At 36.9% G+C, this 72,089-nt stretch overlaps 2 protein-coding genes across 4 annotated transcripts; both read right to left on the bottom strand.

Annotated features, from left to right (window-relative positions):
* Window positions 1-28,537: 28,537 nt before the first annotated feature.
* LOC142640690 (uncharacterized) lies at window positions 28,538-48,322 on the bottom strand. Of its 3 annotated transcripts, none has more exons than XM_075814896.1 (4): window positions 48,182-48,322; window positions 29,890-30,043; window positions 29,376-29,794; window positions 28,538-29,305 (listed from the first exon to the last, which is right to left on the bottom strand). In XM_075814896.1, the coding sequence occupies exons 3-4, from the start codon at window positions 29,790-29,792 to the stop codon at window positions 29,234-29,236; spliced, it is 489 nt and encodes a 162-aa protein (XP_075671011.1). In that variant the 5' UTR covers window positions 29,793-29,794; window positions 29,890-30,043; window positions 48,182-48,322; the 3' UTR covers window positions 28,538-29,233. The 3 variants fall into 3 exon arrangements, with proteins under 3 accessions (XP_075671011.1, XP_075671012.1, XP_075671013.1); XM_075814897.1 differs by lacking the exon at window positions 48,182-48,322 and adding an exon at window positions 39,455-40,172; XM_075814898.1 differs by lacking the exon at window positions 48,182-48,322 and adding an exon at window positions 30,126-30,701.
* On the bottom strand, window positions 48,054-49,874 carry LOC142640689 (crocetin glucosyltransferase, chloroplastic-like). The gene has a single exon (XM_075814894.1). The coding sequence runs from the start codon at window positions 49,748-49,750 to the stop codon at window positions 48,362-48,364; it is 1,389 nt and encodes a 462-aa protein (XP_075671009.1). The 5' UTR covers window positions 49,751-49,874; the 3' UTR covers window positions 48,054-48,361.
* Window positions 49,875-72,089: the final 22,215 nt, after the last annotated feature.

Below are 72,089 nucleotides of genomic sequence, written 5' to 3'. Positions count from 1 at the left end.
AAAGAACATGACTTGCCAACTAATCATAATAGAGTTTTTAATTAGTACCTACAACAATTTCACAACATTAAGAGCAAACCCCATTGTATACGATGTCACATTTCATTGTCTCCTAGTCCAATTACATCAAATGAGTGTCTAATTAATTTTTCACACAAAGTATTGAATAGTAAACCTTCTGGGCCATGGTCTCAACTACAACTCTCAAGCATGTGTTGGACTTGGATGACAATTTTCACAACATATCATTATAAAAATGCAAAAAAATAAAAAAATAATTGGAGTGTACACAATGTTAGTGAGAATGGGAAGAAATTTGATCCTAGTAATATAGTACCCAACCACTTGTTTGTGCTAGTGAGGGGCCTATTCCAAATTAATGATCCTTGAATTTTGTATACAAGTAATAATCAATTAAATTTCATCCTAGTAATACATTAATACCCATCCACTTGGTTGGGTCAATGAGGGACCTATTCCAATTTAATGATCCTTGAATTTTATATACAAGTATTATTTATGAATAAAGTTTAGCTACAAAATTGGTTGCAACCTTAGGCTACAACCTTACTTAATAAAATAAAAATTACTACATATTTTGAAAATCTAACCGTTGAATGGTATGTTCTTTACTCTCTTAATACACATGTTAAACTTTGTATTAATCGGATATTATTTATTATATGATCTATAAGCTTATATTTTATGCATAATTACAAAAACTTGCAATTTAAACAATTTATTGATGACATAGAATTGATTTTTAATATTCTAGAAAATTTGCAAGTATAGAGGTTATAAGAGAAAGATGTAATCCAATGGTGGACTTGTCAAAATTCACCTCCAATAAAAAACAATTTATTGATGACATAGATATTGATCTTTAATTTTTTAGAAATTTTGCAAGCATGAAGGTTATAAGAAAAATATATAATCCAATGGTGGATTTATCAAAATTCACCTCCAATAAAAAAATATTGAGTAAGGTTGCATCCTAAGGCTACAACCAATTTTGTAACTAAACTTTGTCCATTATTCAATGAAATTTCCATTTTAATAAGTCAAACTTTTGGCTGGGAAGAAAATTGATCTCTAGCAAATCAAACTATAAAGTTGATGCCAAGGACCTTGTAGTCGAATTGACACTTCTCCATGCACAAAGTATTTAGAAATTGTTTAGAAGGAAATGGTTCTAGCTACGAGATTAACAACATATTATGATTGTATAGTTGTAATTTACAACTATTTTGTATTGACTTTAATTCCGTGCCAAATTTGATTGTAATTTTGCTCAATCTTTTGTACCCTGTACTTTATATGAGATTTATTTGTAAGGGTTGTGTGTGAGAGAGAGTGTGTGAAGACTTAAGACATCTATTGAAGACAAAAGGAGTTTTTGTAGATAGCTCGCGACTAGCCATCTTGCAAAGTGATGCATGTGCCCAACACAAGACTGGAATGTGAAGAGTCATGACAGATGGTGACAACTGGTTTTCGCGAGTGTCTCGCGGATAAGGCCTTCCCGCGAGATACTCGCGAAACAGTTTGTTTTGCTATTTTGTCCTAACTGCTCCACTACATCCTCATATACACTATATATACCATCATTACCCACATATTGAGTAGAGAGCTTTTCAGAGAGAAAACCCTAGCCTTAAACCCTTTAAAGTGTGAGATTGTTATACCCACAATTCTCTACACCATCCATTGTGGTTTTCCTTTACTCCTACCTCTCCATTTCCAAATCCTTGAGAGGTTGATAGCCCAAACACTTACCACACCCATACTGAGTGTCCAGTAAGGTTTTGGTGCTACTGGGAAGCAATGGAAGAAGCCAAGCTTTAGCCGATGCAATCGGGTGCATTGCGGGATCCGGAAAGCTCGACAAGACACGGTTCCGAGAAGCGTTGTTGGAGTAGGAGCTTGGAGGGCTTAGGTGCACTGGGTAGACTAGGCTTGGAGGGTCTCTTACTATTCGTGTATCCCAACTTATTGTCTAGTGGATCGATTTACCACTTGGAGGGAGGCGGAGAGGTTTTTCGTCGAATTCTTCGGTTTCCTTTTCGATAACACATCGGTGTGTTATCTTGTGTTTACATCTCTCTTTCCTACTCTTTTAGCTTTCATTTTAATGCTGTGATTTGTTGAATGTGGCTTAGAGTAGTTGTTTTGTTTGTTTGCTCGCATTTACTCTATTCCGCATTTAATTTAAGTTAGAGTAAAATCAACCGAGCCGTAATTTATTATTTTGGGGTCTAAACAGCTCTTGTGTTTTTAACACAAATTCGAGCTTTCAATTGATAACAGAGTGGGTGCACTTGTTGTGGTTTCATTGCCTAAGTGCGATCCAAGACCCCTTTTGTGATGGATCGGTCACAATCTCTCAATGCTCTACCATACTTTGATGGGAGCAACTATGCTTTTTGGAAAGTCTGTATGAGGGCATTCCTTTGTGCTATAGATGAGTCCGTATGGGATTTCATTGAGAATGGGTATATTAGACCCACGACAGCTAAGTCCGAATGGGACAAGGTAGCTTTTGCTTTGACAAATGCAAATAGCAAAGCAATTAATGCTATCTTTTGTGGTGTGTCTACTGATGAATTTTTTAGGATATTGCGTGTGAAGACTGCCAAAGAAGCCTTGACGATTCTTGAGACTACCTATGAAGGTACCAAGAAAGTCAAGGACACAAAATTTCAAATGCTTACCACTCGATTTGAAGAGTTCAAGATGAGTTACGATGAGTCATTTGATTCATTCTATGGGAAGTTCAATGAAATTTGTAATTGCCAAGCTCAATCTCTGTGAAAAGATTGAGGATGCTAAGGTGGTGAGAAAGATCTTGAGGTCCTTACTGGAGAGCTACTATGCGAAGGTCACTGTTATAGAAGAAAGCAAAGATTTGGATGAGATCAAGATTCAAGAGCTAATTGGATCTCTCCAAACATATGAGCTTGGACTGCCTTCTCATAAGCCAAGCAAATCACTTGCACTCAAAACCATCAATGAGAGAATGAACGACTCTTCCAAAGAAGATGATGTGGAGAAAGAAGTAGCATTCCTTGCAAAGAACTTCTAAAAATTTCTGAAGATGAAAAACAATGGGAAATCTTTTAGCAAAGGAAAGTTTTCATCATCCAAAGGTGGTAGGAAGGAGTTCAAGAAGAAAGAGGGGAAGGACTCCCAACCCCCCCCCCCCAAGAAATTGTGTGCTTTGAATGCAACGGCCATAGACACATCAAGAAAGAATGTCCCAACTACTTGAAAGGGAAGGATAAGGCGTTTGCCACTACTCTTAGCGACTCCGAAAGCTCAAATTTAGACTCGAAAGAAGAGTGTGACAGTGACGGGAACTATAGGGCCTTCATGGCAATTACCTCCGTTGAATCTAAGAATGATTTGAGCAATTTGGTAAATTAACTTGGTGAGCATTCCAAGGGTGAGGAAGTTGAAGAATCGGAAAATGAAGATGAAGATGTATGCCAAAATGAAGGTGAGAGCAACCTTCAAGAAGCATATGATTCTTTGCTAGAAGATTGTGGAAAATATGTTAAGATTGTGAACCATGCTGTGAGAAAGATGAAGAAGATTGAAGAAGAGCATAGGTGTACTCTTGTGCAACTTAAAGAGGAAAAATGTGAAGTAGAAGGACTCAAGGGAAAGCTGGTTGAAGCTTACTCTAAGATCAAGTTTTTTGAGCTTGATATAATCCAAGCTAATGTCAAGGTTGAGCGTATCTCCACCAAGAAACTTGATAGCGTGTTGTTCTCACAAAAATCGTCACATGACAAGACCGGTTTGGGTTATACTGGAGAAGGAAGCTCCAGCAGCGAACCTAAAAAGGAAGTGAGGTTCGTATCAGCCAAGAGTATTGAGAAACTTAAAGAAGTGACGCCAGAGACTGAGACCCCTGTTGATGAGAAGAGAACCACTGGTGTAAAACCAAAAGATAAAGGGAAGTCATTACCCAAAAATCAGAGGGGGCCTCAAGTAAAGCATGCGTGCCATCATTATGGCATTCAAGGGCACACAAGACCCAACTGTTTCAAGCTTCATGCACTCAAGAAGGCTGAATCGATGCGTGGTCAAGAAAGTTTAACGAAAAGGCCCTAGGGAGCATAACCTAAGGGAGAAAATGAAGGACATCTTATTGGAGACGTCATGGAAATGCTGAAGAACATCTCTCTATACCTTGCTAGCTTCACTCCGAGGTTGGAAAGCTATGTTGGTCGTACCCCTCCATCCAAGGCTCTCACCCAAAACACTCAAAAAGTGTGGGTGAAGAAGGGTACTCATGCATGATTATTCCTTATGCCCATGCATTAATTTTTCCGATGTTTAGGGTCATAGGTTTATGCATCATGTCATGCAAAATCTTCTTGTGTCATTGTTTCCAATTCATAGCACGTTTCTTTTGCTAGCTACATTTTGGTTTTGTTTTTGTTGATCTTACTTTTATTGTTATGTTTTTGAGTGTGTTGAAAAATTCAAAAACCCATAAAAAATTGAAAAATCTCTAAAAATTTTGATCGCTTGTGTTTTGTATATCACATGTGAGTTTGGCCTAGTACCTTCGTACTAATGGCGTAGTGCATTTACGAGCTTAGCTTATTTTGTATGCACATCTATCTTTGTGGAAAAATCTTGAAATCTATGTGTGATTGTTGTAAATTGATTTTCAAGCTTGTCATGAATGATTAGTCAATAGTCTTATTGGTATTGATATATGCATAGACTTGTATCTATATCTTTTCCCACGCTTTTATGTTTTTGCTTAAAGAGCTCATCTAATGTCAAATCTTGAAAAGAGATATTGGGCTGTAAAAGTCGTCGCACATACTAGTATTTGACTAGGAAAAAGGAAAAGTGACTTTTATTAAAATGTATGGTACCTCAAAACGCCAAAGGCTCACTCACAAATTTGAAATATCAAAAATTTCAAGCATCAATCTCAAAATGAGATGTTTTGTTCAAAATTGATCAATTTTATGATTTGTAAAGAAGGCAAATGGAAAGCTTCAAAGAAATGTAATCATTTTCTTATGGGAGATCATATATGTTCATTTCTATAATTGAGATAGTCCACTTGACTTAGTACTAATTGTGTATGACCTGATTGAATTGATCTTTGAAGCTTCACTTTAGACTAAGGACTATTCCACTTTTGGTACTCACACACAACACACAAGACTTTGTTCAATAAATGCTTATTTCATTTGTGTGATTGTACGTGTTCAAATGTGATGTGTATGCTCAATTGCTTGCCGATCAAACCCAAAAAGATTTTTGAGTATTTTATATGTTTTTGAAAGTGATTTTATACTTTCGTGCTTTAAGTTTTTGTTCAAAATGCATTTTTGTGTTGTTCTTCAAAATTGGTTCAGAGGCATTTTCGTGAGAAGTTCGCAACTAAAAGCTTCCCGCGAAAAGAGTTTAAGGGAAATCTAAGAATCTCATTTTCATACAGAGAGTATCGTGACTGTCTCGCAACTATTTCACGACCAAGCACTTCCCATGAAACGATTTTTAGGCAAAAACTAGAAAACACATTTTAGACAGAGACTTTCGAGGTTGTTTTGTGACTAAAAGCTTCCCGCGAAAGTGTTTGTGCTTCAGTGGTGTTTTTCGTGACTGTCTAACCTGCGAAAAATGCGTGTTTTCAATTTTATCGAGCTAATGAGACTTTTGTTTAAAACATTCTTGAGTTCCTTCTTTTGCCTCACTCAAACCTCTCTCAACCCATACTTGTGTTTCACTTAAAACCCTCCAATTCCAAGTCCAAATTTCTGCAAATCTCTTCAAAGGTATGTTTCTTAACATTCGTTTAAGCTTTACATTCTAGATTATGTAGAATTTGTTTTAGGGTTCTTGAATTATGGATTTTTGAAAAAGGGGTTGGGAACTATGATTTTGGGCAATTTTTTTTTTTTTTCAAAATTTTGATTGGGCTGAGTTCCATTTGGTTTGTGTGTATCTGTGTTGGCCCCTTGTGGCATATTACTCTTGTATTTAGGCAAATTTCTTTGTGTTCATGCATTGCCCATTCATGTAGTACAATGTTGCATGCTAAGTGTTTGACAAAATGTTCAAGTGACATTTTTGTGTTGAATTGGACTCAAATGAGTTCCAATGTTTGGGTTTACCCTTGATTGAACATGCTTGACATGTTTTGATCATTAGGTGTGTGTTTTACACACTTTGCCTATTTTGTGCCTCAATGCCATGCCATGCATCACCTAGGCGCACACACTAGGCGCACACACTAGGCACACTTCTTGCATCACCTCATGCACATACATGCCCAGTTGATATATTCTTGCATTTTGTTAGTGTTTACATGGTTTAGATCTTAAAGCGTGTAGTTTTAACACTGTTATGTTCATTTTTAAGTATTTGCGCTTATTTTTTGGACTAACTTGACGCTAACCAAGTTTGTGTTCTTGTCTTTGTGTTTCTGCATTCTCCTTATGTGCTCTGTGTCTATTTGTATAGATGTCTCCCACCAAGCACTCTGCCTCCAAGAAATCCTCAAAGCGTGCTCGCACTAACTCAGCAAATTTCCGCTCCATTGAGGCAGACATGGCCTACAATGACTTTTACAAGAGGGGAACAATCATCATGGAAAGAGTTATAAGAATGGAGACTCTTGAAAACACTGCCATTCCTGAGATTTTTAAGGAGAGAACTTGGACAAAGTTGCTAAATCCAAGTGGAAATGTGTATGGTGAACTCATCAAGGAATTCTTCACTAATGTCATAGTGGAAGGAGATCACATCAACTGCTGGGTGTGACAAAAAGAGTTCATTATCAAAAGGGATTCAATTCAAGAGTTCCTCGAAGTTCGTCCACCTTCTCAGCAGATTACCATTCAGTATGATGATTAATTGGACTCCATTAAGCCAATGGTGAAAATTCTTGGTGGTACACTAAACAAGAGGTCAATGAACACCATTCCCTTCGTTGCAGAAATGAGGACATTGGCTTATATAATGATCCATAATCTCTACCCGGTGACATACTTGACAACACTATCCACACTAAGAACTATCTTCTTACATGATCTCTTCACACATAAGGAGATCGACATATGTGGTCACGTATACCACCTCCTAACCAAGAGCATCTCCAAAAGGAACTCAAGGACAACCATGTCATTTCCTACTATCATCATGGGTCTCTTTGCAAAGACAAAGTTGAAGGTTCCAAGCAGACTTACTATTATGCAAAGGGACTATCTCATTGGAGCTCATATGGTGACCCGAAGCCAAGCCCATATCAACGAATCAAAGACCGACACTTCTCAAATTCCAAGGGTTGCTGTTGAAGAAGAAGGTGGAGACACAGAGGATGAGATTGATAGATTTATCTGCTCCAAAGAGTTCTGCACAGCCATCTTCCCAAGCACAACCATGAGGATCCGATCGTCTTGATCACCTTCTTACAATGGTATAATAGATATGTGGCATGCTCAAGTCTCATGTGTAACACATCTCAGATTAATTTGCTTACATTCAAGGCTAAATCACTGCATTATTATCTTAGATTGAGGATATGGCTGTTGCGTAAGGATCCGATTCAGAATCTGAGCAATTCTAACTCCTTTGGCCATTCTAGTAAAAAAGGGGGAGAAAGTTTTGAGGGAGAGTTGCACATTTTGAGGGGGAGCATAGCGTAACAAATGCACTTCATAAACACATTGGTTAATTTTTGGTGGTTTAGTTTTTTACCTTCTTTTTCCATAATTTCTAGAATGTGTTTATTCATTGCTTTCTTTTAAAGCTTTAAGTATTTTGGTTAAATTTCAGTTTAATATTCAGTACTTTGTGTTTATCTCATTGCTTTGTTGCCTTTTTTGTACTTTTAGTCTATCTTAAGTACTACACTCTTATGCCCTTGTTGGATCTTGTATCCTTAATGCAAATACTTTGGTATTTTGCATTGGTTGTATGTTTTGGACATGCAATTGATTTTTGCTTTGCACTTAATTGCATTGTGTGTCCCGATGATCGTTTACTAGTTAAATGATCATTGTAGTCATTCCTTAATGGCTGTTCTTGTATGATCAAGTTGTGCTTCATAGTTTATATCTAGATGTTTACCTTGATCGCATTATACTTGCTCCTATACGTACCTTGTATTCAACTTGTCATAAGCTTAATGAAAGTTTTGTTTGTGTGCAAGTGTTTCAGGATACAGGTGTATGCATGCAAGTGCTTCACAGCTTCTAGATTAGGTGTGAGTGAATTTTGCCATTGTTCCCAAACTCACGTTTAAGTCTAAAGTATGTTATAGGGTGTTTTGTCACAGAATAGCCAAAGGGAGAGATTGTAAAGTTGTAATTTACAACTATTTTGTGTTGGCTTTAATTTCGTACCATATTTGATTGTAATTTTACTCAATCTTTTGTACCCTGTATTGTATGTGGGATTTATTTGTAAGGGTTGTGTGTGAGAGAGAGAGTGTGAAAACTCAAGGCATCTATTGAAGATAAAAGGAGTTTTCGCGGGTAGCTCGCGACTAGCCATCCTGCGAAGTGATGCATGTGCCCAGCACATGACTGGAATGCGAAGAGTCATGACAGATGGTGATAGCTAGTTTTTGCGAGTGTCTCGTGGGTAAGGCCTTCTGGTGAGATGCCTGCAAAACAGTCTGTTTTGCTATTTTGTCCTATCTGCTCCACTACATCCTCATACACACTATATATACCATCATTACCCACATTTGGCGGATGCAATTGGACGCATTGCGGGATCCGGAAAGCTAGACAAGACACAGTTTCGAGAAGCCTTGTTGGAGAAGGAGCTTGGTGGGCTTAGGTGCACTGGGTAGTCTAGGCTTGGATTGAGTTTTTCATTGAGTTCTTCGATTTCCTCTTCAATAACACATCGGCATATTATCTTGTGTTTACATCTCTCTTTCCTACTCTTTTAGCTTTCATTTTATTGCTATGATTTGTTGAATATAGCTTGGAGTAGTTGTTTTTTTTGTTCGCTTGCATTTACTCTATTCCGCACTTAGTTTAAGTTATAGTAAAATCAACCGAGCTGTAATTTATTATTTTAGAGTCTAAACAGCTCTTGTGTTTTTAACACAAATCAGAGCTTTCAATAATTATCTCTAAAAAAAAAAAGATATAAGGCTGACCAAATGAACTATATTCTTATCTTGATTTGTTCCATGTACAAGACTACAGCCATGCTCTGCAAGCTTTGTAGAGATTTTTCTGAAAAAGTTGTTCCCAATCTGAGGAAGACTGCCAAGATACAGATATTAGAAAGAAAATCAATGTTTCCTTTTTTTTTTTTAATATTAAAAAAAAAATATTTTGACACTTGCCCGTTCATACACTTAAGAATTTCATGATGATGATGATATTAACTTTTGCTTCTCCATTTCAATGCTCAATTGGAGGGAATGGATTAAAAAAAATTATTGTCATCCATTTAACCCTAATATCCAGCTATTAACAGTCACAGCTATAATATCGAACCACTCGAGTCAATAAGGGACCTATTTCTATTTAATAATCCATGAATTTTTTATGTAGGTAATAAGAAAATTTTTTTTTGGACCAAGACACTTGATAGGCCAAGAATGTAGGTAATAATAAATTGGATTTTTTTTTAGAGAGTTTCAACTTATGGCATCCACCCCTGATCTTCATCCTTAGACCAAGATACCTGATAGGCCAAGAATGTATTGACCCCTTGTGAAATATTTAATTGATAAATTAGCCAAGTTTATTAATTAATCAGATTAACATGCAATGTATGTGGTAGCACAAAAAAATCACCAAATAACTAAATATGTAGCGAAAATTAAATGACACGGTGATTTTGTTACGAATGGGGAAAACCTACACAGTAAAAACCCCACCGGGTGATTTCAAGGTCACCACTCCCGAGAATATACTATTATCAAAGCAAGCGGTTACAAGTAAAGGAATCCCAGTACCTTATACCAACCTACAAATAAACCCTTACCCCTAATACCCAATTGGACTTGTTCTGTAGTGACAATCTCTCCTTGTATTGCACAGTTCCCAGTACGTGACTAACCAAAAGATGCACGGATTCCAGTACGCGACTTGATCACTAACTTGAGAAGGACGTTGGCTGCGAAGTTCTTTTGTTCATCACACGATGAAGATCATGAAGTTGCTTGGTCACAAAACCCTACAGTGTACAAACACAACAGCTTCTCCAAGAACTAGGGCAAATTAGGTTTCCGGTCACACTTTTCTTCATACTTGTAGAATTATGCTCTTGTGCAACTATGTAACCTGTGACAGCCCTTAAAATAATCATTATATATGTTTAGGGTTGTGAGAAAATAAATACCAAACATACATTCACGGAGTGGATGAAAATCAGCTCAAAAAAACTGAACTTTATAAATCTCGACAGATACCCTATCTATTGAGCAGCTATTGAACCTCGGGCTGAAATAACTCTTTTAAACCTCGATAGATACTAGCTATCAAGCTTTAATGAACATCACTTCTTCACTTGATTCTTAGACAGACTTGCATAGCTTTAACACTTGAACTTGCAATATTATTTCTTGAAGCATTAAACATATCCTATATCTACCCAATTACAAGTAAAGTGTGTTTTGTCAAAGGATTAACCAATTACATAAATGTTGACATATGTTCATAACATGAATCACATATGTCCTAACAATCTCCTCCTCTGGCAATTCGTGACAAAACCATTACAAACATGTGAACATATGAGAGAAGTCATAAATCACTCAACTCATACTCACTTGTTAAGTACAGTAAAATCTATCCTAACACAAACTCTTGAAAAACTTTTCAAGAAGAGAGTTCATGGCAAGAAGACTTTGACAACCTGTATTTCTGAAATATTTAAACAAAACTCATCAAGACATCTTAGTGTGAGACATAAATAAAATATTGCATACAACATATAAGAAACATGTGCATAAAGAAAGAAAAGAAACAACATATCTAAAGATAGGTGAAAGAACTGCAATAACAACCTCAAATGTATATATATCAACAAGTACAAGAAATGCTATCACAATATGATCACAAGATCTAAGGTACATGAACAATGTATCTAAAATAGAAAGAAAAGAAAAAGATACATAAAAATCCTCACTACATCCCTCAAAATATGAACACTCCCCCTAACAAAAATCTCCTATACTAACCCTCCCCCTATGAGTATGACTACTCTCATATCCAAAACTACTCACCCTTTTTGTCACGAATGACAAAGGGTAAGTATATCAAGTAGACATTTCATTAGCACTGGAAGAGCTAACACCATCATCCTCAATATCATAAGCATCAGCACCACCACCATTGTCCTCATCCTCAGAAGCCTCTGGAGTAGGATGAGGAGAAGCAATGAAGCCACCCATGACAGCCTGTCATTGTGCAATACAACCAACATGGGTATTCACCTGACACAACTTATCATTAAAAGTTTCGAGGCTAGCATCCATGCGCATAAGCTGTGTCATAATGTCCTCAAAAGTCACACTGCCCGTAGAAGAAGAGGGAGCGGATGTGGATGGAGTTGTAAAAGCTGGAGGAACCGCCGTCCTGGACCTCCTCGAACGTAGCTGCGCCTCGCTTCATTTAACGGTAGTGACATCTATGACACACATAACATGGAAGTGGTCAAACGGGAAAGGGGATAGAAAAATGGTGTTGAATCCTCGTGATAGCAGAAGGGAATATGAGCTTATCATGGGTCGTCGTATCCTTATACACATCTATGAGTGAAAGAATGAAATGAGAGAAGAAGTCTATGGAAAGATTCTCAATAAGGGATAACAAAAACCGAGCACGAGGCTTTGTAATGGAGTTATAGTGAGACAATGGATGGAGAACAAATGTCATCACCATGTTAAGAAATCTCAGACCTTTAGCAAAGGTCGAGAAGGGAGTGAACTGACAATCACCCCAATCAGAGGGATGCTCATAAAAATAGGACATAAGCTCATCTTTAGACACTGTCTTAAGACGATCACAACCAGGGTAGTCAGGATGCGCTACCTAAGGGACATAGAGCACATTGGATATAATATCTGGAGTGACCATGATGCATGTACCTCTAACGCGAGTAGAAAAATGAGGTACTAAATAATCAAATCCATGCATGTTGGAGTAGAACTCCTGTATAAGCATGGATGGACAAGTGATTGGGACGTCACACAATGACTTCCAACCCCTATTGTGAATGACAGTAGGTAGGTCAGTGTCGGAGAAGTCTAACAAAAATACATCATGGGCTCAGCCCAATCTAAACCTACCAGCACATAATCATTGTAATAAGGTAAATGCACATCTAAGATGTATGAAACATTGTTATAATGCAAATGTGATGAAATGCATGATGATTTAAAACCATTTTCACAAAGCCCATCCCAAAAATTTCACAAAACTTCATCAATTTTGAAAAGCTCCGAAAAATTTTCAAAAGCCCAAAAAGTTAGGTCAAATGCATGAAATGCATGAAGAATGAAGGATTAAGGACCTTTACCAATGAAGAAATACTTGATCTAAGCTAAAAAACCCGAGAGGATGAAGTTTGGAGTGAGAAAAGAGTGTTTGGGAGGTGAAAAGACAGAAAACAATCGAGAAAGATCAAGGAGAAATGAAGAAAAATCACGTCGATCCTATTTATAGAACTTCTTAATTCTCAATAGATTGAGAGGTATCGAGAGGTGTCGAGATTTAAAGGCTTGAAAAGATCCAGCTATCGAGTAGCTGTCTAGAGATGTCCACAGCAAAAATGAGTTTGATGGATCGAGGAGCTGTCGAGCATCTATCGAGGAGACAGAAACTTTCTCGATGGATCGAGGAGCTGTGAAGAAGCTATCGAGATTGCGATGAAGAAAAGCTTAAGAGCTCAATAGATAGCTTAGCTATCGAGAGGTGTTGAGGAGCTGTCGAGATTGCTAAAAAAAAGTTTTTCAAGAAGAGAAAAACACAGACAAAAATGCAATCAAACATGCAACTCAACCAAGGATCCAAACAACATTTTAACCTCTTAAAAAAAATCTCTCAATCAAGAAAAATTTAAGCACATAGATCCAAAAACACACACACACACACTAAACACGTCTAACCGATTTTATATTTTAAAAACAAGTTAAGACACTTTAATGAGCATACATTAACACAAGTAAACCTTGTGATGGCTAAATCACATTTTACATGCACATGTATCAAGAGTACCAAAGAATATTGCGTGTTGTGTGTGAAAATATCGCAAGATTGCATAAGTGTCTCTATGTTATGATGATTTGAGATATGAGTAAATCAATTTAACTCACACACGATCATAACTACTTGATGGGAACTATCACCTTTGAGGTACATCCTATAACTCCCACATCTCCTAGAATACACACTTGCAATCATGCGTTAAAGCATTTTGTTTCTTTTGCTTTGATTTTTCTTTGCATATTTTTCTTTTATTAAGCATATCATGCATGGGCATACATGAGAGAGAAAAGAAATACCCAATTATGTTAAGCCTTTTGACATTGCACTTTTGCTATGCCGAAGCATACCAATTTCATTTCATGATTGGCGGGCAACAATGGTGAGATGATTATTTATGCCTTTCTCTTATGATTTTTTAATCATTCTTGTCAAAAAGAGTGATACGAGTGTTAAGCACAAGAGATAACTTAATTTTACCCATCACAAATACGAGCCACAAAGCTCACTTGCTTAGTTATGCATAGAGATGCTCATCTAAACTATAAGAGATATAAAGTTAGAAACCTTTTTTTCATTGGCCATTCAAGGTACACAAGTACCAATGTACACAAACACACATTGTTTTTGTATTTTTCTGATTTTTCAATTTTTTTTTAATTTTTATGAATGAAAAGCAAAATAAAAATAAAAATAAAAACTGAAAAACAACCAAACAAAAACATGTCAAATAAAGCAATGCATAAAAACTAGATTGTCTCAAAATAAGAATGCAAAACACACAAGTAATGCAAAAAAAAAAAAAAACAAGAGTGGGAGAGAGAGAAAAGGTGACTAAATCACTTGGAGCCCTTTTCCTTCCGCACCTTGGAAGAACCTTTCCTTTTGGCGAACCCTTAAACTGACTAAGAGGGGGAAGAATTGCAACCATTCAAGTTCGTAAGGAACATGAGGACTTTGAGGAGCTCTCCAAGAGGATCAAGAAAGGATGGAAACTGACTCAAGTTTCCTACTAAGACCATGTTGTTGCTCTATTGAGTGGCTTACCACTTGTAGCAATTTGGTCGAGTGTGTCCAGCTGCTCCACAGTGATGACAGAGATGTTGTTTCTTCTCTTTGGACTTTTGAGCATTACTCTTCTTAGCCCTAAGGTTTTTGGTTTCTTTCTTAGCAGGCTTAGGGGGTACTCCTAAGATAGATTTACCTTTGTGTATGTTCTCACTAGCTATCACAGTTTTAGCATCATTATTCTTAGAACCAATATTGTTAGCAGTAGAAACAAAAATAGTAGTACTAGAAGAAGCAATATTAGGAGAAGAAAAATCATATCCTAAACCTATTCGATCAGAGGCAGATTTTTATATGCTAAGCATCTCATCAAGCTTTGCACTTGAGGTCCTTTCCAACTAAGCTCTCCCTTGGAACAGTTTCGCCTCAAGCTTCTTGGTCATCTCAGCTAAGAAATTGTTTTCAAATCTCAGTGCTCCAATGGTTTGATTGACTTCATCAACCTTTGTGGAGAGTTATTCTCGTTCAAGCTCTACATCACTAAGCTTCTCAGTGACCAACCTATACAGCTTCTCATGCTTTTCCGAGACCTTATATAACTTTGCATAGGTAGTGTGGATGTCATCTTGTTCATCAATCTTCTCAAATTTTGATTCTACCAAGTTTTCTTCTTCATCCACAACTTCCATAATCCCCTCAGTAGGATTGACAGTGACGGTGAAGGCATTGAGGATTCCGTCATCGTCATTTTCGAAATCATCCTCAGGTTTGATGTCATTCAAAGTTGCAACAAGTGACTTGCTTTTCTCAATGGACTTGAGATAGGTAGGGCACTCTTGTTTCTTGTGACCGAAGCCTTGACACCCGAAACACTTGGGTCCTGAGGAAACAGTGTACTGACCGCCATCCTTAGCATCCTTCTTCCCTTTGTCTTGGCTCTTAAACTGAGAGAAAGTTGATTGCCTACGGCCCTTGTTGAAGCCCTTTGCATTGGCATTCTTCATAAACTTCTTGAATTGCTGGGTGATGTAGGACTTCATTTTAGAATCTTCATCATCGGAAGACTCATCCATATCACTATTCTTGGCCTTCAATGCCATGCTCTTGCCTTTACCCGACTTGCCAATCCTTGTCAAACCTAACTCATAGGTCTGCAGATTTCCAATGAGCTCTGTCAAAGGAATCTTGTCAATATTCTTTGATTCCTCAATAGCAGTGATCTTGGCATGAAATCTCTCAAGCAGAGATCTAAGCACCTTTCTCATAATCTTGGGTTCGGGAATGGTTTCCTTAAGATTGAAAGCTAAGTTCACTATGTCCTTGAGCCTAGCATAGAACACATCAAATGACTCATCCTCCTACATCTTGATTTCTTCGAAGCTAGTAGTGAGCCTTTGAAGCTTCGAATCCTTGACAGCCTTGGTTCCTTCATAGGTTCTCTAGAGAATGGTCCATGCTTCCTTTGCAATTTTAGCGGAGGATATCTTCTAGAACTCCTCAATTGTGACCGCACTGAATAAAGCATTCAATGGCCTACTGTTGAAGTTTGCTGCCTTGATCTTTGCATCAGCTTACTCGGCCAGCGCTTCCTTTGGCTTGGCCCAGCCTATCTCCACAGCTTGCCACACTTTTTTATCTAAAGAATGCAAGAAAGCTCTCATGTGTACTTTCCAGTATGCATAGTTAGTACTATCAAATAAAGGAGGTATAATAAGTGACTGTCCTCTATCCATGAAAAACAAGGGTCAATGGATCACATAGCAAAAATTAAAACCTAATCAGAGTGTGCTTGCTCTGATAGCACTTGATAGACCAAGAATGTATTGACCTCTTGTGAAATATTAATTAATTAATTAGTCAAGTTTATTAATTAATCAGATTAATATGCAATGTACGTAGCAGCACAAAAAAATTACCAAATAACTAAATATGCAGCGAAAATTAAATGACACGGTAATTTGTTTACGACTGGGGAAAACCTACATGGCAAAAATCCCACCGGGTGATTTTAAAGTCACCACTCCCGAGAATCCACTATTATCAATACAAGCAGTTACAAGGAATCCCAGTACCTTATACCAACCTACAATTGAACTCTTACCCCAATACCCAATTGGACTTGTTCTGTAGTGACAATCTTTTCTTGTATTACATAGTTCCCAGTACGTGACGAACCATAAGATGCGCGGATCCTAGTACGCGACTTGATCACTAACTTGAGAAGTATGCTGGCTACAAAGTTTTTCTGTTCATCACACGATGAAGATCACGAAGTTGCTTGGTCATAAAACCTTACGGTGTACAAACACAACAGCTTCTCCAAGAACTAGGGCAAACTAGGTTTCCGGTCACACTTTTCTTCACACTTGTAGAATTGTGCTCTTGTCTGTGTAACCTGTGACAGCCCTTAAAATAATCTTTATATATGTTTAGGGTTGTGAGAAAATAAAGCTCAAACATACATTCATAGATTGGATGAAAATCAGCTCTAAAAAACTAAACTTCATAAATCTCGACAGATACCCTATCTATCGAGAGTTGTCGAGCCTCGAGCTGAAACCGCTCTTTTAAACCTCGATAGATACTATCTGTTGAGTTTTAATGAACAACACTTTTTCACTTGATTCTTGAACAGACTTTCATGGCTTTAACACTTGAACTTGAAATCTTGTTTCTTGAAGCATTAAACACATCTTAGATCTACCCAATTACAAATAAAGTGCATTTTGTCAAAGGATTAGCCAATTACATAAAATGTTGACATATGTTCCTAACAACACCAATCAATTTTTGGTGTATGCAGATATTGAACCACAAATCTCTTTTTCAACCATCAGAGACCTTATTGGTTGTACTAACTAGAACCCACAAGTCAGATTTTTTTTTTTGGCACAGAAGAAAATTGATATCTAGATAAATCAAGCTAATTAAGGCCGATAAAAAATGGACTATATGCTTATCTTGATTTGTTCCATTCCATGTACAAGACTCACAGTCAATGCTTGGCATATAAGAATTGAACATTTTATCTAAAGCTCATGGTCTGAAAGCTTCAGGAAAAAAGAAATCCATTTAAGCCAACACAAAATAAGTAGTTATAAAGGAATTTAAAATAAATAAATAAATAAAAGACTTGTAAAAAACAACGAAAATGTAATCTATGCTTCGATTCTTATAAGGATGAACACAATAGCAATCTTTTTTTCTTCAAAGAAAATATAAATCTATGCTTATTTTGTTTGTATGATAAAGCTGCCTTTTCCAATTTTACTTATCTTTTTAGAAAATATGTTACTAATATCTTTTGGTATGGATCATAAAATAAGAAAATTTAATAACAAACGGTCATTGTGAGAGGGATAACTTGTTAAGTGTTTGACATCCAGTGAGATTTTCAATAATCATTTTTAATTAATAATCATTCATTCAGAATGCTATATATGTTTCTCAATATATGCTTATTTTGTTTGTATGATAAAGCTGCCTTTTCCAATTTTACTTATCTTTTTAGAAAATATGTTACTAATATCTTTTGGTATGGATCATAAAATAAGCAAATTTAATAACAAACGGTCATTGTGAGAGGGATAACTTGTTTAAGTGTTTGACATCCAGTGAGATTTTCAATAATCATTTTTAATTAATAATCATTCATTCAGAATGCTAGATATGTTTCTCAATATATGCTCTAGTATAAAAAGTCAACTAAGAATACCCTCACCAGAGAACATTTATTACTCCCACCAGCAAAGAAATTCAAAGTCTACACAGTCGCGATACCAAGCCATTTGAGTTAGAAAGGACTTGGTGAGGAACACAAAAAATGGTACAAAAGATTTGTATTCGCTTATGTTATTGTTAAATTCAAATAATAAATTTGTGTCAATTAGATAATCAATTAAACCTTAAATTACCCTTACTAAATGGAAAATAGTAAATACCGCAAGTAGTTAAATTGACCCAAAACTTGTCCTTCTTGGAACATAAACTAATTTACCATAACCACAAAGTTAATTACAAACTAGTCGCATACCCGCACGTTGCGCATGATAATTCTTTTAGGATGATCTCATTAAATATTTGATTAATACTATAATTTTAGTTATTAACCATTGTGATAGGCCAAGAATGTATTGACCCCTTGCGATAAATTAACCAATTAATTTAGCTAAGTGAATTAATTAAGTTAATTAACATGCAATATGTGTGGCAGCACTAAAAAATCACCAACTAAAATAAAGTGTAGCGGAAAATAAAGTTGACATGGTGATTTGTTTACGAATGGGGAAAACCTCCAAGGCAAAAACCCCACCAGGTGATTTTAAGGTCACCACTTTCGAGAATCCACTATTATCAAAACAAGCAGTTACAAGTAAAAGAATCTTAGTACCTTATACCAACCTACAGCTGAACTCTTACCCCAATACCCAATTGGACTTGTTCTATAGTGACAATCTCTCCTTTTCAATGCATGGCTCCCAGTACGTGACTAACCAATAGATGCGCAGATCCTAGTACACAACTTAATCACCAACTTAAGATAGATGTTGGCTGCAAAGTTCTTCAATTCATCCACGAGATGAAGATCACGAAGCTCCTTGGTTACAAAACCCTACGGTGTACAAACACAACAGCTTCTTTAATAGAAAGATGAACTAGAGCATATGTCTCCAGTTCACAATATGCTTGTGAAAAACTTTTGCATTAAGTTGCATCCGCTGTGATAGCCCTTAAAACAATCCTTATATATGTTTAGGGTTGTGAGAAAAGAAAGCCCAGACATGTACTCACGGATTGGATGAAAATTAGAACTGAAAAACTGACTTTCTTAAATCTCGATAGATACCCTATCTATCGAGCAACTGTCGAGGTTCGGGTTGAAACGGCTTTTTTAAACCTCGATAGATACTAGCTATCGAGCTAGCTATCAAGCTTTTAAATATAACATTTCTTCACTTGATTCTTGGACATACTTGCATGGCTTTAACACTTAAACTTGAAACCTTGTTCCTTGAAGTATTAAACACATCCTGGATCTACCCAAATACAAGTAAAGTGCGTTTCGTTAAACGATTAGCCAATTACATAAAATATTGACATATATTCCTAGCATGATTCACATATGTCATAAAACATTGGTTTTTCATTAGTTTTTAAGTTAATAAAAACCTTAAATATACCTTTTTGATAGGTCAAGAATGAATTGACCCCTTGTGATGAATTAATCAATTAATTGGCCAAGTTGATTAATTAATCAGATTAACATACAATATACGTGGCAGCACAAACAAATCACCAAATAACTAAATAAGCAGTGGAAAATAAATAGACACGGTGATTTGTTTACAAATGGGAAAAACCTACACGGTAAAAACCCCACCGAGTGATTTTAAGGTCACCACTCCTGAGAATCCACTATTATCACAACAAGCGGTTACAAGTAAAGAAATCTCAGTACCTTATACCAATCTACAATTGAACCCTTACCCCAATATCCAATTAGACTTGTTCTGTTATGACAATCTCTCATTTTTAATGCATGGCTCCTAGTACGTGATTAACCAATAGATGCGCGGATCTCAGTACACGACTTAATCACTAACTTGAGAAAGATGTTTCCTGCAAAGTTCTTCCGTTCATCCAGACGATGAAGATCACAAAACTCCTTGGTTACAAAACCCTACGGTGTACGAACACAGTAGCTTCTTGAAGAGAAAGATGAACTAGGGCATGTCTTTGGTTCACAATATGCTTGTGAAAAACTTTTGCTTTAAGTTGCATAAACTGTGATGACCCTTAAAACAATCCTATGTTTAGGGTTGTGAGAAAAGAAAGCCCAAACATCTATTCACGGATTGGAGTGAAATCAGATCAAGAAAACCGATTTTCATAAATCTCGATAGATACCCTATCTATCGAGCAGTTGTCGAGCCTCGAGCTGAAACAGCTTTTTAAATCTCGATAGATACTAGCTGTCGAGCTTTAAAATCCAGCACTTCTTTACTTGATTCTTGGACAGACTTGCATGACTTTAATACTTAATCTTGAAACCTTGTTCCTTGAAGTATTAAACACATCCTAGATCTACCAAGTTACAAGTAAAGTGCGTTTTGTCAAAGGATTAGCCAATTACATAAAATATTGACATATGTTCCTAACATGATACACATATGTCCTAACATTTTTTTTTACCTTTATACGTACGCACGCGCGCGCGCACACACACACACACATATATATATAGTGAATCTTTACACATACCTTTAAGAAAACTCTATATATTCCACTTTTTTGGATGCATAAAATTATAGACTACTACTCTATAATGATAGTGGCTAATTAATTTTATATATTTTTTCAGTGATCTCATTTGTAATGCTTCTTACCATTATCATATGTTTACTAACTGATGATTTGCATAACAAAGACGATAAATGAGAGGTAGCATTGTTCATTAGATTTTTGAAAGTAATAGTGTATGAAAATTATACATACATATATATATATATATATATATATATATATATATATTATAAATAAGGTTAAATGAAATGTCAAAAAATGGATTTTTAAATATGCACAATTAGTTTTTTTTTTTTTTAATTTAGTGTTTTTAACTTGATTTGTTTCGTATTTCATTCTTCCTTTGATGCATTGGGTGTGAGAATGAGTGTTTCCCTAGCATTACTCCACTTAATGTGGACAATTTTATTTATTCAATTTAGAAAAAATATTATATTTAAAAATTTTTAAAATAAAAAAGGAGTGGAAATATAAATAATTTAATGATATATACGGGGGATGTGGCTGAATTTAAATGTTAATTGAAATGATATGAGAAAAAAATAGAAATAAAATACATAACAATAAAATAAACACTAACTTATCCAAATAATTCTATGTAATATAATAGTAGTACATTCTTATATACTATTTTAATCATTTATAATGCAATATGATAATATTTAACAATCAAAGTCATAAATAAAAAATAAGAACTTAAAACACAAAACTAAATCCCATCAACCAAAATAGAGTTCGAAAAAATACAAAGCTTTATCAAGCTAAAATAGAGATGCAAGAAAAATAAAAATAAAAATCCACCAAAAAATTGAGGGAGAAAGAGTGGGAAATAACCACTTTTTTGTGAGAGAAAATTATGTAAAGAATGGAAGAGTGAATGACAAATTTATACTAAGAGGATAATAATAAAAAGAAACAAAATAAAGGAAGATAAAAGGAAAGAGGAAGTGCGATATCAAGGTAGAATGTTTGGGGAGATGAAAAGGTAAAGAGAAGGAAAAAGATTGGAGAAAGTGTAAATGTTAAAAAAAATGACTACAATTTGATGAGCACAATTTTCTTTTATTTGAATTTAAGTAAAGTATTATAAATTTTTTTTTTCTTAAAAGAGAGAAAATATAAATAATTTAATGATAAGGAGGATGTGGTTGAATTTCAATATTGAGTAAAATAGACAAGGAGAAAAAAAAAAGAAAAATTAAAAGATATAACAATAAACACTAAATTATGCAAGGAATGCTATGTAATGGAATACTATTTTATTTTTATCTAATATTTTTAATTTTTTATAATGTAATCGGATAAAATTTAACAATCAAAGAAAATAATAATAATAATAATAACTTAAAACACAAAACTAAATCGTATCAACCAAAATTAGAGTTCTTAATGATAAAGGTAATTATGAAAGTTTGTTCATATAAGGCAAAGCTGAAGGTCTTAATGAACCCGTCGACCTTGCTTGTGCATTCTTCGACATAAATGACAATATCATAAAGTTGACGGTTCCACCACAAGGCCAATTGCTACATCTCTAATGAGACAACTAGAATGCGAACAGGATAAGAAGTTGAAGGGGATAAGTAAACCTTTGACGGGTCTGACATGGCCTTTCTTGGCCTTCACGTATGAGTATATAAGGAAACATCTTGTGCCCCACGACTAACCCCAATTAAGGGGAATCCTATAAGGAAAGGATCCCACAAGACACATATATTAATGAAGACCTTCCACACAAGGAAAGACCCTCTATGCCAAGGAATGGATGTTAACCCTATACTACTATAAAAACCCCAAAACCCTCACAAACCAAGGTACCCATAATTTCTCCTAACTCTGGCACTTTAGAGTTCTGAAAGTTTTCTAACTTGACCTTCGGAGGGTATTTGGTTGATACCACACCGGTACTCTCTACAAGGTCTTCTTTGTTTTTGTTTCGCAGGTGTTGTTTCGAGCATATGAGGACTATGTGACTTACTGACGAAATTTAGACATCATCAATTGGTGCCATCTATGGGAAAGAGTTTGTTTTGTAAGCCATACTATCGCTTCCTAGACAAAGAGTTGCATGCTACTTATTCACTCGATGATGACAACCAACAACAATCAAGGGGATGAACCACGTACCATTGCCCTCGAAAGACAGGTTCAGACTCTCACCGTGGCCGTAGAACGTCTCACCAGGAAAAACCATGACCTAAAGGAGCAATTGTGCCAAAAGAACGCAGGGCCTAACAATCAGGAGGAGGACCAAGAAGATACAAGCGTTAAGAAAAGGGACTAAGAAGGGCCGGAGGGCAGCAACGCCTTAAGCAAACAAGAGCAACAGGACACAAGCCGTCTATCCACCATGATAACAGCTCCACCACACATGGTCGTGGAGATGCAGATAATGAAGGAACGAATGGATTTTATGATGAACGCCCTTAGGGGACGGGTGTCAAGCAACCTCGACGAGTTGGTTCATCGAACTGATTCACCATTCACTGCCTCAGTCACTTTATTCCCCCTTCCACCAAAGTTTTGCATGTCGCAAGTGGAGACCTACGACGGATCCAGAGACCCCCTAAATCACCTAGAGTCTTTCAAGACCCTAATGCACCTACAAGGAGTGGCAAATGAGATCATGTGCAAGGCCTTCCCCACTACGCTGAAGTGTCCCGCAAGAATTTAGTTCAGCAGGTTGACGCCCAACTCCATTAATACCTTTAAGGAGTTAAGCATCCAGTTTACCTCCCACTTTATCAGGGGACACAAGTATAAGAAGTCTACTGCATGCCTGATGAACATTAAGCAATAGAAGGATGAGACGTTGAGGTCTTACATAACCCGTTTTAACGAAGAAGCCCTTTTGATCAATGAAGTTGACAACAAGATACTCGTGGCTGCATTCACGAATGGGCTACAGAAGGGTAAGTTCATATTTTCTTTATATAAGAACGACCTGAAGACCATGTCAGATGTACTTTATAGGGCCACTAAGTACTTTAACGCGAAAGACGCACTGCTGACCTGAGAAAAAAAGCCCAAGAAGAAGGAAAGACAAGAGGACGCACGGTAGAATAGGGGGCAGAAGATGGCTAGGATCGGAGAATGGCAGGAGGATAGGTGCTCCAAACGCCCCACAAGGAGGTTCATAAGCTTCACCCCATTAACTGCCCCGCTCGACCAAATCCTGATGCAAATCAAGGATGAAGGAGCCCTAACATTTGCTGGCAAGCTGAAGGGAGACCCTAATAAGAAGTCTAGAGAAGAGTACTACCGCTTTCACCGTGATCACGGCCATGACACGACTAATTGCTATGACTTGAAGCAATAAATAGAAACTCTTATCAGACAAGGAAAATTGTACAAGTTCGTCAGCAAGGAAAGAACGAACCCACCACAAGAGCAGGTTGCCCGTCGGGAGAACGAGCGTTCTAGGCCGCCCGTAGGAGACATACGAATGATTGTCAGAGGCACAGAGACCTCTGGCTTATCAAAAAAGGCCCGTAAGACTTACCTCAGGACGGTCCAGAACATCCAGCTGACGGGCTTCGTACTAAAGATGACGCGGATTGACAACCCCATCATTGAATTATTAGAGGAAGATGCTCGACGTCTCCACCATCAGCATGACGATGCACTCATTGTTTGCATACGGGTAGGAGACTACAACACACACCTAGTCTTGGTTGACAACAGAAGTTTCGATGACATCCTCTACTACCTAGCATTCCAGCAAATGAGGATTGATAGAGAATGGCTGGTTCCAACTAGTGCCCCACTCGTTAGGTGTGGAGGAACAAAAATATTCCCCCTTAGCGCAGTCACGTTACTCGTAAGGGTTGGTTAATATCCTCAGCAGATCACTAGGGATGCCACGTTCCTTGTTGTCGACTGCTCGCCCACATAAAATGCCATCCTAGGATGACCTACCCTCACTCGTGGAAGGCTGTAACTTCAACCTACCACCTGATGATCAAATTCTCAAGTCGAGTACGAAGTAGGAGAAGTACGTGGAGATCAAGTGGCTGCACGTGAGTGCTATATAGCAATGTTGGAGATGGACGATCATCTATAGAAAATGAACATAAGCAGAACTTGTTGAAGGACTTAAAGATATACTTCTCAACAAGTCCAGGTTAGATCGAATGACTAGGATCGGCACCCTCGCCAACCTGCTGGTCCGCCAAGCACTCACGACTTTTCTTAAAGAGAACTAGGATGTATTTGCCTAGAGCCATGAAGACATGCTCGGAATCGACCCTTTTGTCATGGTCCACAGGTTGAATGTGTCGCCCACCTTTCCACCAATTCGTCAAAAGAAGCGGGTGTTCGCCCAAGAACGAGACCGAGCTATAGTTGAAGAAGTCCGCAAGTTGCAAGATGCAGGCTTCATCAGAGAAGTTTACTACCTCAACTGGCTGGCAAATGTGGTAATCGTCAAGAAAGAGAATGAGAAATGGAGAATGTACGTAGACTTTACAGACCTAAACAAAGCATACCCCAAGGATAACTACCCCCTCTCGCGAGTTGACGTCCTAGTAGACTTTACGGCTCAGCACCAATTGCTGAGCTTCATGGACAGATTTTCTAGATATAACCAGATCAAAATGGACAAAGCGGATTAAGAAAAGACTTCGTTCATCACCAGCCAAGACCTCTTCTACTACAAAGTGATGTTGTTTGGCCTCAAGAACACGAGCGCGACATATCAGAGGCTCATGAACAAGATGTTTGTACATAAGATTAGAAGAAATGTCTAAGTCTACGTTGACGACATGCTGGTAAAAAGCCAAAGAGAGGACGATCATTTGAATGATCTCAGGGGAACCTTTGACACCTTTCACTCTTACAACATGATGCTCAATCAGGGCAAGTGTGCATTTGGGGTGATGGCCAGGAAGTTCCTAGGGTTCATGGTGTCTTAGAGAAGTATCAAAACCAGCCCAAACAAGATCCAAGCCATAATAGAGATGGCACCCCTAAAGAACGTGAAAAAAGTATAAAGCCTTAACAACAAGGTGGCCGCGCTGAATAGGTTTGTGTCAAGGGCCATGGATAAGTGTTTGCCTTTCTTCCACACGCCAAAGAAATATTTTGAGTGGACGGCTGAGTGTCAGCAGGCATTCAAGGATCTAAAGGCCTACCTCTCTTCCCCACCGTTTCTGAGTCCCTCCAAACCAGGGTAAGAACTATTCCTCTACTTGGTTGTATCCCTAGCTGTTGTTAGTGTAGCCTTGGTCAGAGAAGAAGACAAGGTGCAAAAGCCCGTGTATTACACCAACCGGGAACTCCGTGGTGTAGAAAAGAGGTATCCCGCCAATGGATAAGCTCACCTTCGCTTTGGTTAGAGCAGCTTGCAAGCTCAAGCCATACTTCTAGGCCCACACAGTGATCGTCTTGATGGACAAGCCCCTACGGCGAGCAATGAGAAATCCTAGAGCCGTTAGAAGAATGGCATTATGGGCAATAGAGTTGAGCGAATTTGACGTACAATATTGCCCGCGTACTGCCATTAAGGGACAGGTGGTCGCTGACTTCATTGTGGAGTTCACTAACACAGAAGGCCAGGGGACAAAAGAGTATTCTTAGTGGAGTATCCACATGAATGGATCATCCAACAAATAGGCTAGCGAAGCGGGTATTGTACTTAATTCTCCAAAAGGAGACGAGATTGAATGCATGGTGCATCTCGAATTCCCTACGACCAACAATGAAGCGGAGTACGAAGCTCTAGTAGTAGGACTAGATCTCGTGAAAGCAGCAGGGGCCACGAGTGTGGTTGTTCATTGCAACTCCTAAGTCGTCACAAACCAAATGAATGGTGCTTACGAATGTAAAGGCGAAAGGATGAAGAAGTACTTGGAGGAAGTAAAGAAAAGGGTCGACGACCTACAGGCCAAGAACGAGCAAGCTGATCATCTTGCTAAGGCTGCATCAGCAGAACACATGATCATCCCTGGCAAGGTAGTTTCCTTTATTTAGTTTTCACTATTAATAGATCCCATCGATGTGCAGGAGATAGGTTCTAAAAGTAAGTAGACCACACCTTCAGCCTCCTACTTGAAAAAAGTCACACTGCTCAATAATAAGGAGGCTGCAAGGAAGCTGAAGGTCCAAGAAGCACGATTCGTTCTGATAAAGGACGTCTTGTACAAGAGAGGCTTCTCCTGCCCGTTCTTAAGGTGCTTAAGCCCCGAAGAAGCGAAATATGTAATGAGAGAAGTCCATGAAAGGATTTGCAGGAACCACTCAGGATCGCGGTCGTTAGTACACAAATTGATTCGAGTAGGATACTACTGGCCTACTATATAGAAGGATGCTCAGACATATGTCAAAGCCTGCGATAAATGTCAAAGGTTCAATAACATCATCAGATAGCCAATAGAAGAGCTTACCCCAATGGCGACCCCATGGTCTTTCACTCAATGGGGATTGGACATCATGGACATATTCCCAATAGTAATGAGACAGTTGAAATTTCTAATAGTCGGCATAGACTACTTAACCAAATAGGTAGAAGCTGAAGTCCTGGCCACCATCATCGAGAAGAACGTGCAAGGCTTTGTCTGGAGGAACATCATCTGCAGATACGGGATCCCTAGAGTCTTGGTCTTGGATAAGGAGAGGCAGTTCGACAACGACTCTTTCAGGGACTTTTGCTCACAATTGGGAATTAAAAACCACTACTTTTCTCCTGCCAACCCTCAAGCCAACGGACAAGTTGAGGTCACAAATCAATCCTTGCTTAAAATCATCAAGACTCGGCTATAGGCATACAAGACAACAGCCTGAACTCCTACAAGAGAGACACCGTTTCGACTAGTGTACGGAAGCAAGGTAATTATTCCAACCGATGCCAAACTTACAAGCTACAAGGTGGACAACTATAATGAAAGAAGGAATGGTGAGGCCATGCGTCTACAACTTGACCTAGTGGACGAAGTTATGGAAGTAGCTGAAAAAAGACTAGCACAATACTAGGACCTCATGGCCAAACACTACAACTCTAAAGTCAGACACAGAGACTTCCAAGTTGGGGATCTTGTCCTAAGGAGGGTAATGGGCACCACGAGAGATCCCTTCCAGGGAAAGCTCGGACCTAACTGGGAAGGACCCTACAAAGTCACGTCATGGTAGAGGAAAGGCACCTACCACCTAGAGACATTAGATGGGCAGAAGTTACACCACCCATGGAATGCCAAGCATCTCAAGAACTACTACCAGTGGATGATAGCATGAAAAGCGACATTCCTCATTTTCCAGTTTATTTCTTTTAGTTAATTTTTACTTACAGTACTTTCTGAGCCCAAAGGGCAGGTTTTTATCCTTTTTAAGAACAATTTTTTACTTATGCATGCATTTATCATAATAAGAGATATTATTTAGATTTGACCTATGTATTTATTTGTCTCTACAAAACTACTTTTATAATCAAGTCCACAAGCGGACAAGTTCATTATTTAAGTCCACAAAGTGGACGAATTCATCTCATGAGGGTGCCTTGAAATTATTTAAGTCCACAAGTGGACGAGTTTATTACAATAACTAAGTCCACAAGTGGATGAGTTCATTACAAAGTCCACAAAGTGGACGGGTTCATCCCATGAGGATGCCTTGAAATTATTTAAGTCCACAAGTGGACAAATTTATTACAAAGTCCACAAAGTGGATGAGGTGAAATTATTTAGCTCCACAAAGACGAGTTCATTGTTAAGTCCACAAAGTGGACGAGTTCATCCCATGAGGATGCCTTAAAACTATTAAGTCCACAAGTGGGTGAATTCATCAGAAAATCCACAAGTGGACAAGGTTATTATTAAGTCCACAAATGGACAGATTTACTACTAGGTCTTCAAATAGAGCCAATTCATTTTCATGCCTATAGGAGGACGAGTCCAACAAAGTAGACGGGTTCGTCCTAGTTATTTACCAAGTCCTTTAAGGGATGAGTACATCTCAACAGATAGGCACCGGAATGGACGGACATACGCATATCAACAAATAAATATCAACACACATGCTAAAAAGTGATGGAAATAAAATAATACCATAAATAGAGTAAAATCTTTACAAATAAGGCCCAAAACATAGAGGGGCACTTAATATTGTCTAGAAATTGGATGAAATACATAGCAAATTATTATTAAAAATAAAAAAGCTAAACCAAGGGGGCCTGGATGTCCTGAGGGTTCTCATTGTCTTTGGAAAGAAGATCCTGGGCGTCTTGAGTAGGAGGGTTTTCAGCATCTTGAGCTTCAGTGGATAGGATCAAAGGAGTGACGGGCTTCTCCACAACAAGTTGAGCAAGAACAACACCATCATTTTTTGGATCCCGCTCTAACTGGGTGGAGTCGTTGGTCTCCTCAAAGATGGTGTCACCAGCTAGAGTAGATGGTAGGGGGTCGTCTAGGGTGACTTTGGATAAATTCATGTGTGGGTAGACAGACTTGACCTGCTTTAGGAAATCCTCAAACCCATCACCATAGTAGACTGCATAGGAGTCAATGAAAGGCTGTGGAGCCTTGAATTCGGTTACGACGTTAGCCCTGCCCATCTCTACATGCCTGAGAAGAGCCATCAACTCCTTTTCCAAGGTCACCATCACCTTTTGCTCCTTTTCCTGCTGACGGGTCTCCTCCTTCAACTTTTCATTTAACTCCGTCACTTCCTTGTTGATGGTACGAAAGGAATCCTTGTATTGATCCTGTTCATTAGTCAACGTTTCATTGCGCTTGACTGATTACCCCTTCCTCAGCAACGCACCTGTCTCGGAGCACCTTCATGCGCACTAGTGCCTGAAAATGGAACACAATCGTCAGCTGACGAATAAACAATAAAGTAAAATTTCCTAGGAGAAGAACATACCCTGGAGAGGTAAAAAACACCTGATGCTCTGAGCTCCTCCATCTCCTGCTCAACACAAGGATCCACATTTGTCTCCTTGATGATTGATTCAACCATCTCCACAGCGTATATTTTGTGTGTAAGAAGACAATGGGTTCCCTGGGTGATGGGGTCGGATGATGTCATTAAGCCTTTTCCAGATCCATGGCTTAGCTTGGGAGGCAACGGTTTCTTAGGCTGCTTCTCCCCAGAGGTGACACATGCTTTCTTAGAAGGACGGTCATCCTTCCCGTTAGTTTTCCTCCTAGGCGCCCCTTTCCCAATGACCTTAGGGGCTGATGAGGATGCCCCTTCTTTCCCCTTCTCCTTCTTCTCCTCCTCCTTCTTACGTGCCGTAGCTGACGCCCTCACCGATGCCCTCATCCTGGCTGCTTCCATTTCTGCGGAGGAAAAATGACGAGAGTTAGACAAGGAAACAATGGAAAGAAATAGGTAATGAAGGACGAACTTACACCGACAAGAGTAAGTATTCAACCTATGTGCAGCAGGTGTCGGCTCTAGACCACCACCATAGGCGTGCAGCGTATCAAGAGTGATAAGATCCCGGCACTTCTGTTCCTCAAAAGGGATCTCAAGAACCCGATGTATAAGAGCCTCCTGCTTGTCAGTTATGCGCGGGCGAACATTGGCTGAAAAAGAGGAACGAAGACGTTAAATACTTAACAAATAAACAAAGAAAGAAGTAAAAGATAAAACCTGGCGACACTAAACCTGAATCTTTGATAATACCCCAATTTTTGTCGAAGCCATGGGGCATTGTAGCCCACTCCTCTGGACGACATACCCAATCCATCCCCTGAACAAAAAAATATCTACCATTTTAATTCCTATTAGAATCAGGCATATCCGACACAAGCCTAAGTGTTGTTTTTTGCGTAGCAAAGTGGTATATCCCTTGGGACAAGAGGATGTGCTGGGGTTTGTAGCACTAAAAGAACTCGTACAGAGAAAGCTGACGGTTCCCACCACTTAGATGACCCCATAGGATCTCAACTCTAATAAATATCCTCCATGCATTGGGAGTAACCTGGCTGACGGATAATCCAAGAAAATTGGCCAATTGGCGGTGTAATGCCATCAGTGGCAACCTCAGTCCTGCCGCGATCATGGCATCGTACATGCCGATGTCCGCAGTCTTCCCCGAGTAGCACTTCTCAAACTTCCAAGGGAGACATATTGGAATATGGTCAGGAATCTGATAATGGTCCCTTAAAAATATAAAGATGTTGGTTGTCATCGTTGGCTTAAGTCAATGATAGTCCACATTTTGGGGAGAATAAATGGACGAGTGTGGCCATCCCTGGGGCTTCTTCAACTTCCTCCTTCGTGAAGGAAAAATTCTGGTTTTGCATCTCATGCAAAACCCACAGCGGAAGCGACGAACTAGGATCTATTTCATTCATGATTGATAACGTGCACTACATAAATTTCAGAATTTAAGAACAAGATAGCGTACCTTGGTGTGAAGAAATTCAAAACAAAGATTAGAAGCACTTGGGAACACTTTTAATCTTCACTCCAATTCCACTTTACGCCCAAGATGTGTGGTCTCTCAATCAGTTTTTCAAAAGGGAGAATGAAAGTGTGTCTCACACTCTCTCACACACCGTTTCTTAATTTTCTTTTCTTTCTCTTCTAATAAAAATTCTGTATGTTTCTCCCTTTATAACTAACTGATTATCTAATTGGGTTGGCCTATTGGGCCTTTCCAATTGGGCTTTAGTGTGTGGCTTGAAGTGGGACCAAAAGGGACCAATAAGACACTAGCTCCAATGGGCCTTGGGCTTTTCCGTCAACTCTTGACAAGTCCAAAGTTACCATTAATTATATTTAATACCACTATATAAATATAATTGCACTCTAGGCCTTATTAATAAATTATATCCCAAGACTTTATTAAACACGTAACCCCTTCATAAAATATTCGTAGTAACACAAAGTCATAAACGTAGACTGCCACTTTGTAAATTACTACATCTTATCCTTGAGTACCCGGTTTAATTCTTTACAGTTATTCATTATATATTTATGAAATCCAATTTCATAAATATATACTTTAGTAATTTCTTACTAAAGTGGTTAGGCCTAACTCTCTGAATAACTGAACCATTAAACTTATCTCAAGGGAATATTTTATATCTCCATCAAGAGACTATGAATTCCATCTTGAGAATATATGTTCCATCAACACTAAATGTGGCTGCCCAACATACTGAGGTTTTGACCGTCACTTCAGATCTCACTCCTGATATATCAAAGCAACCTACACTTCATGATCAGGTCCATTATTCTCTTAGGATTAAGAGTTCATGCAAATAGAAATCGTGAGATTTATTATTCATTTGACAGTCATTAGGAGAATAATAAATCTCACAGCGGTTCTGTTCAATCTGTTTTAACTCTTAAAACATATCAACATATCAACTAGAAGTCTCCACTTCCATGATCAAGACAAATCATCTTAGTTGACACGTTATAGTCTTCGCAGATGAAATGCCCAATTTCATCACCGACTACAAACTATTAATTTTGAGTTTACAAAGAACTTGTGATTTACATCTTCTGTGACTTTTCACATAAATCACATACAATGCATCTCATGGACTATATGATAATGTCCCATATTCATGTTACCATTATTTTAGATAATAATAAAATAACTTTATCAATCACAATATTAAGTCATACATCATGTCAAACATAATATCATACATAGCATCATACAATAGGATTTAAGGGCACAAATCCTAACAATCTCCCACTTGCCCTAAAGACTATTGTGTATTAATCTAACTCTCATTCCCTCCAAATGTGACTCAAAATTCCTTTGAGGCAAGACTTTGGTAAAGGGATCTGCTAGATTATTTGCACTTTCAATTGTTGCTACCACAACATCTTCACGAGCAACAATGTCTCGAATGATGTGGTACTTCCTCTCAATGTGCTTTCCTTTCTTGTGATTCCTTGGATCTTTGGATTATGCAACCGCTCCACTATTGTCACAAAACAATGTGATGGGAACTTGCTCCATTTTCACAACACCAAGATCAGAAAGGAATTTCTTGAGCCAAACAGCCTCCTTTGCTGCTTCACAAGCAGCAACGTACTCGGCTTCCATGGTGGAGTCCGCAATACAAGATTGCTTAACACTCCTCCAACTTATGGCTCCGCCTCCCAAGGTGAAAACACATCCTGAAGTGGATTTTCTGAAATCTAGATCTGATTGAAAATCTGAATCTGTATAGCCAATGGGAATCAAATCCTCACTATGGTAAACAAGCATATAATCTCTCGTTCTCCTAAGGTACTTGAGAATATGCTTTACAGCTTGCCAATGTTTTGGTCCTGGATTTGATTGATATCGGCTGACCATGCCAACTGAATAACAAATATCTGGTCTAGTACAAAGCATGGCATACATGAGACTTCCCACTGCAGAAGCATAGGGACCTTGTCTCATCATATTTTCTTTCTCTTGAGTCTTAGGCCTTTGGTCATCAGACAGAGGAACTCCATGTCTAAAAGGAAGCAATCATTTCTTGGAGTTTTGCATGCTAAACCGTTCTAGGACCTTATCTATATATCCAGCTTGTGATAAGCCTAACATCTTATTCTTGCGATCTCGCCAAAGCTTGATCCCTAGAATAAAGTTAGCCTCACCCAAGTCCTTCATATCAAATTGGCTTGACAACCAAACTTTAACCGATGACATTACCCCTACATCATTTCCAATGAGTAGAATATCATCAACATAAAGCACTAGGAACATTACTACTTTGTCTCGATGTCTTTTGTACACACATGGTTCATCAAGATTTTGTTCAAAACCAAATGACTTGATTGCTTGATCAAATCTGATGTTCCATGACCTAGATGCTTGTTTAAGTCCATAAATGGACCTATTCAACTTGCATACCATATGCTCTTGGTTCTTTGCTATGAAACCTTCTGGTTGCAACATGTATATTTCTTCTTCAAGATTGCTATTAAGAAATACAGTCTTGACATCCATTTGCCAAATCTCATAATCATAATGAGCAGCAATGGATAAGAGAATTCTGATAGATTTAAGCATGGCTACTGGCGAAAAAGTTTCATCATAATCAATACCTTCTTTTTATGTATACCTTTTCGCCACTAGTCTTGCTTTAAAGGTTTCAACCTTTCCATCTATCCCTCTCTTTCTCTTGTAAACCCATTTGCAACCAACAGGTTTAATGCCATTAGGCGCCTTTACAAGATCCCATACATGATTGGAATCCATAGAATCCAATTCAGATTTCATAGCTTGGACCCAATGATGTGCATCTCTATCATTCATTGCTTCATCATAAGTGTAAGGATCCGATTCAGCCTCTTCTGAGATAGCCTTATAAGTTTCTCCCAAATCTATGAATCTTATAGGAGGCCGAATAATTCTCCCACTACGACGAGGCACCTGTGTACTAGACATCTCATAAGTAGTATCTTGTGGTGTAGCTAATACAGTCACATCATCCCTAGTTTCATCCATTGGTTGTTCAACTATAGGTTCATTCATTTCAGCCAAGACAACTCTACTTTTTGGAGTAAAATTATTCATATAGTCATTTTCCAAGAATTTGGCATTTGTGCTAACAAACACTTTATTATCCTTATGACTATAGAATAAACCTCCAACTGTTCCTTTTGGATGCCCTACAAAAAATACCACTTCTGTTTTAGACTGTAACTTGTCAGACTTTCCTTTCAACACATGTGCTGGACAACCCCAAATGTGGAGATGTCTCATACTAGGCTTACGCCCATTCCATAACTCTACAGGTGTTTTAGGAATAGACTTCGAAGGTACTAAATTCAGAAGATACATTGCAGTATTTAAGGCATATCCCCAAAAAGAAATTGGTAGAGTCGAATAACTCAACATGGACCTAACCATATCTAAAAGAGTCCTATTCCTTCTTACTTCGCTACACCATTTTGTTGTGGAGTTCCAGGTGCACCAATCGGGATATAATCCCATTTTCAGTCAAGTAATCCTTAAAATCACCAAGAAGGTATTCGCCACCTCGATCAGATCGAATGGCCTTTATGTGTTTACTCAATTGATTTTCAACTTCAGCCCTAAACTCTTTGAACTTTTCAAAGGCTTCGGACTTCCGTTTCATTAGGTACACATAACCAAATCTAGAGTAATCATCAGTGAAAGTAATGAAATACTCATAGCCACCTCTTGCTTGGATTGACATAGGACCACATACATCTAAATGTACTAGTTCTAGCAAATCTTGGGCTCTTCTACCCTTTGCATTAAAAGGTCGTTTGGTCATTTTACCTTCCAAACAAGATTCGCAAATTGGAAAACTATCAAAGTCCATGGGCTGTAAAAGTCCATCTTTGATTAGTCTTTGAATCCTACTTGAATTAATATGACCTAAACGCAAGTGCCATAGATATGCATCACTAGTAGAAGGAAACTTTCTCTTTAATGATTTCACATGAGAGCTACTATCTAATTCAGAATTGTATAATTCATGCTTATCAGGAGTTAAAATATAAAGACCATCCACAATATTGCCAGAACAGATAAACACTTTATCCTTCTTTATTACAACATTATCTTTCAGGATAATACAATACCCATGTTTACCTAAGTAAGTTGCAGAAATTAAATTCCTACGAACATTAGGTACATACAAACAGTCTTCCAATATTAAAACTCTAGACTTAAAACACAAATTAAACACTCCAACAGCTTCAACCGGAATCTTGCTCCCATCAGCCAAAGTAAGAAATAGTTCTCCCTCATTCAACTTTCTGGTCTCCTGGAACCCCTGCAAAGAATTGCAGATATGATTAGTACAACTCGAATCCACACACCAGAATCTGCTGATTCTGTACCAAACATATTTCAAGAAGAAATGAACTTTTCATACCTTTATTCTTGGCAGCCTTGAATGTTGGACAATTTCTCTTCCAATGTCCTTTCTCACCACAATGGAAACACTTTCCTTTGGTTTTCTTTCATTTGTTGGCAACCCCTAAGGCAATTTGTTTACCATCTTTCTTAGTGAAGTCCTTCTTCTTCTTCTTCTTACCCTTGCCTTTCAACTTAGGTTGAGAAGTAGAAGCTTCACCCACATTGGCTTCAACACTAGAAGTACCAAGGATGCCTTCCGCCGCCACTAACTCATTCATTAATTCAGACAAAGAATAAATTTTTTTGTTCATATTATAATTGAGTCTGAATTCCTTGAATGATTCTGGTAGTGACTGGAGTATCATATCCACTTGGTATTCTCCATCAATGTCGGCACCTAAAACTTCTAATGTGTTCAGATTAGCAATCATCCTAAGACAATGCTCCCTCACTGAATTTCCTACAGCCATTTTGGTATTATAAATTTGCCTCATGGTTTCTTGCCTTGCAGAACGACCTTGCTCACCAAACATCTCCTTCAGACTATGCATTATGTCCGAAGCAAGTTCTACATCCTGCATTTGATGCTGTAGAACATTTGAGATAGATGCTAGGATGTAGCACTTGGCCATCTCATTAGATTTCTGCCAATGATCATATCGCTGTTTTTCCTCAAGACGAGCATCTACTGATGGAAAGTTAGGACTGGGATGAGTAAGCACATACTTGTGCTCTTCAGCAGTAAGAACAATGTCCAAATTTCTTTTCCAATCAACATAGTTGGATCCAGTCAGTTTGTTTTGGTTAAGAATAGAAACAAGTGGACTAAATGATGCCATGGCAAAATCTGAAAATAATAAACATGAATATAATAAGTAAATTGGACATTATCAATTTAGCATAAAAGCATATAATATGGAACCTTAATAAAACCATAAAATAATATATGCAACGACAACCCAATCTCATATTCAATATCCCTCAGCATAGAGTGAACATAAAATACTATGATTGATTGAGAACAATTCTCATTACTAGTGCTATCATGATAACTCTTATCAAACACTAATAATATGTCGTTTTACATTTAGCCTCTAAGTAATAATAGTAAGAACTCAGCATAGAGGATACTAAAATATTTAGTCTAGTGTATACCATTGTCTAGAATCATGTGTAACCACATCTCATCCCTTTAACAGGCTTATTTTGTAGTACTATGATAAAACACTCTCCGCATGGAATGCAAAGCTCGAAGCTAAGACAAGGTGTTTATCAAACCACTATAAACCAAGAAATTCAATCTTGTAGGGCCATGAAATAAATACTCTCCGCATGGAATGCTAAGCTCGAGGCAAAGACAAAGTATATATTTCACAATACTATGAACCAACAATGGAGGCCGTGAGATCCAACCCTTGAATCTCTCTCCCACTAGATATTTTAAAATAAAAGTTTTTAAGATCAAGAATGATAATAATGCTAGACACGTAAAAAAATATAATCTTAATCTCATTAGGAATAAATTTCATTAAACTAGCATTAATATATATAAATATATATAACGTAATAAAAACCTTTATTATATATAAAAATTTATATTATATTATATATAATATAATATACAAATTAATATATATAATATATAATTATTACTTTACGTTATATATGTATTATATATATTATAATATAATATATGATTATAATATTATATTATATATATAATATATAATAGTCAGGAAGTTAGAATCCTCACGGATTCTAACTTAAATGTATTATATATATATATTATAATATAATATATGATTATAATATTATATTATATATAATATATAAAAGTCAGGAAGTTAGAATCCTCACAGATTCACTAACTTCCTCACAGATTCACTTTTTTTTAAAAGCAACAAAAGTGGTCAAACCATGCAAAAAGGCTATTGCACGTAATCCGTGTGAAAATTCTCAAGACAGTTTTCATGAAATGAAAGTCCAGGCAGTTTTCATAACTGTTGCATTCAATCCGTGTTAGCCATGCAATGAATTCAAAGTCAAACGGTGAAATAATGATTCAAAGTTTTTGGCACTTGCCAATTAAAAACTGCCAATCATAGATTCTATATGCAGTCCGTACATGACAGTTATTTTTGAATCGTTTATGGCATATGAACATCACCGAAACATATTCATGAAAATCACAAGCATGACCCAACACTATAATTTGATGCAGAAAATTGAAACACAATAATAACGGTTTTTCTTAAATTTCAAAATTTAATCACACATTATACAATCATTATATGAAAACCTGGCTCTGATACCAATTGAAGGAAAAATTCTAATTTTGCATCTCATGCAAAACCCACAGCGGAAGCGACGAACTAGGATCTATTTCATTCATGATTGATAACGTGCACTACATAAATTTCAGAATTTAAGAACAAGATAGCGTACCTTGATGTGAAGAAATTCAAAACAAAGATTAGAAGCACTTGGGAACACTTTTAATCTTCACTCCAATTCCACTTTACGCCCAAGATGTGTGGTCTCTCAATCAGTTTTTCAAAAGGGAGAATGAAAGTGTGTCTCACACTCTCTCACACACCGTTTCTTAATTTTCTTTTCTTTCTCTTCTAATAAAAATTCTGTATGTTTCTCCCTTTATAACTAACTGATTATCTAATTGGGTTGGCCTATTGGGCCTTTCCAATTGGGCTTTAGTGTGTGGCTTGAAGTGGGACCAACAGGGACCAATAAGACACTAGCTCCAATGGGCCTTGGGCTTTTCCGTCAACTCTTGACAAGTCCAAAGTTACCATTAATTATATTTAATACCACTATATAAATATAATTGCACTCTAGGCCTTATTAATAAATTATATCCCAAGACTTTATTAAACACGTAACCCCTTCATAAAATATTCGTAGTAACACAAAGTCATAAACGTAGACTGCCAGTTTGTAAATTACTACATTCTTATCCTTGAGTACCCGGTTTAATTCTTTATTAGCTATTCATTATATATTTATGAAATCCAATTTCATAAATATATACTTTAGTAATTTCTTACTAAAGTGGTTAGGCCTAACTCTCTGAATAACTGAACCATTAAACTTATCTCAAGGGAATATTTTATATCTCCATCAAGAGACTATGAATTCCATCTTGAGAATATATGTTCCATCAACACTAAATGTGGCTGCCCAACATACTGAGGTTTTGACCGTCACTTCAGATCTCACTCCTGATATATCAAAGCAACCTACACTTCATGATCAGGTCCATTATTCTCTTAGGATTAAGAGTTCATGCAAATAGAAATCGTGAGATTTATTATTCATTTGACAGTCATTAGGAGAATAATAAATCTCACAGCGGTCCTGTTCAATCTATTTTAACTCTTAAAACATATCAACATATCAACTAGAAGTCTCCACTTCCATGATCAAGACAAATCATCTTAGTTGACACGTTATAGTCTTCGCAGATGAAATGTCCAATTTCATCACCGACTACAAACTATTAATTTTGAGTTTACAAAGAACTTGTGATTTACATCTTCTGTGACTTTTCACATAAATCACATACAATGCATCTCATGGACTATATGATAATGTCCCATATTCATGTTACCATTATTTTAGATAATAATAAAATAACTTTATCAATCACAATATTAAGTCATACATCATGTCAAACATAATATCATACATAGCATCATACAATAGGATTTAAGGGCACAAATCATAACACTTCGGAGGTTCTCCTGTCAACTTCACCCTAATTTTGTCATCCTATCCCTACTCTTCTCCCTCATCACCTTCGTCCTCACCCTCAGCTACCTCTTCTTCCTCACCTTCCTCTCCATCACAACTTTCCACCTCCTCATTAGGAGAATGGGCTGATGTGTCCCTCTCTAACAACCAAGAAAATCCCTCCTCGGGCTCATGACCTGACTGAAAGACTTCGTCGTAGCCCACTCCCTCATGGACTGACGACTGCTCACTCGTCGCTTCTCTAGACATTTATTCACCTATAAGCGATGGAGGTATTCTAAGAACTTAAGTTGACAGCCTCTCTAAAGAATTAACAACTAGCTAGAAAAATGAAAATAAAATATAGAATGAAATAAAAGAAAAGAGGACTTACGAAGTTAGTAGACGGTTCCTTGAGAAGTGACGGCCTCAGCAAGATGATGATAGCAAAGGCGATGAGATCAGCAAGTTGATGGAAGCAAGGTAGACAAAATGATGACCTCTCTCTTTTAGGATCAGCAAGGATGAAATAAGAGAAATGAGGGGAGGAGGTGAGATATATATATAGGACGAAAAATGCATGGGAGACGAAGCGACACCCTTGATTAGAAATGAGTCCAACTGGCTTATGGCACGTGTTCTAGCATTTAATAATGGTTGCTTGAGGAGTCATCCATAAATACCCCTTTCTTTTTTCCTGAATAAACAAAAACTAATAATAATAATAAAAAACTACAAATAAAACTCCATAACCTGTCAGCTAAAGCCAACAGAGCTATGGAGTAGGAGGCAGCTAATAAGGGTAATTCTGAAAGGTTGTTCTCATAAGGCAAAGTTGACTGTCGTAATGAACTCGTCGACCTTGCTTGTGCATTCTTCGACATAAACGACGATATCATAAAGCTAGCAGTTCCACCTCAAGGCCGATGGCTGCGTCTCTAATGAGACGACCAGAATGCAGATGCGATAAGAAGCTGACGGAAGGAAGCTGAAGGAGATAAGTAAACCATTGACGGGTCTAACATGGTCTTGCTTGGCCTCCACACATGAGTATATAAGGAAAAATCTTGTGCCCCACGGCTAACCCCAATCAAGGGGAATCCTACAAGGAAAGGATCGTATTAATGAAGATCTTTCCTACAAGGAAAGGCCCTCTATGCCAAGGAAAGAATGTCAACCCTATGCTACTATAAAAACCCCAAAACCCTCACAAAGCAAGGTACGCATAATTTCCCCCTGCTTTGGCACTCTAGAGTTGTGAAAGTTTTCTAACTTGACTTTCGGAGAGTATTTGGCCAGTACCACACCGGTACTCTCTACAAGGTCTTCTTTGTTTTTGTTTCATAGGTGTTGTCTCGAGCACGTGAGGACTATGTGACTTACTGATGAATTTTTGACATCATCACTTAAAAACACAAAAATTTATCAACCTAAAGCGAAGATGCAATAAAAAATAAAAATCCACCAAAACATTGAGAGAGAGAGAGAGAGAGAGAGAGAGAGAGAGGGAGAGAGAGAACCTTTTTGTGAGAGAAAACCATGCAAAGAATGGAAAAGAGTGACAAATTTATAGTAAGAGGGAAGAGATAAGAAGAAACAAATAAAGGAAGATGAAGTGAAAGATGAAGAGCAATATTAAAGTGAGGGTAGTGGGGAGATGAAAAGGTAAGGGAAGAAGAAAGTGTAAATATTTAAAAAATAAGTGAATGTATAAAAAAATTATAGGAAAATTGAAAATAAAGAAAAAGAAATATATATATATATATATATATATATATATATGTTAAAATCGACAAAGATGAATATGTAAAGTCAATAATCTATTTATATATATTTTTTTGTTAAAAAAAAAGGAATAAATAATAATTATGTGGAAAATGACGTGGCAATGAGGTGGCGCAACAGGAGCTCAGTAGCAATAAATGTCACGCTTCAACTTTTAGTAATATACAAATGAAAAAAATATTTTATTTCTATTTTCCCAAAAAATTATCAAATAAAAGCTGTAACTAGTAAATTTTCCAAAACTCCACAATTAAAAAAAAAAATTTATCCTCCAAGGGCATCAAATAACAATGTTCACAAATTGGTTGTCTCCATTGAGATCAAAAATTAAATATTCTTTTTTCTTCTTCAAGGCATCAATGTGTGCGCATTGCCATGTGAAGCCCCTAGAAAGGGTAAATCTTTCTTTCTAAAGTAGTTTGGAGGGAAACCCTTCAAACTACGCAAAATCTATTTATTGGATGTAAATTTTGAAAATCTAAACGTTGGATTGAATGTTCCTATTATATCCTTCATGTTTGCAAAATTTTGAGAAAATCAAAGATCAATAGCTATATTATCAATCAAATGTGTTTAAATTTTAAGTTTTTGTGATCTAAAATTAAGTATAAGAAATAAGTTTATTAATCCAATAGTAAATAAAATTTGATTTGAACAAAATTGGACATGCACGTCGAACATAAATATTATAAAATCCAAGATTTTCAAAATTTACATCCAATTAAAAGATATAAAAGGAATTTGAAGGGTTTTCCTCCAAACCTTGTCCTCTAGAGAGTTATTCTAAAATCTAAAAAAAAAAAAAATTTAATTGAGTTTTGGCAAATCTTAACTCATTCAACCTCATGATTTAGTCAAATATGTATCTGAGTGTCTTGGTTATAATTGATTTGTGCTCAAATATTAAGTTTGGGTATTAGCAACCCTACCGAGGAAAAAACTCCAATCTCTTATATCTCTTAACTGCATGGTTTCCATTTCATACACAAACTGTTTCTTTACTAAAAATAACTTGATTCTTTTTAGGAAGGGAGAAATTAGGTTAAACCACCACTAGTGGCCTATTTGGATTCCGAAGATCATTAATTTTGTTTTAATTTACCTCGAAATTTTGGTTTACATTTTTGTGTTTGGCTAATGAAAAAACCTAGTTTATGTGCTGTAACTTTTTTCTCTCACATTTAGTGTCCATTTGGGATCCGCTTAATTTGTTGAAACTGAAAACTTTTTGCTGAAAGTACTGTAGATAAAAGTAAAAGTTAGCTGAAATAGTATTGTCGAACCTATGAATAGTAGCAAAAATAAGCTGAATAGTAGCAAAAATAAGCTAAATAGTAAAATAAGTTGGCAAAAATAATCTTTGCCAAACGCACACTTAAGTAAATAAGCTTGACAAAAGTTGTCAAACACAATGTGTGTACACAGACAATAGCACTCACTACACAGCCAACTTGAGTTAGGGAGGGACTTATTCTTACTTCCAAAATCAATGAAACATGAATTTAAATGCATGACTAACTTGCTAACCTTACCTAACTCAATAAAAATAATTTATTTAAACATAGTTCAATAAACCCCAAATAAACAATGCTACTGATAAATCTCTTACAATAACTAAAATCCACAATTTATAATAATCTCCAAAATACTGTGAAGTCTAAAGCGGAAATGCAAAAATAACTAATAATCTTTTCAAAACTCCACAAATTGGAAACAATCTCCATTATATAAAACATGAATTACCAAAACAAGGTAACTAAAATTCTATGAGTCTTCAAGTAATACTGAAGTCGCCTACAACTTCCATGCTCTACCTTGCACCTTACAAAGTGATCCAAGGGTTCTATATTCTCAACTACACTTTAATCTGAAAAATAGTAATGGATGGGGTGAGCCACACATCTAGTAAGTAATTATACAGAATATACAACGGAATAGAGTCAAACAAAGCACGAGTATTTTGATTTTTCACAAACTCATTCAATTATATCAAAATAATTATTCCAAAACATATAATAAATCACTTAATACATATATGATCACATCTCACAATCATTAGAAAACACATGCATAAAATTGATCAGAGCACAGTGTCACATGTACACATCACATATTCTCACATACAATCCTGTGAGCGGATACCAGCATCTAACCCCTGCTGGTGAGGGATCAACACTTACTCTCACATACAATCTTGTGAGAGGATTTACATAGATATCTTATCAATTCTAAAGAAACACTTATTTTGAGTCACATATCACAAAAGCAAAGTTTATACAAAATATAATAATTTACTTGATATTAACAATTATTCCAAATATAGAGGCATATCAAAGATCACAATATCGAATAAAACATAAATCAAAGGATGCTTGACTCTCTTGGAGAACGAATAGAAACTGAGGAGTCATATAAATATTTTTACAATTGTCGAGGAAGTCTCAAAATTCAATTTGTTAAAAGAAACATTTTAAATACCATTTGGAGAAAAGGAATATGACTTTGAAATCACTTGGTTTTAACAAATTTAAAGAACAAGAACATTTTTAAAAAACTTACTTTGAAACTCAATTATTTTATGAAAATAATTTAGTTTAGAACTCATCTTTTAAATGAGATTCAGACGTTCAAAACGTTATTTAGAATTCAAAGTTTCTCTTTAAAACATTATTTAAAAGTCAAAATTTCTCTTTTAATGGTGTAAAAATGCTTTTTGATAAACTTTTAAAAATGTAAGCTTAAAAAAATATAACTTTTGAAAATCTTTAACTTCTAAAAACCTAATGAACAAAACTTGTGCATATTATGCATAATTACTTACAGCATTTGAATCACTTTGAAAGTCCAGCTGAAATACCCTCCAAATAGTCTCAAAATATTCTTAAATAGGACCTATAATCAATCCTGGAAATTACCTAATATTCTCCACAAAATATAAAACTTATCGAATTATACAAACTGACTCACTAGGAAAATACTTTGCTGAACTAATAACACTTTTAACACTAAATTAAAGTTTCTCTAACCAACAATATTCCCTTGCATTAATCGAAACTCATGTTGCCATGAGGAAGGCAGTAGCCAAAAATATCATTGACCTAGGATTTAATATAAAACCCCAATGAAAATGTAAGAGCCATATACATGAATAGAGATTTGTAATTCATGGCTTGTTCTAGAGACACATAGTGGGCAACCTAGGATTTAATTATATAACTCTGATGAACACGTGAAGGCCATCTCCATGAATGATATCTTGATCCATGACTTAATTCATGGATTACACACGGTGGCCCAAAACTAAGATTATATATATATATATATATATATATATATATATATATATATTTATATATATATATATATATATATATATCCCAACGAAACAACTTAAAGCCATCCTATGATATATGTATATACATCCAAAGAAAACGATAAAGTTGTCCTAATATATATATATAACCCCAAACGTTAAAGCCATATTCATATTTAAGACTGAAATTCCAAGATTTTGTTCTAAAATGCTAACCGTGGGCAGCCTAGTGAAATCGTGTACTGCTAGCAATTTAATCTAATGTACATATCAGCTCATGTTAAACCCAAAGTCCTCAAATTCAATGGGTACCCAATATAAATTACAACACTACCATAAACATAAGAGTATAACCATCATATCTTTATTTGAATAACACTAATATATAAACATCTTTCCATTTTTATCGAATTGACATGACTTAATCTTACCACGTTGTCAAAACCATAAATATATACCAAGGTTTATAAATATTATAGTAATATTAAGATGAGGTTTTTACCTTGATTTTGTAGTCAAACCTTGTGCCCCTAAACAATTTTGCCTCCTTCTTCTATCACACCACCTTTCTCTCTTCCTCTCAAATTTTCTTTGGCATCCACCTTTTACTAACAAACCCTTTTAATGAAAACCCTAATTTATCTTTTCCTCACCTTATATTTTAACGCATCAAAGATGTGGGCTTGGTGGGATAGTAGGCTAGAGTTTAAAACCCACTTGAGCTTATATCTTTAGTCTCCAATAAGCCCATAAAACATCTTCCTCTTTTTTTCTTTTTTCTTTTTAATTGCCGCACCAAATTGTATGCACTAAAAATTTAATTTTCTCACCTATTTGTAGCACCACAAAATTGTCTACTCCTATCTTACTTTGCACACACATATAGTACATGAACTATATATTAAAATAATGACAGGATATGGTGATAATCATAAAAACAAAACTGGGGTATTACACCCGGACTAACCCTAAAATGACGACAGTCTCGAACTAAACCCGAACCTAAACCCAAACTCGGATCCGAACTCAGACTCCATCGCAATTTGGAGTTTCGGCGGATTAATCAATAAGATCGCGTCAAAATTGGAGTCGGTGATCCAGACCTACTGGCGCGATATAGAGAATTCGGGTTCGGGTTGAAGAAAGAAACGTCGATGATCCGAGAAGTCACGTCGCGCGCCATCATGGATTTCCTGGCTTCGCTCGACGCTGGGGCTTCCATCCCTCAGGAATTGCTCGAGTTGGTCGGTCAAGCCATCGACGATATCGGCTCTTCCGTATGGAAATTGACGACGAAGATCATCACTCACGGTGCGGACAAGCTCTTCCTAGCCGCCGCCGCCGGCTTTGATTCTGATCCTAATAACGGTAGGTGATTGAATAGTAGTAGTTAGGTTCGGATTTGGGTTTGTGTTTGGATTTGGGTTTTTTGGGTTTTCTGAAGATGGATTGCGGGTTTTCTTGAAGATGGATTGCTGAGTTTTTGTTTGTATTGTTACTGATGTTTGGGTTTGTGTTTGTTGTTTTTGTGTTTGGTTGATAAGAAAAATCAGTTGCTGGGCTTTTGTTTGTTGCTTTTGTGTTTGGTTGACAAGGAAGATCTAATGCTGGGTTTGTGTTTGTATGGATTTGTGATTTTTGGATTTTAATTTTGTGTTCTTAGATTTGAGTTGGTGTTTTTGTTGTTCTTGTTCAAGACACACTTAGATTTTAATTAATGTAATTTTTTATTTTTATTTCTTTTTTTAATTTAGATGCTAACATGGAAGCCACGTTGTTTATGTTGACATTATTTTAATATTTTTAACTTTTGCCATTTGTCACATGTGCAATTTTCGTTTATGATGTAACGGCAGGGACAAAAACGAGACGTGTTTTCCAAAATAAAGAGTAAAAACGGTAGAAAAAAAAAGTTAGGAACCCAAATAAGAATCACGTAAAAATATAGAGACGAAAATGAGTTTTTCGCCATATATATATATATATATATATATATATATATATATATATATATATATATAATCTGACGCTAATGCCTACAATTTTTGACTTGTGATTTGTTTATGTTTGGCTCCTAGAGCCCCTCTTTTCTAGCATTAGGTGCACCTTCAAGGCTAGCATAGCCTTACTAGTTACTATAAGACAAGGAGCATGCTTGGCGTGTCCAAATTTACCCAGGAAAAAAATAAAAAATAAAAAATAAAAGAGACTATTCTTGAATGGTGGTTGATGAAATGTTTGTCTCAAGGCTCTTTAACTTTTTCAAATACCGATTGTGTGAACTTATTGTCAATGGAATAAGTTTTTCCAAATGGGAAATAAGGGAGGCCCCTACGATTAAGTTTCCTGTCCATTTCAATCTTCCCCCTTCTGTTAATTTGGTGGCTTTTGAAGGTACCTTCAAAGTAATGATGTTTTTATTATTTGGTGAATAGATTTGGGCCTCCTTGGCTGCTATGCTTGACCTTCGTAGCACCACGTTTTGGTTCGTCGTGTATGTAATGATAATCCAAAAAGACCACGGGGTTGTTTGGTAAGTTCTGTAATTGCAACTAAAGGAGCAATGAATACGATTTTGCGTGGTATGTTGGATGAACTTTTAAAAGCTGACAAGTAGTACTAGTACATTGAATTATTTTTTGAAAATTTTTAGTTCCCAATTATAAAAAGTTGTGCTTATTAAATAAACATTTCTATATTTACCGCTTGTCCTGTTTGACTCTATCTGGGTACACTTTCCCTTTGCTTTTCTCTCATGCGTGAAGTAGTGTCTTATTAATGTCCCGGTGGGCTGGTTCCTTTAAAGAAACTAGAAAGTTCAACCTTTTTGCTATTTTGGAGTAGAGACAGAATTTTGAGTGTATTTAACTATTTTTGTTTTGATTCCTACCGGAAGTTGTGTTTCACTATACTTAGTGAAAAGTAACGTGGTAAAAGTTTGGCAAAATTTGTGTTTATAGACTTTTTGATATATGATGGCTACAAATAGTGGCAGACGGAGGATTTTGAAATTTTCATTTTCCTCTAATTTGTTTTTTAATAGAAATAAGAAATTATATATAAAATTCAATTGATGAATTTTATTCTTATAGCACTCTTATACAACATATAGCTTATAAAAATCAAAATATAATGAATGTATATGTTTCTAAAAATAGATGAGTCTATAAAAATAAATTATTTTATAAAATGGGAAAATTATCAAGTATTCTTGAAATGTTGTATTTTCTCCTCTCATGTTAAATACAAACTAACCCAAATCCCAGTATGCCTAAAGCAAACCTTCAATAACAACTAAAAAAAACTCACAAATGAGATACTAACTATCCCACAACCCTAATACATCTAATAGTGAATCTAAAAAAAAAAAAAATCCAATGGTGTTCTCTCACTCAATGGACAAAGACTCAAACTATGTTTCGAAGTAATCCCTTTATCTTCTTTTAAGAGTCTTCTCATTTTCCCAAATGGATAAGAACTTATCAAACCATTTATAGCATCGTCTATACACAAGACTTCAATACCTACTTTTTGGAGGACTAAGAATACATTTTTTTTATTGATTATTAGATAATATTAAATTTCTTCCTTAACAAGGAATATCCTATCATTTCACGTTAAGAAAATCCATAGCAGGGCAAATTAATTAAGAATTCGAGCAACAAACCTCAACGAGTTGGTTTAATGATTCCTAAATCCTTATGATATCTATTAAATTATGGGTTTCAATTCTCTAGCCAACAGTTTTGGGTTACATCCAAAATTTTTTTCCCTGTAATAAGTAATAGCTTGCTATATATGAGATGAAGGGACTACACAACTCTAAAGGAATATTAAGATATTCGAAAAGGTCTTGATATATTCATTTTAAAAAAAAAAAATCTAGGCAATAAAATTTTGATCAATCTTTTCTTAATAAGATACCTATAGCAGAGCACAGTAGTACATGCAAGCTAACTTCACAATAATCCATATGAGCATACAAACTCAACTTGAAATTGAAAAGGCTTTTAGAAGGCTCACAAGGAATGATTTATTGTTTTCTTTGCAGGCAGTGAACGGTGTAGTTGGGCCGCCAACATCTGGTCATCCGTTTTATTGCTCCATTTCCAATGAAGTGCGTGACAGCATGAGATTGCAAGCTTCCTTCACATCTTCCACGGCCTCACCCTCCAATTTTAATTTTCATAGCGTTGCTGTCCACTAATCTATGTGAAATCTTTCCATGAAAAGCTTGAAATGGGTTTGTGAAGAACCACCCTCCTTCACAGCTTGCACAGCCAAGCTTTTCCATTTCTTAGCATTCCTTCTTATCCCTTCCCCTTTCTCTGCAGCTCCCATCACCATCTCCAGGCACCTCTTTATTTCTGCCCTCTCCACAACTTCTTCTTCATTCACCTTCGCTTTAATTCCAGTCCCCCACACCTCCTCCACCATCTTGGCATTCATAATTTGATCTGAAAAATGTGGACAAGCCACCATCGGCACTCCGGCTACGATACTCTCCAAGGTCGAGTTCCACCCGCAATGTGTCAAGAAACAGCCCACTGAATGGTGACACAGCACCTCAACCTGTGAACACCATGGCACTATTAACCCTTGTGTTTCTTCCTTCAACTTATTCTTTATCGTGTCCTCTATTTCCGATCCTCCGTTCTCTGAAGCTCGAATTACCCACAAGAATGGACGGTCGGTTTCAACTAGTCCATGAAAAATCTCTTCCATTTGCTTTCCTTGCAACGTAACTAGGCTTCCAAAAGACACATAAACCACCGAGTTATTTGGCTTTGAGTTTAGCCAATGAAGATAGTCCTTAGAGCTCTCAAACAAGTCACATCCAAACAAGTCACCAGACTGGTCTTTTGTGTCGAAAAAAGTAGATGGAACCAATGGTCCAATTGGTATTAAATTCAAATTAACAATGGCTTCGATTGCTGCTTCTTCTAGAGCATCAAAGGTGTTCAGTAACACACATGGGTTGGGATCTTTTTCAAGGGTTTGGATATGTTCTTGAATGGTAGGTATGACTGAATTGTGTGGACTAGTTGGTAAGAGAAACGAAGGTAGGTCCAAGGAAGCAAATGGTGGCAACCCTTTGAACTGTATAGAATTTGGGGGGCTATTTTCATAAATATGATACATACCATCATGGGCATTGAAGTATTTCTGGTAGATAGCAAGTGCTGCAGTGGACTGAATGCTGAGAAAAGCAGAAGGTATACCCATATCACGTGCCACATCAGCAGCCCATGGGAGAAGGATGGTGTAGACTAAGAAGGTGACCTTGTGATGCTCGTCATTTGAGAGTTTGACAATCAAGTTGGTGAGTGTTTGTGAGCCGACACGCTTGAACTCGGACATGATGTGTTGTGGGTCGTCAATCGGTTTGTTCCCATCATCAAAGCCGTCAGAGAAAGAGGCATAGGATAGGCCCTCAAGTGAAGGGAGTTTTTTTATTTGTTTGAGGCCATGGACGGTGGTGGCAAAGGTCACTCGTGCGCCGCCGTGTATTAGGCGTATGGCAAGTTGGAGAGTAGGGTTAATATGGCCTTGGCCTGTGCAGGATATGAGAAGGAAGTGTTGGCTGTTCATGCTCGTTTGATTTCTCTCTCTTCTCTCTCTCTCTCTCTAAATTGACTAGTGCTCAGTTGCTTAATCAATGGCAAACTTTTCTCTTTTATCCATCATTTTACACAAATTGATGACATATTTTCAAAAAGTAAAAGTGAAGAGATAATATTGTCCATAATTTAATCATTAATTGGTTTTGCAGCCTTTGCTTTATTAGTAGTGGATAAGTGAAAAAAGACCATGCTCGATCATTTTCTTCTTTTCTTCATTTTTTCTTGACAGTTGATCAACTGTTGCACATGTATTATTAGTGGATAAGTCATGACTAGCTGCACATGTATTGTCTATTATGGCGGCTGTTGAAATCCGAGTTTTTATCTATGGAAAAAGTAGCTAGGTCGTTATTTATAAATGGAAGTCATCATTCTCCTCCAATCTACAATTTTTCTGATATCAATGTCATACTCATCCCCACCAAACTTTGACAATTGGGTCCGTAACTTATTGACAATATCTGAACATACGGCGTAGCCCTTAATACACAGTGGCGATTTATTTATTTATTTATTTTTTTTATGGGTGAATAATTGTAGTGTTCAGATCATTAAAAAAAAAGTGTAAACTAACCGTAAGTTGTGACATCCATTAAAAAAGTTGAACAATATAATATATATATATATATATATATATATATATATATATTAACAAGCAATAAAAAAAAAGATTATAACAAATAATATTAAATAAAAATAAAAACATTTATAAAAAAAAACAACTTATCTATTTTAATTATAATTTATTCAGAAAATATAACATCTAATTTAATCAAATTTTATTTTGCACTAGGTTAATTATCTAAAAAGATAGTGAATTTTGTAAGCATAATTATTGGACTGGGGCCAGGAATAAAAAAGATAGAAAGAAAGAACAGAAAGAATAGAGAGAAATATATATATATATATATATATATATATATATATATATATAAATATATATTACCTCTTTTTTTTTGGTAAAAGGAAGAATATATTAGAGAAACTAAACTGCCAAAAAAGGCTCAATACAAAGTCTGTTTAGGTACAACACATTAGCATCAGCATTAAGAAAATCTAGAATGTCCACTAGTCGACTACTAAATAAACAAAAATCATTAGCTTGGATATGGAACCCAAACTTGCTAAGGCATCTGCTCATCTGTTAGATTCTTGAAAGCAGTGCTTGATTCGAACCCGGGGGAAGTTGTGAGATATTACCTTCATTTCTAGCAATTGATCTCTTATCGGTAATTAATATACAATACAATGCAATAATGCCCACTTTCTCTTGAGAATCTCTTAGGATCACTCTATATAGTCTCAATGAATGACGACAAGTTTGTGCCTATATCTACAATCAAATTAGATTCATGGGTTGACAGGGTGGGTGAATCTTTTGGGAATTTTAATATGGTGTAGGCTGAGGTAGTATGGCCCCTTCTCTTATCTCATTTCTTATACTAGGTTGGTGAGGTTCACAACCTAGAATCTCCCTAAATTATTTCTAGATAGATATGATAGAAAATCAATCTATGACATCCATTTCAAGATAATTTATCTTTATTATCAGACCAAGATTCATTTATTTTTTGAGAATCAAGACTTTGCGTATTATTAATGAAGGTCCTTTAAATCAGCCTGGAATACATCAAAAATGTTTGGTAGAACATCTTCTATCCAAACTAACAAATGAGGATATTTAAGTGCTCTTCTATCTAGAGAGTGAGCAACTTTGTTACAATGCCTACGCACATGAAAAAACATACATTTTTGGAAACATGAGGCAAGGTATTTGACATTTTCCGCTAGGTGACCAAAGTGAGCCAAGGAGTGGTTAGTACTTTGAAGCACATTGATGAGAATTGTAGAATCCCCTTCAAGAACACTGTGTACTCCTATCTCAATTGCAAACTCAAGGGCATGTCTTGCAGCAAGGGTCTCCACTTCCATTACTGTTGCAGGTAGCGAATTTGCTGAGAAAGCGAAGCTAAGACTAAGCCTTCTTCGTTGCATACCACAACTCCAATCCCAGCCTGATTCTCCTTACTAAAAAGTGCGCCATCAAAATTTATTTTGAAACAACCTTGGTCTGGAGGTCTCCAACAAGCAGCAGGTGTAGGGGGCATTGCAACAAGAGATAATTTTTGAGGATAACTGTTTGTGTATCTAGTAATTTTTGGTAACTTTTTTTTTTTTTTTAATTCGATACTTGCAATAGGAGATTTAAGATTTGAACCTTGAATGTTTTCATTAGAAACACAAATAAACTAATTTTTGGTAGTTTATTTGTATAGGGTTTATAATAAAGGTAAAATTTTTGGTAACCTTTAAAATGAATGTGACAAAAAAGTTAAAAGTTAGTTTTTTTTTTTTTTTTTTTTTTTTTTTCAAAGTGGTTTAAGTTAAAAATAATAGAAAAAAAGCAAAAAGTTAAAAGCTTTTGGCAAATATACACAAGTCGTATACTCTCGCAGTCACTGACACTAGATAAAATTATTACTATGCTCCTAAATTCCATGGCTCAATTCCTTTTGTCTACCCATGCAAGATAAAATTGTGTTCTGGGCTTTATTTTGGGACCAATTTAAATTGGGCCTCGAAGCCCAAGTCAAAAAGATGAGATAAGGTCATCATATTGGGCTACCGCACTTTTTGAAGAAAAAAGATTTCCTAAAGCCCAAAAAACTTACTATTTTTGGCCCTTCTTCCAATATTCAAATTCAAATTCTTAACCAAAGGGGGAAAGGTTTGGCTGGAGGAAGATGCATGTGGTCTTCTGCTGATGTGGCAACCTGATCTTAGCCACGTGTCAGCTAGGGAGCGCACAAGTCAAGAAATATGGGCTACTTCAGCCGGTGCATGATCTGAATTCCCTCGCGTTTTAGCCGAAAGGCCTAAAACAGTAGCCACTAAGGGTCCGTTTGGATAGAGCTTATTGCTGAAAACTGAAAACTGAAAACACTGTATCAAAATAATTTTTAAATGTGTGAATAGTACCGTGGGACCCATTTTTAATAAAAAAAATTCTGTAAAGTGAAGTTTGTGGGTCCTGTGAACAGTATACGGGATCCACAGAGGGCTGAAAGTCAGCAAATGCGGCTACTGTTCATGCACAGTAGCATGAACAGTAACCGCTGTTGCCCCTGAATCGTGCATCAGAAAAAAAAAAAAAAAAAAAAAAAAAAAAAAAAAAAAAAAAAAACCGCAAAAATTTTTCATCAAAACGCAAACGCCAAGTTATCCAAATACACGCTAAATGCTCAATTTTAGACTATTTGCGTGAGTCCAAAAATTACTCGCATAAGATCATGAACCAGTAGTACAAAATAGGATTCGGCAACAATGTTTGTCTAAATTAAGGAGGCACTTTAGGTTATATTCAAAACAATTCTTATTAGTATTTTTTACGTTTATTAAGAGTAAAGGAAGAGAATATATGTCGACTATTGTGTATGACAAGAGAGAAATGAAAATTAAGAAAAAAAAGATATTTTAATAATATAGAGTATATAATAAATAATCAGATATGATTGTGTGTTTTGAAAAATAATCAACTAAAACAGAAAAAAAAAAAAATCTTATTTCAAAATATACTGTAATGCAAGAGAAGTTTCATGTTCGAGACCATTTTATAAGATAATTTTTACTTCATGATCAAGACAATCAAAGCAACCTTGAATCACTAACCTATCTTATGGCTAATCAATTCAATAGCAAGCAGTTCTCAAAAAAAAAAAAAAAATCAATAGTAAGCCTAGCTAGCACTTGACAACTAAAATGTGATTACTTAAATTGATTTAATTTTCAAAACTAAATTTTTTATACAACTAAGAGTTTATCATAAGATTTCGCTCTCCATTAGTGTTGTATCTAAAAAATTTCCTATTGTTCAATATGAAAATTTTTGGTGTTAAGTATAAATTTTCCTATTGTTGTATTAAAAGTTTTCACATTATTGAACATGGAATTATGTATTGCTAAGCTCAAAATGTCCTTCCTATAAAATAGTGAAATACAAAACGCTCCCCTTGCAGAATATTTTAATTTTTCCTACCAACTCACTACTCAACTTATAATTTGGGCTTGATCCTTGTTTCAGTCAAAGTTTTAGGTGTGTAGCCTATAAGTTAGGGCTATCTCAAGGTGCATCGATAGTAGCTACATAGAGGCCATTTGACAAAGTGGCGTAGATTTGACTATCTCATCTTGAATCGGAGGCTGAAAACCATACAAACATGGATTAAAATCTGGTGAGACAAAAGAAACCCAACAATTTTTTTTTTTTGCTGAATAAAACCCAACAAATTGATACCTTCAAAAAAATAAACCAATCATATCTATCCTAGTAAAACCTAAAAATAATTAGAACCCAAATTAATTTCTAGTTAATTTTTGATTTTGCACTAAGTGTTTAATTTAAGTTTCTTAATTTTAGTACAAAGTGGCCCATTTATAATTTTCAATATGATAATTGAGAATCTGAGATGACTACTTTGTTTACTTAGATAAGATCACCTCATACAACTATATTGTAAAATGCTTCCGTCCATAAGCACAAATTCCAACCTAGCAGTTGTCGACGCTTCGCCTCGAGATGGATAACCGCCGTCGGGCCTTCATCCGACCACCTGCCGTGGCGACGCTCCCTCGCGCGTGGGGCCCCTCTCAAATGATGATTGCGGTGCAGTTTTGAGCAGAGCTTAGGGTGCTCTCTCTCTCTCGGTGGAGGAAAGGTATTTGTCTACCTTTGGAGGGGTGGTGGAAATCTTAGCCAAATTTTAAGGGAATTACCAAAGGTAAGTGAAGTCGCCACTAATCATTGGGTTTTTCTAAGGTGTGATTGGTCACCTGTTTTTAGTTGAATTTATTACTGATCTTAAGCTAAGAAAAATGGCATTTTTCCTAATCTAATGTGGATGGAAAAAAATCTTGATTCTTGAGTCCGGAAGTTTGGCTACGTGTAGGGAAGGTGTTAGGCACCCCACAACGCTTGTCCAAGGACAGTCCTTTGTTTCGATAGAACCTTAATTTTCAGAAATTGACAGAAAAAACATGATTTTGGCATTGGCTTTCAGGGCTTTGCATGCATGGGGGGCTTTGAGGTTTGGCTTTTGAATAGGCATGCTCCCAATCTATGTTTTCCTAAGGCATTCGAGCAAAGTACCAGATTTCCACGGCGAAAATCCTGCGACATGTCACCTTACTTTCGCAGCAAAAATTAGGCATTGCTTTGCCCTAAATGACATGGACTGTGACAATCACATCGGAAGGGGGCGAGCAGGTATAAATATACATACATCATGCACAATGCAAGCACACATAGCAGGAAAGTAAATGCCTACATCCCTAAATTATGGCCCAAATATAGGTGCAGGAAAGTAAACAAGAGTCGTCATACTTTAGAGATAAGGATGAATGGTACACGACATGATATACCTAATACAACTCATCTAAGAGAGAAATGAGGGAGGAAGGAAGGGGGTTTAAATGAGTACATAACCAAATGGGAGAGGCTAGACCCCTAAACCTATTAAACATAGCCACTTGGCTTATATACACTTGCTTACGTCCTTGCCCTTTTTGCTTGCACCTGGGAGACCATACCTTAGCTCTATGCGTCCTCACTCCATGTGTGTACATGCAAAGGCAAAGACAAGAAATCAGTAGACAAGCAATGGAAAGAAAAGATGCAAAGAGCATATGAAAAAGGCATAAAGCAGATAAGCATGATAGACATGGCGAGCAAACAAACAAGAAAACAAGCAAACATGCAAAAAGGAAAACAAAAGGTGGTGTCTGCATGGGACAAATGTAGGTTTGGATCGAATGTCCATAACTTCATTGTGTTAAAGCATGGATGACACACTAGCAAGCAAGACTCATGCATGGACATGTGAGCAAGCATGTAAAGATGCATAGAAAGCCAACGGGTGGCACAAACAAGCATGGTAAGCATAGTATCGCGCAAAGTGGAAACGGGAAGGGTACGCATGGAGCAACCTGGCATTCTGAAGCCTCCTAAATGGTTACATTTGAACAAGACCTCATGGGCATTGGATGTAACCAAACAAGATTGAGCCCGCCAAAGGCGTCAAGCATGGCAAAGCCTAAAACAAGAGAGGCTAGCACAAATATAAAACATAGAAGCAAGCAAGTATAGACATGCAAATAGGATGATCCAAACCCTTTGATATGACCTTGGTGTATGGACGATGACAAAGACCATAGAGTTTAGATTGGGTCCTAACCATTAGGCCAAAACACAAGAAAATGCGATAAAAGGAACAAAAGGGCTACAATAGCACATGGTATGACAAACAAGGTTTAGGCCTAAGCACATAAATATGACGTGAAACATGCAAGCACATAAATGATGGCATAAAGCATGTAGAGAACATCGATCTAAGCATGTAAACACACCGATCTACACATATAAGCATGGAAAGATGCATGAAGGCATGTTAAATATACATCTAAGCATGTGGATGTGAGCATAAAAGCATGGAAGAACACAAATCCAAGCATACAAGCATGTGAAAACATAGATCTAGACCTATAAGCATAGAAACATGCATGTAAACCTATAGATCTAAGCAAGGCATAGTCGTAGACATGACATCAAGCATGTGAGCATGTAGATCTAAACAACAATACAATGAAAAGATAGATCTAAGCATCTAAAGTATGGTATAAAGTATAAACATATAAAAAGGGCTACTAGCACATAAACAAACATGGAAGCATATGGAAATAAGCTAAAAAGTATGATAAAAGCGAGATAAAACAAGAAACTTGCTAGATAAAGCAACAAATCATGTTATTAAGGCAAAAAGAGCAAGATAAATACTAGAAAAAGATTTAGAGGGTTTGGGGTGTGAATATTAGCTAAAAAGCTACATCCACACCCCTAAACCCCAAATCCAAAGTGTAGAACCAAGGGGAAGAAGATTGGGTATAACAACAATACCTTGTATTTTTGGTGAAGAAAGAAGAATCAAGAGGTTTTCATGTGTTTTTTTGTGTTTGGAACAGAGGAAAAGTGTGCAGAAAGTGTCTAGGCAGAGAGCAAAACTCAAAAAAATCTTCTTTTTTTGTTTGGAGGGTGCTTGGGGCCTTTTATAGCCCTGACGTGCTTTTTGAGGTGGTAGCCCTTGTAGCGCCGCCACCTTCAAATGGTCTCTGATCGGGTTGATCTTGGAATCCCTGGAAAGATCTTGACTTACTGTTTTTAAAAATGTATGGAACTCGAAAATTTAACAGTCAGATTAAAAGTTATGGCTCCCAGAAGTTAGTGGTGCATCAATCGATGTGTTAGCCAGGTTTTCATGATATCTAGGTTGTTCTAACTTCGATTACGACCCATGAGTAGTCGTTGGACTGAGAGTTTGATATTCTTTGCAATGGTATTGGTTTCAACCCGTTCTAACAGCCAGATCAAAATTAGGGTTTCTAGGCCCGTCGGGAGTTAACTTTGGGTCAAACTTGGTCAAAGTTGCCAAAAGTCTCCGAAAAGCTCGGGTTTGATGTAAAACTATGAAAAGTGATATCTTAAGGGAATTTTGGCTTTGTTTGACTTTTGGTTAACCCAGGGCTGACTAGGGGCATTTCAGTCATTTTAGATGAAAAATGCATTTTGGGTGTTCCAATGTCCAAACGGGTTGCGCCACGTCATTCGGGCTATCCTTGCGGCCTTATGGAGAGAAAATAATATTTTTTGGATTTTTCAGAGTCCAGCACGCAAATCGAGGACGGACAAAATACAGTATCAACCGTAGTGGCCTGATTTCATTTAGTATAACTAATTTGTTTTGCATTGCCACTGTAATGTGAAATCAGTAAAATAAAACTCACTCAGCCTAACGATGAACTAAAACTCGGCCTAAAAACTAATTGATTATAATTCATCTTTGGAGCTCCAGAGTCAGTTAAACCTAGCCCAATTGTTGTAATTCTAATATGCAGTATTTTCATGGAATACCATTAAAACTATTGTATCCCTTTTCTCTTCGCAATATTTTAAGGTACGTAAGATTTAGCTAAACTCCATTCAACCCTATTATTAATGTTTCATTCAGAACGCTATATATGTTTCTCAATATATGCTCTAGCATAAAAATCAAGTAAAAATTCTATCTCACCAGAGACCATTTATTACTCCCACCAACAAAGAAATTCAAACTCTACACAGTCGCGATTCCAAGCCACTTGAGTCAGAGAGGACCTGGACACCTGGTGAGGGACAGAAAACCTAATCCATTTTAATGAACCTTGACAAATAACCAATGAAATTTCCGTCTAAATACGTTGCACTTAATTTTGACAGGTAAGAAAATTGATATATGTAGACAAGTCAACCAATTCAGCAAAAGAGAAAAAAGAAAAGAAAAAAAGAAAAAAAAACATATATAGCGTTGATATTGTCAACCTAATAAGGACCCACAAAATTAATATAGTCCTATCTATGACTGCAAGACTCAATATATTTGACTTGTAGTTGCAAATTACCGCGTCCGCAGGATCAAATTCAAAGCTGAATCATAAAGTTGAATAAAACAATCGAATCCAATTATTAAATTTCTCTGAATTTTTTTTTATTAAAGCTTATACCAATAATTAATATTAGGTTTACAGCTTCAACAAAATAACAAAATAATAAATAAATTAGTGTTTGATATATTTTTGTGACTCATTCAGTTTGTAAGGCTTCTAAAGTAAAGTTTGTAGTATTCTTTATAGGGAAATGTTAACCGGGTAATGTAAAGTATGAGTTATTAATGGTGGATAATTATTGAGTAGTTTCGGAGTATTATAAATGTGTATTTTTCTCTCTCACATAACTGTAAATTTCACTAATTAAATTTATGGTAGAACCCACGATTCATATGAGAGGACAGAATACATATTTATGGCACTCCTAAAATGTCCAATAATTTTCTATTAATGTTAGAGTTTAACTAATAAAAAATTAGTATTAATTAATAAAGAGACTAAAAAATACTATTAAAGTAACAAGTATAACTCAAAAAGTTAACCCCATTAGCTTTGGCTTCACATTCTATAAAACTACCAAAAAATCTGACATAAAGCAAAAAGATTTGGCATAAGCCATTTCTTTACCGTACCCGTTAAAACTATCCTTCTTTAAATAATTTTTTTTTTAATGTAAGTAAAGTGTAAAACCATAAAATAACCATCGAGCAAAACAACTGTGCTTCGTCTGACTTGGACATCAATCATTTGATAGAAATACTGAATTTCAAAAACCAATATTGACCTCGACATCAACTATTGAATTTTCAAAAACCAAAATTTTTTTTTTCTTTTATTTACTGCACTCCCTGTCAAGTTACAAAATTTATATATATCCAGAGAAATCTAAGGGCCCGCAGCGTCACATTCACAAGGTTTAAGTCTATCTGTCTATGCTTGACGATTAGTGTCAGAATTAATGTGTGGTAGAATTTCAAGCAAACAAAATAAGAAAGAAGAAAGAAACTCAGTGGGCGTAAATGCACTTTTAGTCTATACATTTTAATTCGATTTTTATTTTGGTCCCTACATTTTAATTTTACTACTTTTAGTCCCAAAACCAATTAACGCGTTCCATTTTGGTCATTTCCGTCAGTCAACCGAAGGAAATTGCTGAGTTGGCTGCTGGAGGAATTAAAAAATTATAAAAAATGCCACGTCACCATGACACATCAGCATCTATTTTTTTTAAAAAAATTGTCAATTTTAATTAAATAAAAAACAAAAATAAAACAAAAAAACCACTAAAATTAAGATCAAAATGTATCTTTACTCTCTCTGGATGTTACTTAATTTTTAACTCTCCCTTCTCTTATCTCCTTTCTGACTTAAACCTCTCTTCTCTCTTCTCACTCATATCTCAAACCTCTCTTCTCTCTCAAATCACCACTATAACCACCGAAACATCATCATCGAGACCTACACCCACCAATCAACGGTTAATCTGAGTTTCCCACTACTGTATTTGAGGTTTGGCTTGGGGTAGGTTTGGTTGCAAGGTTTAAATTTGGTATTTTCTGTGTGGGTTTTCTTTTTTTGGAATTAGTGGTGGTGGTTTTCTGTTTATGGGTCTCTCTAATGATGGGTTTGGATTTGAGAAGAGGTGGGTTTTGTTGAATTTTCTGATGTTTTCGAGGGTGTGATTTGTGATCCTTGAGCTGTTTGGGTGGGTTAAGATCGGGTTTGGGGTGGGCGGGTTGAGATCGGGGCGGGATGGGTTGAGATTGGGTCTGGGGTGGGTGGGTTGAGATCGAGGTGGCTGGGGTTGAGTTTGAGGTGGGTGGGTTGTGAGCCAGCTGGGGTCGTTGGGGTCGTGGGTGGTTGTGGGTTTGTGAAGCTTCTCGGTGAAGCTTCTCTCTTCTCAAGATCGGCTTTGGGTGGGTGGGCTTCAGATCGGTGTGAGGTCGTTGGGGTTGTGGGTGGTTGTGGGTAGGCGTGGGTTCGGGGGGGCGGGGGTAGCCATAGGTGGGTGGTTTTGCACACTGTGGGGTCATGGGTAGCCATGGGTGGGTGGTTTTGCTCACCATGTGCTTGGGTAGTCGTGGGGTTGTGGGTCTTGTGTGTGTTGTGGGTTGGTGTTGGTGTTGGTGGGTTGTTGTTGCTATTGGTGGATGTGGGGTTTCTGTTGTGGGTTTCCGTTACTTTTGTTGGTTGCAGGTGATGGGTATTTGGCTGTGATTGTTCTATGCGTTCAGATTTGGTTGGGTTTGGTTTTTAAATTTCAGTTTGGGTTTTGGGGTTTGATTTGATGTTTAAATGGAATTTCAGAGGTGGTGGTGGTGGTTGGATTGCAATGGTGGGTTGGGTTTTTTCTTCTTGTTTTCATTTATGTCCTAGTAATCTGGGTTTGAGTTCTTGGGTTGCTGGGTTTGTGTTCTTGAGCTGGGTTTGAGTTCTTGGTTGCTGGGTTTGATTTGGGAAGAATATGAAGAACAAGTTGTAAAATGAAGAATAATTTGAAGAACAATCTTAATTAATGTGAATTTTAGTTTTTAATTCTATTTTTATTTTTATTATTTAATTAAAATTGAAATTTTTTTTTAAAAAAGTAGATGCTGCTGTGTCATGGTGATATGGCATTTTTTTTTATAATTTTTTAATTCTTCCGGCAGCCAGCTCAGCAATTTCTGTCGGTTGACTGACGGAAAGGACCAAAATGGAATGCGTTAATTGATTTAGGAACTAAAAGTGGTAAAATTAAAATTTAGGGACAAAAATAGAAATCGGACCAAAATGTAGGGACTAAAAGTGCATTTACGCCAACTCAATGCAAGACTTTCATGCATGTCCTATATATAGATTTTTTTTTGATAATCATGTCCTAAATATAGATATTTGTTATCCTTTTTGTTACTTATATACTTACATAGTCATTTAGTTTAGCATGATCATGGGTTGATCATTCTACCAACCATTGATCGTATTTATTCCTAAGTTCTGCAGTGGAGATCAGTCTGAGGTTCATTGCAACGAAAGCGAGCAACAGGCACAACATCTCAGGTTTAAGGATGTTCATGCTTTTCTATCTTTATCGCATTGCTTCTTGATGCTTCTGCACATTCATGTCGAATAAAGCCACCTGAAAGAAGAATACCCAAGAAATCCCAACAAACAAAAACACATTAAAAATAATTAAAGACACAAATACATGTCCAGAAACCTTTATGTAGAAATGCCCAAAGATATTTATACTACATGAAATACAGTAGCTCGATCTCTTAGTTTATGGGTAGTGAGGCAGTATAGGATTTGTCAATTTCTTCCTCCTCAAGCTCTTATAGCATGCTAGCATAGAATTTTTACCATACTAAAACAGAAACTGTTGTCTTTCTAATCCATTCATATTTGACATGTATGATAAGTCACTAATTTCTTTTGGCATGGAACACAGGCTAAGCTTAATAGTTCCACGGATACTGCTGTAATACCTGAAGGTCTTGTGTTAATGTTCCAAACTTACCAGCTGATACCTAGGCTTGTAGGCTATCACAGGTATTCAAGTTCTTCCCCTACTACATTTCCACAGTTCAGTGTTCACTCATTTCATCACTCATATACAAATGCATTCGCTCATTCATGAATTCAACCAAAGAGGGACGTATATGTAGACACCCTATTTCATTCTGCTCATCCTCTCCAATATCTTTCTCATTTGTTGCATTAATTTTGTTTTAAGATTTTTATTTTTAGTTGGGATTTTAATCATATTTTTATTTACATTAATTTTAATCCTGTACATGTATTTACTACATTTCCACAGTTCAGTGTTCACTCATTTAATCATATTTTTATTTACATTAATTTTAAGTTGGTATTTTACCTAGACAAAAAAAAGACTCTCACTTTAATACATGTACAGACCCTTAACACTAAGAAAGTAGTAAAAAAAAAAACTTCTCCTACATACCAAATCATATAATTTTTTTCACCAAATTACTATTCTTATTAGTTTTATCTCACCACAACGTCTTCACCCATTTCATTGTTCCTTTTTTTCTAAATCATTATTTTCTAATTACTATTCACAACACTTTTCTTGTGAAGTAATGCTATGAATACTACAAATTGAGGTATTATCAATCATAAAAAAATTCATTCAAACATTTATTTATTATATTGTTTAAACGTCAAACATTCTTGTCACATCAGTTTGTGAGCTTTTTACAATAAAATTTATAGTCGTTTTAGTTTTGAGAAATTCTATATCTACAACATTTTAACAACACTTTACAACAAATCTTAAATAACAAACTGTTACTGATTGTTATTGGTGAGCAAAAAATTAATTTCGGTGGTGGGTTGAAATTTGAACCAGTAAAAACTTATCACTTATGATTTGTTGTGAAAGTATTGTGAAAATCTTGCTTATCACATTTTTTTTTCATGGCAATTCAATTAGTGGTCCTCATAAGTAACACATAATTATTAGGAAAAAAAAAATAGTTAATGTCCTTTTAATACTATTTTAATTTTGCCCCTCTCAACTAAAATCCTAACTCTGCCACTAATCACATGCTAAACACGTGTTGCTTAACTGTACACAAAACTGATCTAAACTACAAGTCGTATATGAATAAAGTATGCTAAGCTGCAATATCAGATGTGTCATTTAGATAGATACTGTCAGACCAGTAATTCTTCATTCTTCTGTGCTTCAAGCTGTGCTTGCTTTTCTTCAGTTTTGCTTCCTTTTCCTACATCACTATGACAATACACACATGCGTGCACACACACACAAATTTAACCAATTTTAAGCCACGTTATTAATTAGTCCAATTATGCTTAAGACCTTGGTTAAAGTAAATAACATCAATATCATGCACAAATAAAATAACAACGAAAAAAAATTAGCACGGAATATGATAATGTAAGGAAAAGCCAATGGATCAATTACCCTATAAGCGATTTTAGCTCCTAAACTTTAAAGTGATCACACATTTAGTTCCTTAGATGACTTGGCCAAACTATAAACTGGATTGAACAAAATCCATCTAAATCAAAGTGCTATAAAACTTCAAGAACCACTGCCTAGATGCTTGTTTAAGGCCATAAAGGGACTTGTTCAATTTACAAACCATCTCCCCTTTGATGTGAAAGCCTGGTGGGAGAGCCATGTACACCTCTTCATCCAAGTCACCATGTAAAAAAACATTATTTACGTCAAGTTGGCTCAAAAACCACCCTTTCATAGCAACTACAGCCAAGAGACATTTCACAGAAACCATCCTGGCAACTGGACTAAATGTGTCAGTGTAGTCAATGCCTTCCCTTTGTGTAAAACCTTAGCTACATACAAGTCTAGCTTTATACCTCTCTATGGAACCATCAGCTTTGTACTTAACTCTATAGACCCACTTGCAACCAATGGCTTGCTTACCAGCAAGAAGTGGAGTAATAGTCCAGGTGCTATTAGCTTCCAAAGTTGCTATTTTAGTAGCCATGGCTTTTTGCCATTTGAATCATTAACAGCTTGGTGATAGTAGGTAGGTTCAACAATAGAGGAAATTGAGTTGCAAAAAGGCTTGTAAGAAGGTGAGAGGTGGTCATAAGAGAGAAAAGAAGAAAGGGGATGAGCTATACCTGATTAGTGTGGAACTGAACTTGAGGAACCCTGATTGCAATGATAAGATTGAAGGTAAGAAGGAGGTTTGGACACTCTGGTAGATTTTCTAAGTTGAATTGGAGGTGGATCAGGCTCTACAAAGGCTTCATTATGTAGGTAATCATCATCCATTTCATCTGGTTCATTATGAACCTTAACAATATGGGCCAAAGAATCAGAAACACTAGAATTGAAAGGAAAAGTATAGGAACTAGAACCAGGAGCATAAATAGATGAAGGAACATATGATGAGATGGGAGTATCAAGAAAAATAGTAGGAATAGAAGAGGCACAAGGTTAAGGGAGAAGAGGATCACTAGAATCTGAGATAGTAAAAGGTTATAAGGAATAAGGAAAAGTGTTTCATGAATAATAACATCTCTAGAAATGAAAATAGAATGAGATTGTAAATCATACAGCTTATATCCTTTGGTGTTGAAGGGATATCTAAGAAAAACACACTTCCTAGCTCTAGGAGAGAATTTGTGTCTAGATTGAGCTATGGTAGAAGCAAAACACAAACATCCAAAAACTCTAAGATGAGAATATGAAGATGGTTTGTGAAATAAGAGTTCAAATGGGGATTTATTGTTTAAGAAAGGAGAAGGTATTCTGTTTATCAAGTAAAAAGCAATTAATACACAGTCACCCCAGAATGAAAGAGGTAGATTAGATTGAATCCTTAAGGATTTAGCAACAGCCAATATATGTTGATGTTTCCTCTTCACAACTAAGTTTTATTGTGGAGTGTAAACACAACTTTGTTGATGTACAATACCATTGCTAGCATAAAAATCAGAAAGTTTGATTTCAAGTGCATTATCAGATCTGGTAGACTTGATTTTAGTTCTAAACTGTGTATTAACCATGACAGAAAAGGAAATGATTAAAGGTCTAACCTCAGACTTGGATTTCATAAGGAAAATCCAAGTAGCTCTAGTAGCATCATCAACAATAGTGAGAAAATACTTGAAACCTTCCATAGTAGAAGTAGAAAAGGGACCCCATACATCCATGTGTACCAAATCAAAAGAGCAATGAGACATTATTATTAGAGGGAAAGGGTAAAGGGCAAACAGTACAATGATTATTAAAGAATTATGTGAAGCAGGTAAAAAATGACTTAAGGAATGAAGTCTTGAATTAGATGGATGCCCCAGTTTGGAATGCCATAGTGCAAACAAGGAATTTGATACCGAAGAAATTGAAGAAAAGGCTGAAAAAGAACCAAGATAATGTGTGGAGATAAAGTCAACAAGAGAGGGCAAAGCTTGAGACAAGTTGGAACATTGCAGCAAGAAAAGGCCTTTAAGGACATGACCCACTCCAATCGTTTGCCAATTGATAAGGTCCTCTATAAAACAATATGAAGAAATAAGAACAAGGCAGCAAGCTTGTAATTTGGTAATCATGCTAATTAATAAAAGATTGAAAGAAAAAGAAGGAACACACAAAACATTTTTGAGGATTAGTTTGGAAGACAGAGTAATGGTTCCAATGTGTGTCACCCTAGCTATTTCTCCATTAGACAATTCTACCACAGTTTGTGTAACAGTAGTAATGGTAGTTAATAAATCCTTAGAACATACAATATGATCAATTCCCCAGTATTCAAAACCTAAATGTCTGATCCATAAGCTTTTCTATTCACATTCTTGGCAGAAAAGACTGAATGTGTAAGATCGGGTTCTAAAAAATAAGCGGAAAATTCACCTGCAACAGCATTGGAGGGAAATTAAGCCACAGAGACGTTGTTGGCCATATGAAAATCTTGCCCTTGAGGGGATTGGAAAAGTTTCAGTGGTTGTGTATGTGCTTAAGGTTCAATCAGTGCTAGAAGTTGGTGGTATTAATCTGGTGTGAAGGATAGCTGGGCTTGAAATTGGGTCTGAATAGGAACATAGGTTGATTCTTAAGGTTGATTAGTGGCAGAGACTTGATGAGCCATAGGATTCTTCCTTTTGAACTTAAATCCAAGTGGAAATCCATGCAATGTGTAACACTTGTCAGTAGTGTGCCCCAGCTTTCCACAATGAGTGCATTGTGGTCTTTCTTTCCCTTGTGGATGGTTAGAACCTTACCTAGAATTGATGTTAGGAATTTTTTTTTGGCCCTTTTGAAACAAGAGCAGGCGATTCCACTCTAGCATGTGATCCAACCCCCCCCCCCCCCCCAATTCCTTTGTACTTCCTCTTGGACTAACAAAGAGCAAACTTTGTTGATTGGTGGCAAAGGATCCATCAATAGAATTTGAGTTCTGACTTGGGAAAAAGAATCATTCAACCCCATGAGAAATTTCTTCACAAATTCTTTAACTTGCAACTTGGTCAATTTTTGATTAACTCCCATAGGGAAGGGATTGAGACTCTGAATCTAATCCCATAGAATTTTCAATTGGGTAAAGAAATAAGTGATAGAGACATCACCTTGTGTAAGCTCTACAAGCTCTTTTTGCAAGTTGAAAATCTTGGGTCCATTCCCTTGAGAGAACCTTCCTCTTAGATAAATCCAGATTTCCAAAGATGCGTCCATGTAAACGATGCTAGCTTGGATTCTTGGTGATACTGAATCAATAATCCAAGTGCCTACTATGCTATCTGGCCTAATCCACGCCTGAATCTTTGATGAGGTTTTCACTCTAGGAGATGAAAGAGTAAGAGTACCATCGATGAAGCCCAACTTGTTCTATGAATTCAAGGCTTTCCTAACTGAACGAGCCCAAGCTGGGTAGTTTTCACCAAGTAGAAGCTGAGAAACAAGAACTGTACTAAGGCTTTCTTCATGGTGTAAGAATAAAGGATCATCTGCTTGAGATGAGTCCTGTGAAAAAGGGGATTGTTTAGAATTTGAAGGATTGGTCGTGACAACAGCCATTGAAGGAGCTTCAAGCTTCTGAGAATGAAAGAAAAAAAGAAAAGAAAAGGAAATTAAAGTGGAATTGAAAAACCTAAAAAATTCTAGAGAATTTGCTCTAATACCATATTAGAAACTAAACCAAGATTTGTGAAGAATGATTTTTTTTTATTGATTTAGAAAGAGATAGATCTTTGTTTATATACCATTTTTTTTTTTGTCAATTTGTATTAGAACTTTCATTGATGAGGACTAAAGTCCATTGCAATTACATCACTCATAAGTTGGTTCTCAATACAAGGTGAGGAATCCTTAACCCAGATTACACATTCATTCACATTCTTTGCCTATATAGCCAATACATGAGCAGCCGATTTGTTAATTCTATTCGTGTGTACTGCCTTCCACGAGCTAAATAGCTGCAGATATTTCCTTGAACTTTCAATTATCTTCAATATTGGTATAGCAGGCCCAGTAGAGCCTTTCAAGGCTTGAATTATCAGTTGAGCATCACCTTCAACGATAATATTCTTTAGCCCTAAGTTCCACGCAAGAAGGATTCCAACTTCCATTGCTTTGGCTTCTGCTTCCAAGGCCCCCAGTGAGAATTCCAGTTGTTTACACATATCCCCCATGATCTGCCCCTGAATGTTTCTTATGACCACATCGATATCACTCTGTCCTTGTTCCTTAAAAATAGCAGCATCTACATTTACTTTATACTAGCCTTGTGGTGGGGGGGACCAATGTTTGTGAATGATTTTGGGCTTCGAGGGTCTGCCATTGGAAGGCGTAACAGACCAGACCTCTGCCCAATATTTCATTGCCTCTTCTGCTATAGATTTACCATTTTTACCAGCCTCACCATGCCACACCTTATTCCTATTGTTCCATAGACACCATGCCACAATAGCAAAAAGCTCCCAATCTTTTTCCCCCTCTACATCCACCATAACCTACAACACATCTAAAAATTCCCTGGGGGTTAGGGGTAAGAAACTACAATTAATCCCCACTTCCTTCCATGTTTCTTTTGCAATTATGCAGCTCCAAAGTATATGGCCCGAAGATTCACTCTCTCCATAGAAGTCACAACAGTCCTCCTTTAAAATCTTCCTATGCATTAAGCACTGTTTTGTAGGGAGTATGTTTCTGCTTGCTCTCTAAAGGAAATGTTTTTTTTTATTTGGGCATTGGAGGCTCCATATGATCTTCCAAATTTTAATCATCCTAGAGTTATCCAAGCACCCAGGGACTTCCTCAACTCTTTCCATGTCAGCAAGGCATCTCACCGCTACCATATAAGCAATTTTCACAGAGAAGTATCCACTAGGAGTTTTTGCCCAAACTAGAGAGTTTGCCGGGAATGCTCAGTATGGTTTCGGCTTCATGGGGTGAGAAAGTGTTTTTCACCAGTGAGGTTCTCCACTCCCCTTTCTCGGTATTAATGAGGTCTGCTACCATTTCACTCTGTCTTGATGCTGGCTTTGGAGTAATCACCTTGCCTGATGTTGATGTAGGCAGCCACCCCGCCTTCCATGTCTCAATACTTCTTCCATTTCCAACAGCTCATTGAGCCCCCTTATTGATGATGTTTTTTGTCACCATGATACTCCTCCATATATATGATGGCTTCCTCCCCTGGTGAGCCTCCAAGAAGGATGTACTTGAGAAATATTTAGCTTTCATGACCCTATGAGCCAGTGAGTTGGGATTTTGTTGTAGTCTCCATCCTTGCTTGGCAAGGAGGGCTAAATTAAAGGCTTGAAGGTCTTGAAACCCCATCCCGCCCTTTGCCTTGGGTCTGCATAATTTCTTCCAAGAAACCCATGCTACCTTCTCTCTTCCACGTTGACCCCACCAAAAACCACCCATCATTGAATTTAGTTCTGAGCACAATGAGTCCGGAAGCTTGAAAACATTCATAATGTATATAGGAGTGGCTTGTGCAACTGCTTTAATTAAGACCTCCCTTCCTGCATTAGATAAAAGCTTTCCTTTCCAACTTGCTATCTTCCTCCCCACTCGATCCTTTATGCGATTAAATTCCTTTTTCTTTGCTCTTCCCATCAATGGGGGTAAACCCAAGTACTTTTCGTGTTGTATAATTTGGGCTCCAAAGGTCCCTTTTGCAAACTCTTTAATCTCTTCCTTCGTGTTTTTGCTGAAAAATAAGGAAGTCTTGTCTCTATTCAGCTTTTGCTTGGATTCTTCCTCATCCACTTCCAACACCTTAGCTACTTATATACACTCTTCCTTTGTTGCTCTATAGAAAATGACACTATCGTCCGCAAAAAACAAGTGGGAGACTCTTGGAGCTTGTCTTGCAGCCGAGGCCACTCTGATCAGCTCCTCCCTCTCTTTCTTTTTTATCATTGCCGGCAAACCTTCCTCACATAGTAAGAACAAGTATAGGGAGATTGGGTCCCCCTGACGAAGGCCCTTTGATGGAGTAATCGTACCTTTCGGTTCTCCATTGATTAGGATTGAATAAGTCACGGAAGTTACACACATCATAATAAGAGATATCCATCTTTCCCCAAAACCCATTTTCTTCATCATTGACTTAAGATACGCCCACTCAACTCGATCATACGCCTTACTTGTATCTAATTTTACTGCCATTAGACCCTCACTTTCCCTTCCTTTTCTTGTCAATGGAGTGCATTGTTTCAAAGGCAACAATCACATTATCCGTTATCAATCTACTTGGAACAAATGCATTTTGGGCTTCGTTTATAACACCGTGGAGAACTCTCTTCAATCTGTTTGTAAGGACCTTGGACATGATTTTATATATCATGTTGCACAGACTGATGGGGCGATATTCTGTTATCCTTTGGGGGGTTTTTTGTCTTGGGAATTAGGCAGATATATGTTTTATTAATTTCATTCAGCATAATCCCAAAATTAAGGGCCAACAGTACATAATTTGTAACAGAGGGGCCAACGATATCCCAATAAGTTTGGTAAAAGATAGGGGACAAACCATCCGGGCCCGATGCCTTGGTGGGGTGCATTTGCTTAAGATCAGTCCACACTTCTTTTGCCTTGAAATCCCTTTGGAGCTCCTCATTCATCTCAGGTGACATTCTTTCTTCCATTGCATTCAAGCTTTCGTCAAAATTGGACGGTTGATTAGACCTGAATATGGACTTAAAATAATCAAGGATTATTTTATCTGTTGTCTCCTCATCTTCATGCCAAGTACCTGTGTCGTCAAACAATCCTCCAATTCTGTTCTTTTGTCGTCTTTGACTAGCTATAGTGTGGAAAAATTTGGTGTTTTTGTCACCATGTTGAAGCCACATGACCCTTGATCTTTGATTCCACATAATCTTTTCCATGGTGTGCAATTCATTGATATCCCTTTTAAGTGCCTGAACTTCCTCAGCTGTGTCATGGAGTAGGTTCAAAGACTCAAGCTGTTGAAGCCGAGTCTGTTTCTACCTTAGGTCCTTATAAATATTACCAAATCTATTTTTATTCCAGTCCTGAAGATTCTTTTGGCACTTTTCTAACCTTTCCTGGATGGGCAGGACTAAATCATCCCTGTATGGATCCCAAGCGAGTTCGACCAACTCCTTGCACTCCTTCTCCCGAGTCCACATAGCTTCGAAAAAGAAGTGTTTCTTCCCCTTTGTTCTGCGTTGATCCTTCTTCAAAAACAAGGCAAGGAGACAATGATCTGAGGACGACATAAAAACATGGTGGACTTTCGCATCTGCGAAGACCCGAGACCAAGCTTCATTGGCGACCATTCTGTCCAATTTGATGAGCGTGCGTTGTTTGCCAAATCTACCGTTACACCATGTGAACTTCGATCCTACAAATCCCAAATCGAAAAGGCCGCACCTACTTGGTGCTTCTCTAAACGCACCCATTTGTTTAGCATCTCTATCCTTCCAACCCAGTTTCTCATCAGAGTGAACAATCTCATTGAAATCTCAACAAACCAACTACGACAAACTACATTGTGCATTTAGTGTTTCAAGTAACTACCAAGAGATGTACCTTTTTTTGGTGTCAGCATGTCTGTAAAAGCCAGTTACTCTCCAAGGACCTCCACTTCCTTCTCCGTGAACAACCGCATCGATATGTGAGTGAGAGCAGCTCTTGAAGTGAATATTCGTTCCTTCCCTCCATAGTAAAGCCAATCCGCCACTCCTACCATCACTCGAAACTATTATTCCCTAGGTGAAGCCCAATTTATTCTGAAAACCTTTCATCCTATCTGTGCTAGCTTTTTTTTCTACTAGAAAGACCACAATGGGGGGTTTTTTTTTTCACCACTTCGATGAGGGTGCGAACTGCCGACGAAGCGCCCAAAACCTGGCAGTTCCAAGCAAGGACACTCATTGGGCTGGGCGGGGCTGCCCTACAGCCACCACTACACTGCCAACCCTTTTCCCATCCTCCTCATGGTTTTTCTCTGCTTGAAGCTTTCCTTTTGCCCTCCGTTTGCGATTAACATTTGGATCTAGTTCTGATAGAGGGGTGTCACCTTTTCTTTTCTAATTTGTTGGATCAGGTTCCTCTTGTGGGCTTTTGGTTTTAGCTTGTCTAGCTAGGCACTTCCAATGCCACTTTTCGGGCCCAATACCTCTGCAGTCCATCCCTTTTCCTGGTCATAGCTCATAACTAATGGGCTTGACTCATTGTTGGCCAAATTTGGTTTTCTTTTTCCCCAGGCCCTGTGTTTGACAATTGCAGCATATTTTTGTTCTTAACTTTAGGCTTTACTACTGGCAAAATCTCTATCACTTTTTCCCATTGCATGCTGTCCTCCTTTTTTGTCTTGAGCCGTGTGCCCATCAGAGGTGCCTCCCCACTTTTGGTTTGAGTTTTCAACTTTTGCTTCTGTAAGGTTGACCTTACCATTTTTGTGAACCATATCCATTCTTTGTTGGGTCTCCCCCCCTGCCTCACACCTCCCGATTTGTCTTGTTTGTTGCTTGGCTCATCTTCTTGACAGAAAGCCTGGCCGTTCACGTGTTGCTCGCTTGCCGCCGGATTTTCCATTAGTCGAAGACTTTCCTGAGTCAGTGGCTTCGATGTATACCCCTTACGACCATCGCTGTTTTCTGGTGTATATCCCCCTCCCTTTTTCTTGTAATCTCGCCCCAGACGTCTCCCTGGTTCACCCCTCGTCCATGCTCCGTATTGCATTTGCTTTTCACTTCCAATAATTTCCTTATCCTTCTTTTCTAGTCAGTATTTCTCCCCATGGTCTAGCATTCCACATCGATAGCAGAAATTAGGCAGCCGTTCATACTTGAAGAAAATCCATCTACTCCCCCCCCTTCAATCGAGACTTTCTTGCCCGTTATAAGCTTTTTTG

This window comes from Castanea sativa, chromosome 6 (assembly GCF_040712315.1).
Source record: "Castanea sativa cultivar Marrone di Chiusa Pesio chromosome 6, ASM4071231v1".
Lineage (NCBI taxonomy): Eukaryota > Viridiplantae > Streptophyta > Magnoliopsida > Fagales > Fagaceae > Castanea > Castanea sativa.
The sequence above is the reverse complement of the archived record's forward strand: the minus strand, read 5'-3'. Positions and strand labels throughout refer to the sequence as shown.

Bases quoted from the DNA above. Each gene is read 5' to 3' on its own strand.
- LOC142640690 (XM_075814896.1), bottom strand. From the start codon at position 29,792: ATGGAAGCAGCCAGGATGAGGGCATCGGTGAGGGCGTCAGCTACGGCA. The intron at 29,306-29,375 runs GTATGTTCTTCT...TTCCATTTTCAG, and splicing joins GTGTTTTTTACCTCTCCAGG to GCACTAGTGCGCATGAAGGT.
- LOC142640689 (XM_075814894.1), bottom strand. From the start codon at position 49,750: ATGAACAGCCAACACTTCCTTCTCATATCCTGCACAGGCCAAGGCCAT.